This window comes from Quercus robur, chromosome 8, assembly GCF_932294415.1.
Source record: "Quercus robur chromosome 8, dhQueRobu3.1, whole genome shotgun sequence".
Classification (NCBI taxonomy): Eukaryota; Viridiplantae; Streptophyta; class Magnoliopsida; order Fagales; family Fagaceae; genus Quercus; species Quercus robur.
This window is the reverse complement of record NC_065541.1, coordinates 23,582,432-23,646,173: the sequence shown is the minus strand read 5'-3', so window position 1 is coordinate 23,646,173 and position 63,742 is coordinate 23,582,432. Positions and strand designations below refer to the sequence as shown.

The 63,742-nt window shown below is 36.3% G+C and overlaps 6 protein-coding genes across 6 annotated transcripts; 3 read left to right on the top strand and 3 right to left on the bottom strand.

The window, feature by feature from the left end:
• The first annotated feature begins 7,880 nt into the window (after positions 1 to 7,880).
• On the top strand, positions 7,881 to 8,618 carry LOC126696067 (defensin-like protein 34). Its single transcript, XM_050392850.1, has 2 exons — positions 7,881 to 8,079; positions 8,557 to 8,618. The coding sequence occupies exons 1-2, from the start codon at positions 7,881 to 7,883 to the stop codon at positions 8,616 to 8,618; spliced, it is 261 nt and encodes an 86-aa protein (XP_050248807.1).
• Positions 8,619 to 11,300: 2,682 nt separating this feature from the next.
• On the top strand, positions 11,301 to 12,937 carry LOC126695036 (early nodulin-like protein 2). The gene is made up of 2 exons (XM_050391644.1): positions 11,301 to 11,618; positions 11,857 to 12,937. The coding sequence occupies exons 1-2, from the start codon at positions 11,441 to 11,443 to the stop codon at positions 12,648 to 12,650; spliced, it is 972 nt and encodes a 323-aa protein (XP_050247601.1). The 5' UTR covers positions 11,301 to 11,440; the 3' UTR covers positions 12,651 to 12,937.
• Positions 12,938 to 26,816: 13,879 nt separating this feature from the next.
• LOC126696066 (protein-lysine N-methyltransferase rrg1-like) lies at positions 26,817 to 27,179 on the top strand. The gene has a single exon (XM_050392849.1). The coding sequence runs from the start codon at positions 26,817 to 26,819 to the stop codon at positions 27,177 to 27,179; it is 363 nt and encodes a 120-aa protein (XP_050248806.1).
• Positions 27,180 to 28,072: 893 nt separating this feature from the next.
• LOC126695035 (uncharacterized) lies at positions 28,073 to 44,968 on the bottom strand. Its single transcript, XM_050391643.1, has 12 exons — positions 44,702 to 44,968; positions 44,077 to 44,141; positions 43,408 to 43,506; positions 43,007 to 43,139; positions 42,765 to 42,824; positions 40,286 to 40,345; positions 39,451 to 39,573; positions 35,858 to 35,929; positions 34,185 to 34,322; positions 32,744 to 32,899; positions 30,293 to 30,397; positions 28,073 to 28,376 (listed from the first exon to the last, which is right to left on the bottom strand). Exons 1-12 carry the CDS (start codon positions 44,924 to 44,926, stop codon positions 28,344 to 28,346), a joined length of 1,269 nt encoding a protein of 422 aa, XP_050247600.1. The 5' UTR covers positions 44,927 to 44,968; the 3' UTR covers positions 28,073 to 28,343.
• A 10,740-nt stretch (positions 44,969 to 55,708) lies between these two features.
• Positions 55,709 to 56,293, bottom strand: LOC126696064 (uncharacterized). The gene has a single exon (XM_050392848.1). The coding sequence runs from the start codon at positions 56,291 to 56,293 to the stop codon at positions 55,709 to 55,711; it is 585 nt and encodes a 194-aa protein (XP_050248805.1).
• Positions 56,294 to 56,395: 102 nt separating this feature from the next.
• Positions 56,396 to 56,989, bottom strand: LOC126696063 (uncharacterized). Its single transcript, XM_050392847.1, has 2 exons — positions 56,750 to 56,989; positions 56,396 to 56,668 (listed from the first exon to the last, which is right to left on the bottom strand). The coding sequence occupies exons 1-2, from the start codon at positions 56,987 to 56,989 to the stop codon at positions 56,396 to 56,398; spliced, it is 513 nt and encodes a 170-aa protein (XP_050248804.1).
• Between the last annotated feature and the right edge of the window lie 6,753 nt (positions 56,990 to 63,742).

Sequence of the window (63,742 nt, the reverse complement as noted above, 5' to 3'; positions counted from 1 at the left end):
TCACAAAACTTATTGTACACATACGTTATTCTCTTTACACATATTATTAATTATTGTGTCTTTATAATTAACTAACTCCATGACAAACCATTCTTTAATTTAATTTAATGACAGAAATATAAAATTACTTTGTATAATGTTCACTCACCAAAAGCCTTATAATTCAATCAACAACGAAGATGTTTGGCATTCAAATCCACCGTTTCCTATTATTGTAGATTGAATTATAAAAAATAAAAATAAAAAATATAATATTCAAACAAAATTTAATTCTATCAAAATTCAAAATTTATTTGTAGTAGGCTTAATTGAGTTAGATTATTCCTTTATTGTAATTAAAAAAAATTCTTTGGAAATTCACTTATGCCTCTCTCACTTACTTTTTGAGAGACACCTCAATACACAAATGTTTCTTTTGACAAGTTTTAGTGTCCGTTTGGGAACAGTTTATTTAGTTGAAACTAAAAATTTCTTTGTTGAATGTATTGTAGATAAATGTAAAAATTAGCTGAATAGTGCAATATGACCTATGAATAGTACCAAAAAGTGCAGTGAGACTCATAAATAGTAGCAAAAATAAGCTGAAAGTGGAAATAAGCTAAAAAATTCAGCTCATCTCAAACGCACACTTAGGGTCCATTTGGGATCCATTTATTTTACTAAAACTGAAAATTTTTTGCTGAAAGTACTGTAAATAAAGATAAAAGTTAGCTAAAATAATACAATATGACTCATTAATAGTACCAAAATGTGCAATAGGACCCGTGAATAATAGTAAAAATAAGTTAAATAGTAAAATAAGTTGACAAAAATAATTTTTACCAAACGGACACTTAGTATCTTTGAGCTACTAAAATGGGTTGCTAGATCTTTCTTCTCAAGGGTTCAATGTATCTTTGATATTGTTAAATAGACCCTTGAGCTATGGCTTAATAATGCTTGCAATGGACCGAAAACTACTTTGGGCTCATCTACCATTTATTTGCACGGCCTACTATTAAACTTTGAGAACTCTTTTTAAGTATTTTCCTCGTTGCAAATTGCCTCTAGGAAGAGCGTTGTCTTTGTCCCTGATTTTTATGAAGTTAAAGGTTGGCCCTCGACGAAAACGATTGGTGCTAAGGCTGTTGTTCAGCCTACACCAGTGGAGGCCTTGGAGATTATCCCTGAATTGGGGAAATATGAGAATTCTATGGAACCCCCTAAGCTAGCAATATATATATATATATATATATATATGAGAGATAGGTTTAAATTATATCTTTTTTAAACCGTAGATTTCTAAAAGATCAAACAGTTAAAAGAAAACATTATTATTCATCACTGTATCATTAAATACTTACCAAATTAATAGTAGCATTCTTATTATCTCTTTCCTTATTAATTACTGATTGTATTTTTTTTTTTTTCCTCTCTCTTTAGTCTTTATTAAGTCCTTTCACTATAATTTTTTTTTTCCTCTTCTGCAATTCATCAAATGTTTCTACCCTCTTCATCTTTCTAATCTTTCCTTACTTCAGTCAGTTTTTTACTCCCCTAAATAAAACCTCTATCACTTTCCTCATCCTTTTTAACAAAATGTTTAAGATCATGAATTCTTGAAAATAACTTCTAATTATTTTTAGTTTTGGTTCCATGTATCTTGTGTTCCAATTTTATTTACTTGATTTTTTAAAATCTTTTTTAAATGTTTGTTGATTTGCAAACAACCTCGTCGCCTAAGATACAATCTGATTATCTTATCATTAGGGATAGACCTCTATAGATTTAGGACTTGTATTTGGTGTGGTTGCCGAATATGTCCTTATCTTCATCTCTTGTATTTGAATTGAAACTAGTATGATGATTAGGATCAGTAGAGTCCATAACAGGGCTCAAGTAATTGAAGCACAAACAATTATATTTTTGATAACTATTTTGCAGCTTCTGTTGTGAATAACAAAAAAATCCTTTCAATTTTTTTTGAAGGAAAAAAAAAAAAAATCCTTTCAATTGCTACCAAAAACAAGAGTCAGATAACTTTCAACTATTCCTTAAAAAAAAAATTACCAAAACTAATCTGAGCCTATTATACACTAAACAAAATATCAAATTTTTTTTGAATTGCATTCTACAATATCAACGTTTTAACAAATACACATAAACAAATTGTATTTACATATTGAAAATCTCAAACAAAACTACTCAATTACATTGAGTGTGATATATGAATATAAACAATTTTTCTTTTTTGGTTAGACCGCATTGAAGCAGCTAGTGAAGGTAGAAGGTCTACCTTTCAACTGCTTGTTGACGAAATGGGAGGTTTGATTGTTTAGTGTATGATAGGCTCAAATTTGAAGTATTTTTAATTTCCTTTATTTATTTATTTTAAGGAGCAAATTGAAAGTTATTTGCCTCTTGTTTTGGGTAGTTTTGTGAAATCAATGAAAATGGGATTATTTTTGCAATTTTTTTTGTTAGATTGTGTTGAAGAAAATATTATCTAGTGGAAAGCAATAAATAAGGAGAGAGAGAGAGAGAGAGAGAGAGAGAGAGAGAGAGAGAGAGAGAGAGAGAGAGTGTGCTAGTATTAATTAGGTGATAAGGTGGAAAACAATAGCATTTAATGATTTTTTTTTTAACCATCAGATTTCGTAGAAATTTACGGTATAAAAAATGTGAAAATTTATAAGAGTTACACCTGGTGTAACTGTAAGCAATGTTACACCACCCAATAACTTGTTAATGAATTTATATTTTGAAAATTCTACCGTTGGATTACATATTCTATTTGTTCTAAACATGCATGCCAATTTTCATACTTATTGGATATTATTTATCATTCGATCCATAAACTCATCTTTTATGCATTATTTTAAACTACAAAAACTTAGATTTATACAATTGATAGATGACATGATTATTGATCTTTGATCACCTTCAAATTTTGCAAGTATGGAGAATATATAAAGATAATGTAATCCAATAGTCGATTTGTCAAAATTCACATCCAATTAAAAATTATTGAGTGGTGTAACATTACTTAGAGTTACACTAGGTGTAACTTGAACTCAACTCTCTCTCTCTATATAGGGTTGGGTTCAAGTTACACTTAGTGTAATTTTAAGTAATGTTACACCACTCAATATTTTTTAATTAGATACGAATTTTGACAAATCCATCATTATATATATATATATATATATATATATATGTGTGTGTGTGTGTGTGTGTGTGTGTTGGGTTCAAGTTACACCCGGTGTAACTCTAAACAATGTTACACCAGGTGTTTATATATTCTCCATACTTGCAAAATTTCAAGGTAATCAAAGATCAATAGTCATGTCATCAATCAATTGTATAAATTCAAGTTTTTGTAATTTACAATAATGCATAAAAGATGAGTTATGGATTAAATGTTAAATAACATCCAATTGACATGAATGTTAAGAATAAATAGAATATGTAATCAGTGGCGAAGCCAGGATTTAAGTTGATGGAGGGCAAATTTTGTATATGATATATGCACTTTCACAAAAGAAAAAATAACTCAAATATTATAATAGTTAAGTACAAAGGAGTTTTATTAGGGTTCATGATGGATTGTGGCTTTCTAAGCGGTGCACTTTGCTTTCCACGTTGGTATGCAAGACGGCATTTTTGAAGGGATTGATCAAGGCCTTTTTGCTAAAATACGGTAGGGAAACATTAAAACTTATGTGTAAGGCATGCTAGTGGAGAAGTTGTGGTTACTTATTTGTTCACTTAGAAGATAGAGTTATGCTCTATTTCAAGGCTAAAGAAACAAAGTGGTGTTTTAGTTGGCTAAATTATCATTAAGTGTGATTGATTAGAGTTTTTAGTTAGATGAAATTCCTCACATGATAAGGAAGATCTTTGATCTAGAATGCTATTTCTATCAAAAGAAAATAATAGTTTGGGGTTTTTAATAAGTATTAACTATGAAACTAAGGGTTTCTTTTGGGCAAGCCGGGGGGGGGGGGGGGGGGGGGGGGGGGGGGGACAACTGCCCCCCCTCGACCCCCCCTGGCTCCGCACCCGCATGTAATCCAACAATAGGATTTTCAAAATATGAATTTTATAATAGGTTATTAGATGGTGTAACATTGCTTAGAATTACACCAGGTGTAACTTAAACCCAACCCTATATATATATATATATATATATAATTTCTTTTTTTGTTTTGACCCCGTAAAATAAAATTTTGAACATCTTAAATCCCTAATTCTAAATCTTTTTTTTTTTTAGTCTAAGTCCAACTAAAATAAACTTGAATATGATCCCTTTAATAATCTATTTTTGAAAATAAAGTTACAATTAATTAAAACTTTTGATCAAATTTGCAAGTACCGAGGCTGAATTTGAATTTGTTTTTAATTTGTTACTTGTAAATGGGAATCTGAGCATGGCCAGTTAGTCAATCAGTAGTTAGTAAATATTAACACTAAAAAACAATTAAACAATTATACAATGGGTGATTCTAAATAATAATAAAAATTAGACAAAGGGGTGGGACTAAGGAGTAATTGAGTGAAGAAAAAAAAAATGTTAGGCACAACAAAAAAATTCTTAATAGAATTGCAAAGACTAATAGTTGTCAAAGTTTAGTTGAATTGTTAAATAAAAGAATTGTACAGAGTAAAGACATAAACTAATTGATAAAAATATTCTAAGCAATAATAATTAAGGTTCACTTAACAACAATTTTTTTTTTTAATCTGAGATAGAAATCTCACTCTACCTTAATCTAAGTGTATATGTGTGTAAAACTCTCTCTTAGATACTCTTACCCCCCACTTCACAAGAACTTATACTCACAAAGTGACATTACACCAATAATAAGTAGTAGTATTGTATTTAGAAATAATAGATTATTTCCAAGATTTAATCATTGGACCAAACATTAATTTCCTCCCTTCAAAGTCCAAATGAAACTTCACTTTATGGCAATGACACATCTAATGAGGAAAAGAACAAGGTCATTTCCCTCCATAAAAAAAATAAAATAAATAAAATAAAATAAAAAAACTCCAATTCAAGTAGGAACGTCACAAGTTTATTTAAAGCATTGTGAGTTTGGTGCGCTTTCTTCAAAGATAAAGGAAAATTATTATTTTATGACAAGCAATACGTTCGTTAATTTAATTTAATGACAAAAGATATTATTACACAGTATAATATTTTAACACCAAAAAGACTAATATACCAAAAGCTTTATAACTCCACTAACACTTTTTTTTTTTTTTTTTTAATTTTGAATGGAGACATTCAAATCTACCATTTCCCATTATTGTTTATTGAATTAAAAAATATATATATATATAAAGTATAATATTCTGACAGAATTTAATTCTTTTAAAATTTATTTGCAGCAAGCTTAATTGAGTTAGATTATTCCTGAGTTATGGCATAATACATACAATAGGCCGAAAAACACTTTCGGCTCATCTTGCATTTGCACAACATCCTATTAATCTATGAGACCACTTGAGTATTTTGCTAATTGCAAAATCACACATAAATGTCGCACAAATAATTTATAAATTGAGACCTATAAAATTATAATTAGTGTATTTTTGCACACTGCCCACATTCTTCTATTATAATTAGTGCATTTAGGATTTTATTTTTTCATACTTCAGCTCCCTCTCAATCAATATTCTGGCTCTGTCTCTGATTTGAAAATAATATTTTTGGGCAATGAAAAAATAGAACTTAAAGGGTAAAATACAAAAATTACCGACGTTGTAGACTTCATTGTAAAACTACTCTTGATCTAGGGGGAAAGTTTTTAATAAATCAAACAGCCATTTTGAAGGGCACCAACACGAATCCACTCATTCACACAAGTTCATCCTAACAATGAATGAATAGGTTGAGCACGTGGTCTCTCACACTTTAGTTTATATGTATGGTGAATTCAGATGATAATATTTCGAGAGCAATGCACAAAAGTCATGTGATTAAAGCAATGTTAAATCAAATGATTCTAACTAATATATATATATATATATATATATATACACACACATATATGTGTGTATTAAAACACATGGGGGTATGATTTTAAAAAATAGCCAAAGTTTGAAGAATATACATATGCATTTTTTTTTTTAATTATTATAAACTGTTAGGTTCTAAATGTTTAGAACAATTGGCAAATCGTGAACACAAACTTGTTTAGATATAGATCTTAGAGTCTATAGGTATTATTAGACAATGCTCAAGGTGATTCAAGTCAAGATTCAAGAACATACAAGCTACAGGAAGAAGATTTCATAATCTACCTGATTCGATTGATTGAAAGACAGGCTCAACCGATCGAAAGTCGTATCTGCTGAATTTTAATTAAGCCCAAACAGCAATTCAAGCCCATTAAATATTAGGGTTTCTAATCTACTTCTCCCAATATATAAAGGAAACCCTAAGCATGTTTTTATAAGACTTTTTAGAGAGAGAAGAGTGTGCCTCTTTTGTATTTAGGGTTTTGTTCCTAAAAAACTCTCTCATATCTTCTACCGATGTTATTACTTGAAGAATCTCAAGATCCGGTGTTGTAGAAGTTGCTACATTTTCTAATCATCAAAGGTGCTGATGATCTAAACCTTCAAGGGTGGTCTTGGAGTCACAAACAAAAGAATTTGTGTTGCTAAAACTTTGAGTAAGATCTCATAGTCACAAACGTGTGTGTTTGTGTTTTGCAAAGGCCAAAGAAAGAAGTAGTTCGTGGACTCGGAGCTATCATGGGGTCGTAGTAGTAAGTTTCCTATTCGAGATAACAATAGAATGTTAGTGATCTAAGTTCTATTGTACAAACTTCAATTCTTTCATAGTGGATTTGCTTTTTACCTTGAGGATAGCTAGGTTAAATCCTCCCCAGGTTTTTTACCGATTTGGTTTTCCTAGGTTATCATATCATTGTGTTCTTTATTTTCCGCACTTTACAATTATATGATATATGTGTGTTAACCTAGATCTGATTAATTTGACTAAGTAATCATTTGACTAATTAACTAGGTTAATCTGATTGTGTTTTAAAGGGTCTAAAAACGTACATAAACATTCAATTATTATACAAAGAGAATATTTTCTATAAGAGTATTAATATATATTGTAAACATTTTAACAAAGCAATATATCATATTTTAATAGGATTAGTTTTTAAATTACAAGATAACTACATAGTTATCTTGTAATTTTATGATATTTATTCTATTTTTATGTAAAGTAATTGGATTCCATTCATAATGAATACACACATATAAGGTCAGCCACGGCTCCCTCAAAGAAATTTTTCTGACTCAATCACTAGTTTTTGCCTTTCTTGAAATCTAGAAACCAGATTTAAGTAAACGACTTTGAGGTCACATTTATCATTTATGATTTTTTTTTTTTGGGGGGGGGGGGGGGGGGGGGGGTGGGGGGTTAGAAACCATTGTTTTAGGGATTTTGTTAATGAATTGATGACTTCACATAGTATAAACCTTTTATTATAAAATAATGTCAAGATAAAATGAAATCGACGCGGTAAATTTTCTTAAGAATTCTAGAGGATTTTGATTTATTTAGATGTGACAAATTGGATTACAAGTTCAGAAACTAACAAATTGGACCATATAATTATCCGTAACTTCCAAGGTCATGATTATCAGTTTGTTTTGTTATGTCGGTTTTGAGGCTTCACACCATTGGCTTGCCCGCACTTGTCTGTGCTCCACAAACACCACGCTTCAGTTTTCAAAACCTATCTAATAAGGAAAGCAATCCTTATAAAAACTATGAACTCCACTCAATAGCCCTTCGTGTTTAATTTTCTTGCAAATAACCGAGCACCCACCACCCCACTAACGCAGGAAACAAAGACAAAGCAAGAAAAATGGCATCAAGCAAGGTTTCCATAGTGCTTTTCATTACCATGATCGTTTTTCTGGCATCCTCTAACGTTGGAGAAGCCTTGAGATGGCGAACAGACCACACATGCTACCATAAGTGCGACATAGCTTGCATAAATCAAAGAGGCCATGACGAGGGTCGTTGCCAGGGTTATTGCAACCACTATTGCTCTGTTTTGGATTGTATTTTTTGCTGGTGATATTTAGATATGACACTGTGAAATTTGAACTGAAATGGAGATACATTCTATAATTCATGTTTGTACGCCAACGTTGACTAGTAAAAAGGATCTTCTAAGGCGCAGAATTACTTCGGAAAACCTATTTTACCAGATTTGTGTGCTTACTTTATATTGTTGTCTAGTAAAATATTGATTAGTATAATGCTGCTCACATAGAATTGATTTGAAACTTGCCTTTTCGGGTGTAATAATATGTTGTGTGTTGCTTAGTTTTCTTCATCTTTAGGGGTCTTTTCAGCATTGTTATAACAAGAAGAGGTTTATAAAGATTTTCTGCGTTTTGGCACATCAATTGCACAAGAAGAGACCAAATTATACTTGTAGTTTCGTATACAAATTTTGTAACACTATATTATAAGAAAACAAAATTTATGTTTGTATGTTGGCAAGCATTGACAATCATCAATGGTAAAACCAGGGAAATATAGATGGCCTATAGAAACTTTTGAAGTGGAGGGGATAAAGCTTCAGAGCTACTAATGATGGCACACACTTCCGGCTCTAGAGTAAACTCCTTCCTTCTTTACTAGTAGTTAACGTGAGAGTTTTAAGAAAGAGTTGTTCTAAGGGGGCTCGGGCCCATGGGCCCAAAAAAAAATAGTAGCTAAAATTTTCAACAAAAAAAAAAAGGACTTGGCCCCCTATCCCAGCCAGCCAGCCCAATCAAGACTCAAGAGCCCATGTAAATCTAAAAATAAAAAACTAATCACGCAAGACTCTCGCGTGATTAGTTTTTATGACAATGGCCCAAATCAGAGAGACATTGGAGTTGTTGGAAACTACAAGCTTCCTTTTATTATAACACATCATGCAAAATAATGCTTCCTATTCTTCTTTTCTTTTTCTTATTTACTTTTTAATTAATTTTTTTTATACAAGCAATAATGTGAAAATAGAATGGAGTTACTTAATCTTAGCTCAGTTTTAGAACCTCGAGAGGCATTAAAATCTTTCAAAAGTAATGATCTTTGTTTGTTGGTAAAGAATTCTATCCACAAAATTTCACAAATTATGACAAACAAGTGTAGGAGAAGGAGTTTTATCATTTTAAGCATCATGTAGTCCAGGATCCAGAGTTCAAAAAATTGAACAGTTTATTTGAGTTGTGTCAATGGTTAGTGAAAACTGAAAACTTATAACACTACAAACATGTTTATAGAATGGTGAGATGTGCTTACTCTTCCAGTTTCTACTACTACTACAAAGCAAGCATTTTCAGCTATGAAAGTTGTCAAAACTAACTTTCAAAACAAATTTTTTGACGGACTCTTTGATGTTATACATTAAAAATGATATAGTTTCAACATTTAGTTTGGATTCAATCATAGATGATTTTGAAGATTTAAAAGAGCATCGAATTCCCTTTTCATAGATGATTGTATTTAGAAACAATATTGTTTCGTGTCTTTTGTTTTTGTTGGTAGATGATTGTATTTTAATATATTAAGAAACAATGATTTTTGGATATTTGTCTTGATTGATAGTTTATTAATACTATATGGATGCGTATTTGAAAAAAAAATTTTCGCTTATCTCCGGCTCCCTCAGCTTGAAATCCTGGGTTTGTCCCTGCTACAAACTTAACCACAAATCTCATGCATGCACAGTAAACTGTGACCAGCTACCTATCACTTTCACATAGAACCCACCACTTTTTTTCCACAACTTAACAATTTGCCACGTGAAAGAGTTGCAACAAAAACTTTGACTAAGTTTGTGATACTAGATTTTTTTTTTTTTTTTGTTTAAGAAATTTGTTTAATTACAGTATGTTTGTATTACTATTAAAAGAATCCTTAAGAAGAGTGAATTAAAAATGTTGTTCATTTTATATTTGGATAATTAATAAGTAGACAAGTGGATAAGAGAGAGATGAACCCCTCGTCTAAATTTAAGCCACTTTGATGGAAGGGAGATCAAAGAAAGTGATCATGTAAAACATTCAAAATATTATTTCAGTTTCAACAAAATAAGCAGGTCCCAAACAGACACTCGGTGTGTAATAAAAATTTTGTAACTATTATTACTCAAAAATATTTTTGCAAAATAAATAAATAAATAAATTACCTACCCAATGTAAATCGCAATAGATCATTACGTTCAAAATTATAGTTAAAAAATAAATGCTACAAACTAAATTCATCTGATAAATTTTATAGTATCAAATGTCGTACAAAGAAGGAATGCCATAACAATGGGCTCAGAGACCCATCACCCATAGGCCTAGTATGGACCACAACTCGTGATTGAACAGGGTCCAAACCCCACAACCCCACCAGTAGTTGTAAAGTCATTGTATGCGTTAATGAAGTCCTAATTGAGCATCACCATTGATTGAGCATCACCATTGGGGGTTGCTTAAACTCCAATTTAGTGCCCAACATTGGTAGAGCTAAAGGCAAATTTTTTTTTTAACTTCTTGCTACAGTGAACTACCAAGACTAGCAGTTCACTATAGCAAGAAGGCATAGAAAAATATATTATTTTATCACTTAGTTGAGTTTCGTAGCAAAGAGGAACAAAGAGGAAGTGAGAAAAAAATCAATAAAAAATTGAATAGTGCTTGACTAATGGTAAAAATAATGGAATTGATGAATGATTATAAGGTGGGTATGGGTATTAAAATACTTTTTTTTTTTTTTTAACTTTTTATGTTATACTGGTTTTTGTTTTGAGTTATTAATTAGTAAGTTGGACAAGTTCTTCTATATATCAATTATGATAGCGTGACCACAAATGAAAAGAAGTGAATAATAAAACAGACATGTCAATTTTTTATACAATCAAACTCCAAGGCCCATTACTTTTCTTTCAAAATAAAAAAGAACCATTCTGCAATAAAAAAATAAAAAATAAAAGAACCATTCCTTTTTCTTTTTTGTTTTGTGATAGGAATGAGTTTTAATTACGCTCTAAAGTCGAGCCCACAAAACTCTTGCCACCACATTAAATTCTAAAAACAATATACGTACCGTTGAGTCTCCATGATTATGCCACGTCTAGAATCCCCGACAAAAACAAAATAAACGGTGGCTAATTTATCGTACCATATCAAAAATTCACACGATTTTTATTTTTCACTATTTGCTTCCCTTGTGAACGTTAAATCCCCTCAACAACTTCGGTTTCCACACGCTCTAAAATAATTTCTATCTTCCAAAGACTTGATAAAGAATAGATCTTACTTAATTTCCTAGAAACTTCGAGCATCATCATCATATATATATATATATATAAACAGAGTCATAAATCTTCAAATTAATTAGGAAACCGTATTCTTTGTTTTCATTCCCTCATTAGTCATGGCGTTTCAGAGGCACATGAATATCTTCTTTTTCTTTCTTCTCTTTTCTTGTTTTCTCTTTTCCTCGCAGGCTTCCAAATTCTACGTTGGTGGAAGAGATGGTTGGGTCTTGCACCCCTCCGAGAATTACACCCAATGGACTCAGAAAAACAGGTTCCAAGTCAATGACACTCTCGGTAATTATTTAAGTCCTTTAATTTCCTTAATAATCACTCACAAATTACAATACATTTTGTCAATAATTTTGTAACTCAACTAGTGTCTCCTAATTATAATTTGTATATTTTGATATTTTCCTTAATTTATTCAAATTCTGCGGTCGAAATTATTGATGATAATACTTTTTTTTGGTTTTTGATGGTAGACTTGTATTTATATGTGGGTGTTTGTTTGTTTTTGTTTTGGTTTTTGTAGTTTTCAAGTATAAGAAAGGGTCGGATTCTGTGTTGCTTGTGAACAAAGACGATTACTACAATTGCAACACAACGAACCCAATAAAGAAATTAGAAGAAGGTGATTCTGAGTACAAGCTTGATAAGTCTGGGCCATCCTTTTTCATAAGTGGGAAGGAACAAAACTGTGAGAAGGGACAGAAACTAATTGTGACTGTTTTGTCTGTGAAACACAGCAACACCAGTCCTCCTAAAACCCCAACAGCACCAACACAAGCACCAACTCCAAGCAGCAGTCACACCCCAAAAGTTCCACCCTCTCTAGCTCCATCAAGTTCTTCACCTGGACCATCCATAGCCGCAACTCCAATCTCACTAGGCCCTGTAACTAATACCCCAGTAACATCACCATCATTTTCACCATTGATTTCACCACCATCATTTTCACCATTGATTTCACCATCATCATCACCATCATTTGCACCATCATTTTCACCATCTTCATTATCACCAGCATCAGAAGCACCTTCATTTGCGCCAGAAGTACCTTCTCCAGAGTCCAACGCTCCAACTGAGGCTCCAGCTTATTCACCAGCGTACTCATCTCCGCCAGAACCAGGAACAACACCGCCATCTTCACCGCCATCTTCATCGGCAAAGTCGCCGCAATCTTCACCGTCACCGGGGTCAAGCACTCCAGGCGCAACGCCGCCTGCACAATCATCTGCATGGGCAGTAACTCCCACATATGTGTTTGTGAACTTAGTGGGTTCCGTTACTATTTTGCTGAGTGTCTCTTTGGGTCCTGTCTTTTAGAATAAGAAAATTTCATTAGTGGGATTTGTTATTATTATAATAGGGTTTATTTTAGTTTTTCTTTTTCTTTTCTTTTTTTCGACTTTGTTTTGTTAATTTTTTTTTTTTTTTAGAGTTTTTCAAGTTTAGTTTATTATAATTTATAGACCAATTTAGCTTTTTTTTAGATTCAATAAGATAAATAATCGTGTATCTTACTCTTTTTGTGAAAAAGAGTATTATGATGATTTTTTTTGAGGATTTTTCTTGGGTATCAATAATATGAATGAGCCTGCTCATTTTCCTTTTTTTTTTTTTTCTTTCTCTACATTTTATCATTTTAATATTTTTTCTCTCTATAACCCAATTATCTTTAAGTCATCATTATCATTTTTATTTTATTTCTCAATGTAACATCTTTGGGATTCCCGATATAAAACAACGAAAGTGCTTGTTATTTAATGCGTTGGTCCGATTTTTCTATTCTATCATAAATATTAATAATGAGGTTTTGACCCATGGCTCTAAGATTCAAAAAGTCCTTCTAAATATTTTTATGGATTGAGATCAAGTGAAATAACTCTAGTTTTTACACCATACAATAAATTTTTAATGGTTGTAATAAAAAATTAGAAAGTGACATTTAATATCAACTATTGAATAAAAGTAGTTTAAAAAGTATATAAAAAAAATAAAAAAATAAAAAGTTAAAAGTTAGAAGAGGAAAAAAAAAAAACTAAACTTTTGACTCAACCAAAAGTCTCTACTTCGTGACTATAATCACTTATTTTTGTTACCATATATATTTCAACGTATTATTTTATACTAAAGTATAAACTACACCACTTAAGTTTGGGCTAATTTTAAATTTATCCCATAATTAAATTTTAAAACTTTAATCAACTCTTCTAACAATAGGTATCATTTGAATTGTTCTCAAAAAAAAAAAAAAAAAAAAGGTATCATTTGGATTTACTCACTTCCATTAATGTGCTATGCCTAACTGTTCATTGAGTGCCAAATTAATCAAAACATAAAGGATACAAAATCAAACAATCCCAAACATAGAGGGCTTAAGATCAAAATAAATACAAACATAAAGGGTGTTCCTAGGGTGCCAATCTGGCACTAACCAAACATCTACTCATGACGCTTTGAAAAAAAATGAGCAAATCCAAACAATACCTAATATTAGGAGAGCGGATCAAAATTTTATATGAAAAATCAAAATTACTTTAAACTTTAGGGATATAATTTATAATTTATTCTAATTTTCTATATAGAACTTTTAAATATATTTTTATACAATAAACAAAATAAGTTGAATAAACTCATAAAAATAAGTTCATCCAAACATACACATTAAAAAAAAAAAAAAAATCTCAAATCTTCTAGGAGCACTCTATGACTTTATGGTTTATAAACAAATCCTGTTAAATACTAATGGAGTTGAATTAGATTAGTGTTTCTTTGTGTGAACCGTGAAAGTCTATGGAGTACTGTATACGTGGGACTTTCTTTTTTTGGTATAATAATAATGATAATAATAATAATAATAATAAAACAATCTTACCTTCGTTTTTTTTTGGAAGAATAAAAGAACCTTACCTAGTAGTATTTATTAAGGAAATAAAATTAAATTTTGCTTTGCGAATTTATTCATGAGTACTGTAAGGACACAAAATCTTTAGCGGCCCAACGACGGTGTTGGGCTCACACACGGAAAGTCCCTCACAATAATATTTGTAGAGAGTGGGATTAAAAGGCCAGCGTTGGATCACAGGGGGACATTTCGGGCCAGACTTTAGGTGAACCAACATGAGATGATGCTTTGGGCTGGATGTTTAGGCCCGTCAATCTTGCGTCTAGGAGGATTTGGCTCCTCGGATCATGTCCGAGGAGCGATGGTGTTGTCCTCGGTTACCCGTCGGCGGGTTTTTAGGTGGTGTCCGGCGTGTATTCTCCAGACATTCTCTTTCATCAAGTCTTTTTTCAGAAGCTAGATGGGAGCCCCTCTCTTTGGTCACATAACATTCTCTTTTATACTAGCCTACGTTCGCTGTCCTTCGTCCACGTGTAGGGTCGATCTCTCCTGGACAAATATCTGTCCCATCAGTCTAGTCCAAAAATTGCTGGAGATGATCCATAAAGCCTAAGATCCCGGCTCTGTTAGGGGCAGTGTCATGTCAGGAAAGGGTATTAAAGACAACTTCCCCAGGATATTTTCTGATCTTTCTAGCGTACTCGTGTTTCATTCTTATCCCTGAGATTTTGGGCCTGCCGAGGACGAAACCGTCCTCGGCTATGTCCTCGGGCTATTTTTATGTTTCCTAGTTTCGAGCTTGGGCCCTGGCCTCCTTCGGTTTAAGACCGGTGGGCTTCCTATAAGCGTGTGGGCCGGACCCATAAATTATTGGACTCCACATTAGCCCCTCAAAATCCTGCTGTCCAACATCATGGTAGGACAGGTGGATTTTGATGATGTCAAGCCCTTATTGCCGTTCACTTTCTTCGGATCTTGATCAACTCTGGCGACTCTTCCTCTCCACAAGGAACGCACCGGTCTACGAGGCGTTTTTCCTGGATTTACGCACGTTGCCGTTATGCTGCGTGGTTATCTGCAGCGTGTCTTTAATGCCTTCCCATTTACGAGGCTTCCCAGATGCGACGGTTACTGATGGTGTGGGAGGACGAAGCGGCGCGTTATACTCTGGATTCCCCTGGGGATCTGAGCGCGTTGCATACCCCCTTCTTCGTTCCCTATATAAAGAGAGAAGAATGAGGGTGACACTCTCATATCTGAATCCCTCACGTTCTCCTCAAAATCCACTTCCTCCATCCGGTTACTCCCTATTCCATAATACTTCTCTCATAGTAATCCATCATGAACAGATCCTTCTTTTCCCAGAAATACCATGTCCTGATAAAACTTGAGATGGCTCGGTCGGGGCAAGGATGGCGGAGGCTTAAGATTTGCCTCCCCATTCTTTTAGCCAAAATCCGAAGCAGGGACTCGTCACACCCCATTTCTGGTGTAACTGAGTCGAAAACCTCCCTTGTCATCTCCATCCGCTCTCTCATGAGCATACCTAATATGGCTCCCCTTCTCCCTCTTTTGCTCCTTTTACTTTCTTTTCATTGCTTCCCTCTTCTTCTCCTCCTTCCCGCTCATGTCCTCCATCTTCTTTTTCCCTTGCATTCTTCAGTGACAAGAGCTTGCTGAAGTGCTTCCATGTCTTCTAATTCTTCTTCCTTCTCCTTCATTATTTTTGTATAAGGATCTTCTCCTGATATGAACAGTTCTGAGGCATAGATTTCAGAGAGACTTTGAAGGCGAGTTCAGAAGACACTTGATGGTTTACTTATTTGTGTTACGGATGTTGTTACTGTTTTAGCAGCTCAATTTTTTTGTATAGGCTTGTTTAAGCCCTTCTTTGTATGTTGTAACAATTTTTCATATTAATAAAAGTGATTGTTACTCTATTTCGTATGTTTTGTCTATGTATTTTAACAAATGTGAAAGCGCTGCTCGGCATAATAGTATAGCATTTGAATCAATAATAACTAAGGCCAAGGTAATCGTTCCTAAAAAGATGCCACGATAACTTTAACAAAATTATTATTCAACATGGCAATCCGACCAGTGAGGAATGAGACTTATCTTAAAATTGGCCGTGATGTGTATTAAATGCTCCGATAAGATGTGAGAAGTAGCTATCCGAGGACGTGTTACCCACCGGATGAATGGCCTTTTTAGGTTGACGATCATTAGGTTGTTCTGCTATTTTCATGATACGCGAGACTTAACCCTTTCCAGTATTTAAGCCGAGAAATTTCTTCATTCGGGCAGTTGACTTCCCAATCAGCCTGAGTCCGAGGACTTTGCAAAATCTGGGTTTTGTTCAAGACTTATGCGTTTTATCCTATGTACTTGACTTTTTCCCTCTAGGCTTGAGTCCGAGACTTGGGTCTTTATCGGTGCTAGGTTTTCCCTTTTAGCTTGGGTTCGAGGACCATGCAAGCCTCAGGTTCTGTCCGAGACCGATGTCTGCACCAGTACTTGGTTTTCCCTTTTAGCTTGAGTCCGAGGACCATGCAAGCCTTAGGTTCTGTCCGAGACCGATGTCTGCACCAGTACTTGGTTTTCCCTTTTAGCTTGAGTCCGAGGACCATGCAAGCCTTAGGTTCTGTCCAAGACCAATGTCTGCACCAGTACTTGGTTTTCCCTTTTAGCTTGAGTCCGAGGACCACGCAAACCTTAGGTTTTGTCCAAGACTTTGAGTTCAGATTTTCCCTTTCATTGAGCATTTCCCGAGGTGCCAAACAGGGTGTCCATGGGCCTTCACGCAAAGCGGGCCTGGGTCGCGAATTCAATGAGCCCGCGGATTAAGAGATATTTCTGCAACCTCTGGCCATGCAGTACTTTTCTGACGCCCCAAAGATCGAGGCGCGCCTTTACGAGGCTCCTTCAGTCTTTTGGCTGCAGTTGGCGTTGGAAGCTGAGCCAAGACCACTTTGTCTGTAGCGCTCCTTGGGACGCCGCGGGAGTTGACTGTCACTATCTTGTCTTTTCAAATAAATAGGAGGGAGAGAGGGTTGCTTTATATATACACCCAGTCTTTTAGTTTTCTCCCACATCACGCTTCCCATACCCGGAGCTCTCCTTTCTTGACATAACATGTCGAAAGCGAGGGTTGGGAAAAAAGAACTTCTTCCGCCGCAGAGGCGCCGTGTCTTCATGAGGCTTATAACAGTAAGGTATGGGCACAGGAAGCACAAGTTCAGGAGAGTACTCCATCTCTACCGAGGGGGAAAGGAATCTTCCCCTCTTTTAGTCAAAATCCGAAGCAGGTTCTGTCCATGCCAGAGTTTTGGTGCGGCAGAAGAAGGGTTTTCCTCCATCAGCGCCTCTGCTTTGCGGTAGGCGTATATTTAGAGAAAGCCCCACCACCTCCAACTCCCTGCACCTTTTCTTCAACGGTGTCAGGTTCAAGTTGGGTCTTTTTGGCTGCCTGAGTTATGGGCAGGTAAGGGTGCGGGGGAAGAATAAGGTCTCGGGGCTGTGGCCAACCTTTCCTCCGACATACCTCCTCGGCTTTCTCCAGCTTTCTTGTATTTTTCTTTTTTCTTTCTTGTATTTTTCTTTTTCTTGCTTATGTAGTAAGCTCTGACGTAGGCTGACTCCAGCTTTTCGTTTGTACACTGTACTATTTCTTCATCGTAATAAAAATGGAAATTGATTTACATGTTTTAAGCGTTGATCTAGTGGGCCACACAACTTTGTGAACGAATGTGCTCTATGTATGTGTTGCTTTGAGAATATTTGTGATAAAGCTACTTTGAAGCATGATCTAATCAACTCTCATCTGACAGCACTATCGGGCATTATATCGATAACTTGTAATAAATCAAACTTAAGAAACTAACCGGGATATCAGTTGGATATTTTGTGATAAGCGCGTGAATATCGTCCAAGGCTGATGATTTATAAATATTCCATCCGAGCAATCGACTGGGAGTTAGGGAACTCCGATGGCGCCTTTGTGTACTTGGTTTCCCCACAGGCTTGGGTCCGAGGACCATGCAAGGTCTTGGTTCTGTCCATTACTTGTAAGATCTCTTTTTTGTACTTGGTTTCCCCACAGGCTTGGGTCCGAGGTCCATGCAAGGCCTTGGTTCTGTCCATTACTTGTAAGATCTCTTTTTTGTACTTGGTTTCCCCACAGGCTTGGGTCCGAGGACCATGCAAGGCCTTGGTTCTGTCCATTACTTGTAAGATCTCTTTTTTGTACTTGGTTTCCCCACAGGCTTGGGTCCGAGGACCATGCAAGGCCTTGGTTCTGTCCATTACTTGTAAGATCTCTTTTTTGTACTTGGTTTCCCCACAGGCTTGGGTCCGAGGACCATGCAAGGCCTTGGTTCTGTCCATTACTTGTAAGATCTCTTTTTTGTACTTGGTTTCCCCACAGGCTTGGGTCCGAGGACCATGCAAGGCCTTGGTTCTGTCCATTACTTGTAAGAGATCAGCCCCTAGACCATGGCGGGGGGGATTTGGCCTGAAGCCGGAAGCCCCTAGAGCTGTCCGCGCTGTTGACACTGCAGGGCGTAGCCCCTAGCAGAAATTCGGGTCGGAGCAACGACGTCATGTCGCCGAAGATGGAGGGAATTCCACAAACCTCAGCCGGCTAGAGAGTTGACTCAAACACCTCCTACGCCAACGCGCAAGCCTTCCCACAGACGGCGCCAATTGTAAGGACACAAAATCTTTAGCGGCCCAACGACGGTGTTGGGCTCGCACACGGAAAGTCCCTCACAATAATATTTGTAGAGAGTGGGATTAAAAGGCCAGCGTTGGATCACAGAGGGACATTTCGGGCCAGACTTTAGGTGAACCAACATGAGATGATGCTTTGGGCTGGATGTTTAGGCCCGTCAATCTTGCGTCTAGGAGGATTTGGCTCCTCGGATCATGTCCGAGGAGCGATGGTGTTGTCCTCGGTTACCCGTCGGCGGGTTTTTAGGTGGTGTCCGGCGTGTATTCTCCAGACATTCTCTTTCATCAAGTCTTTTTTCAGAAGCTAGATGGGAGCCCCTCTCTTTGGTCACATAACATTCTCTTTTATACTAGCCTACGTTCGCTGTCCTTCGTCCACGTGTAGGGTCGATCTCTCCTGGACAGATATCTATCCCATCAGTCTAGTCCAAAAATTGCTGGAGATGATCCATAAAGCCTAAGATCCCGGCTCTGTTAGGGGCAGTGTCATGTCAGGGAAGGGTATTAAAGACAACTTCCCCAGGATATTTTCTGATCTTTCTAGCGTACTCGTGTTTCATTCTTATCCCTGAGATTTTGGGCCTGCCGAGGACGAAACCGTCCTCGGCTATGTCCTCGGACTATTTTTATGTTTCCTAGTTTCGAGCTTGGGCCCTGGCCTCCTTCGGTTTAAGACCGGTGGGCTTCCTATAAGCGTGTGGGCCGGACCCATAAATTATTGGACCCCACAAGTACAATCACAAACAATTTTTTAATATTTTTATAAATTATTATTATGGAAAAATTTTATTAGTTTTCATTTGAGTCCATCATTTTTTCACTTACCAAATAATCGCTCACCATATCAACTATCTTTTAAAAAAAATTGTAATTCTAGCATTTCTTATTATTCATATATGACATTTAATGTGCAGCACTAACCAATGCCCCCTCCCCTCGTTTGGAAATAGGCACTAGAGTGGAAATTTGCAGAAAAGTCTATGGAAAATGGAGGACCTAATATCCATTGAAATAAATTGACCGACTTGAGTCTGCAACAAAGTAAATGCTTAAGAAGTCAAGAATCAAGAAGTGTCGACTTTGTTGCGTTGCGATGATAAGTGTCCGTTTGTGATTGCCGTATAGCAGGGTCATAGACTTAATTTTGGTGATGGTGCTTTAACGAAAAGGAATAATAATAATAATAATAATAATAATAATAATTATTATTATTATTATTATTATTATTATTATGTGATAAACTATAATAATAAATAATGTAAAGTTATGTATTTTTTTTTAATGAGAAATAGATTCAAACCTATAGCATCTGTTTATAAAGAAGCTTTACCAGTAAAATTATGTTGGCTTAATAACTTAATTGATAAAGAGATTTTAGATATTAAAAAAGATGATAAAAGACTAAATAAATATTATACTGTCTACAATATAAATCTTACATTGCTAGTAAAATATAAATTAAGAATTTTTCAAAAGAAAAAATGTCATACATACATTTGTATTAGGGGTATCATATGTCTTTTTCAAAAAAATTGAATTTTTTTTTTTTTTTCTGAGAGAAAATTTGGTTACAAACTTAAATTGTAGCCAATGGCTACTTACATTCAATAAAAAGATATTGAGTGGAGTTGTGGCCAAATTTTGTCCTAAAATTATTGGATTTTTTATTGTGTTATTTTTATTTTTTACAAAATTTAGCTTCAAACTTAGTATGTTGGATTTTTTTATTAGACATAAATTATGAATTTTTGACAAATTCACCATTGGATTTTATTTTTTTTAAATATCCTCTATACTTGTAAAATTTTTAAAACATCAAAACTCAATAGCTATATTATCAATTAAAATGTTTAAAATTTAAGTTTTATAGTATTAAATTGTGTAAAAAAAATAAGTTTATAAATAAAATAGTAAATAATATATGATTAATTGACACAAAATTTAACATGCATGTTAAAAACATAAAAAATATATAATCTCTAATAATACGTTTCTGTACTAATTTTTTTTAGTGAGAATTATGGTCAATCCATTAACTACAATTAAGTTTGTAGACAAACTTTGTATTTTATTTTAGTGTTCTTTTGAAAATTGCTTATTTAGGTTTTTTTTTTTTTTTTTGAAAGTGTAAGTGAATTATAAAAAGTTGTGCATGAAAATTAAAATCTAAGTTATAAACGGTAAATTCTTCACGTGAGACTCACGTAGCTGATAAAACAAAATGACAGGGGATATTAATATCAACTTAGTGCCCGTTTGTTTCAGCTTTTAGGGGCTGAAACGCGCGTTTGTTTAAAAGCTGGACAAAAATTACCGTTTGGTGAAGCAGAAACGCAACTTTTATATAAAAGTTGTGTTTTGGATGAAGGCATAAACGCGCAAGACAATTATGGACCTCTGGAGGTCCATAAACAAAAAGTCGAATGCGCGTTTGAATGGTATCAGTTGGGCTCTGTCGAAAAATACCAAATTACCCTTGATAAATGGCTTCAGTTCTCACGCGGTCCTCATTCATCTCATCTCATCTCTCTGCTCTGCCCTCTCAATAACAAATTTCCAAATCCAAACACAAAAAAATCTATAACAAATTCTCAAATCAGCTAAGGAAAAAAAAAAAAAAAAAATCAATCCCTTCCATGGGTGTTACAGACGATGTTCTAAAAAAAAAAAAAAAAAAAGGAGGAAGAATGACTAAAGGAGAGCTTTGTGAGTCTGTGGAATGCAGGGGCGGCTTGATGCATTTGGGGGCCTAAGGCGAAAATTGATCATCTTATTTAGATGCAAAATTACTACTAATTAACATGAACTACATAGAATTTTTTTTTTTTTTTTTTTTTTGAATTTTTAAGACAAAAAAAAAATTTGACAAAATTTTTCATACTTGTTGATGTGGTAGATTGATAGTGGTAAGTAAAACAGTGGTGTTAGTGGTAGATTTAGATGAAAACTAGTAAAAGTTTGCTAATTAAACTCTTATTATTATTCTTTTTTTTTAGAAGTGCAACATTCACAATGTTTTTTACAACAAATCCTAGATTTTAAACTGTTTTTTGTTTTTTATTTGAAAATATCACTATAATTATTTTTTTGCCATCAACAATAGGCTGTAATAACTTGCTACTTAGCATTAGTTGTACAAGTGTTGTGAAAAATATTGTGGACGACGTTGCATTTTTCTCTATTTTTTTATTTTTTTTCATCTAATAAAAAAATTTATTTTATTTATTGATTATAAATAATCCTATTGGTTAAAATTTAGGGGCTTTTTTTTTACTTGGGGCCTTAGGCGGTTGCATTTTTTGCTCCACCATAGAGCCGGCCCTGGTGAAATGTTATGGGAAAAACAAAGAGCAGAAAAGAGTAAAGGAAAAAAAGAGGAAAGAAGGGAAAAAAAAGAAAAAAGTATGGGTATATTTTTAGTAAAGGGAGAAAGGAAGTGCTAAGAAAAAAAAAAAAAAAAATGAAGAAGGAGAGCTGGAACGTTCAGAGTTTGGAGGAAGTGGTAGGTTGCAAAAGAGGAAAGAAGTGAAAAAAGAAAAGTGTAACGGTACGTGTGTGGAGGAAAAAAAAAAAAGGGAAAAAAAAGGAAAAAAAAAAATGCGGTATGTGTGTGGAGGACAAAAAAAGAGGGGAAAAAAAGAAAAGAAAAGGAAAATGGTATCACAATATTTTCACAGTACTTTTTAAGTGGTATGTTATTATTAGCTAATATTGGTGAGAAAAATAATTTTTTTAGAAAGAGAAAAAAATAATTTTAATAGTACGTTCAAATTAAAATCAGTATCAATTTTTATCACAATATTTTCACAATACTTTCACAATAAATCTTAAATGATAGGTTATTATTAGCTAAAATTGGTGAGAAAAAAATAATTTTTTTAGAAAGAGAAAAATTGATTTAAGTATGATGAAGTAGTTGATTTAAGTATGAACCAAACTCACATAAAAAAATAAATAAATAAATAAATAAAGTATGAAATAAACTCCCTTATATATACATTGTCCTTTTTGGTAATTTATCCCTCAAACTGCCACTTTTATAAGTGCTAGTCAAACACTCAACTTTTTCAAAAAGCACTTTTTAACAGCTTTTACCAAACACTCAGCTTTTTGAAAATACACTTTTTCATTATACACTTTTTGAAAACTCTACTTTTTCATTATGCGCTTTTACAACAAAACTGAACCAAACTCACCCTTAGTTATTCTGGAAATAAACTTGTCTGAACAAGTAAATTAATTGAGGCCAGTCCCTTTCACTCTCAGCTCTCATAATCTCCATTGAAAAACTGCAATAAACGGTGTTCCATTTCACATCGGCCCCTCAAGCTGCTAGAAAGTTAAGCTGCAATAAGTGGTGTGCTTTTAGGTACCGCAAATTTTGTTGCGTTGACACATTAAGAAACAACCTCTTCACTAGATTCGAAGAATCTGTACCTCTTTTCTTCTTTTTGCTCTTAACCCTTTTTTAGAGGAATATGAAATTATGTCTTGAATGTGCATATGGACAAATCTTTTTTTTTTCTTTTTAAATAATTCTAATGTAATGCTTAACTAACAAGTAATGAGGACCCTTATCCACTAACAAGAGTGTACATGCTTATGTTTCAAGCTTAATTAAACTTTTTAGTGGGCTGTTTTCTTCCATCTAAAGCAAAAGAATTTATCCTTTAAGCTGTAGGAACAAGCACATTAAAAATCCCACAATTGCTAGTGAATTGCAAACACAAATATCTTTGATATGGCCCCTTACACATGAGTGACTCTGCATTTATATTTTTTACATTCTAGCATTAAGACAAAATATTAGTAATACATATTAAGATAATCTTCGTAAATATCCTACTAGCAATACCATTTAGACAACCAAGTAACTATCTAAAAATGTGTGAGCTGGACATATATTTTAACAACAGCACAACCACTTAGCCATCCATCTAATATCTTTAATTTAAAATTTGGACAAAATTGATAAATTAGTTTCTACTTTCTAGCCAATTGTTACAATTCTCACTAAAAAAAAAAATTTAACATGGTATATATTTTAAAATTTTAACTATTAAACTGCATATTATTTATTTTCTTAACACGCATGTATCAACTTTTGTATTAATCAGATATTATTTACTATTCGATTTATAAACTTATTTTTATGAACAATTTTAAACTACAGAACTTAAATTTAAATATTTAAATAATGATATAACTATTAATCTTTAAATTTTTAAAGATTTAACAAGTATGGAAGATATAAAAAAAAAAATAATTTAATGATAAATTTGTCAAAATTCATCTCTAATAAAACAACATACTTTCCCATCACCAAAAAAAAAAAAAAAAAAAAAACCTACTTTCTCAAAAAAAAACAGAAAAAAAACAACCGTCTACAATAAATTTGTCGGTCAATTAAAATTTCAAATAATTTTAAATGTAGTAGTTTATTAATTATTGTGCCAAAATTTTACTTTTTTAAAAAAGTATATACTTTTTGTATGAACAGAGATTTAAAAGTGAGTCCCATGCCTAACTTTATAGCTGTTCAATTCCTTTATTATGTGTCAAAGTCGGGCTCACGTGTCTGACAAGTCGGCAGTTTTCGCCAATATCAGTCAATCTGATCTTAGGAAAAGACCTCTCTCGTTGTCTGATAATTACCAAATCTGCTTATCTTTCTTTACTCTGCCGACGAACACTTTGACTGCTTGCAAAGCTAAAATAGCTTCTTTTTCTGGCAAAAAAAAATTTGATTACTTTTTTATACACTCACTGAGTCGGCCAGTTTTCACTTATTAATAGATTTAGAGTACTTGTTAAGAATTCAATTAAAGAAAATTTTTATAAAAAAAAAACAATTAATATTTTGATAACTTTTTTCATTTTTCATAAAAGTAATATCAAAACTTTTTTAAAATAGATTCTTAACCAGTGCTCTTAGGGTATTCGTTAACATAACCCTAATAGTTATCATTAGAGTCTGTTATTAACATTATATTTTTTTCTATACCACTAATAATATATCATATCAACTAGCGTCAAAAAATTTGTCTCTAGAATTTCTCATTCTTGCCTAAAAATTCTTTTTAAAATTTTATTATAATTAAAATAAATTAATTTGTAGCATTTTATCACATATTTAATATTAAAAAATTATCAAAAACTATATCTTTTAATAAATATTCCATTAATAATTCACTAAACAGAATATCCAAAAAGGGTAAAGGACGCAATATTTTTTCATAACTCTTTTGTATTCTCGTATTTTATAGATATATAACTTTTATTATATAGTTTAGAAAAAATATATTGTGGTAGCTTATTGGAGAAAGTGGGAAGCTTGTGAATGAGAAGTTAATTTTCTTTTCCACGTATCTTACACGTCCGAATAAGAATTAAGAAAGAGTTGGACTAATTCAAATTCAAATTCAAATTCAAATTCAAAAGGTGGAACATGAAGTCCCACTCCCACAGGGCCACACCCACACCCACACCCACACGCATTTCTCTCGTGGGCCGTAGCAGTGGCAGTGGCACACTGGCACCTGTATTACTTGTCCCTGAAAATGCACAGCAATTTCCACCTTTCTGGAGGCCTAGGTTAAATGCACAGCCACTTGACTCCAATCAACCAATGAGAAGGTTGGACCAATTAATAATTTGTGTACTATTTTCGTTTTCTTTCATTTTCATGGATGTGAGTGATGGTAGAGAGGAAATGAGAGAGTTTTTAATTTGATCCCTTTGCCTTTAATACACGTCGGCAAGAGGATAGACTTTATTAGCTTCAAAGTTCCCAACTTTATGATCTATCACCTCACTCAGTTGCATGGCGTTTGGATTTTCTTTTTTTCTTTTCTTTTTTTTCAATTTGTTGGAAATAATATATATATATATATAAAAGAAACTTACAATGATTTTAAGAATTTAAACCTTATTAAAAACCATATGATAAATTAATATCAACCCTGATTTGTTAAGGAGATGAGGAATTCATATTTCGGTTTAAAGCCTATTACCAAAATATCTCAAATTAATTATATAAAAAGTATCCAAATTCTAAAATTATTGGATTGGATTGGATTGTTGTTGTCTTTATTGCTTGTTGGGTGTAAACGTGGAATATTTTTTCTTCACTCTTCACCTGATCAACAAAAAACATGTTTTTGTTTTGTCAACCCCTTGACCTTGAGGGGCCATATGCTTTAGTTTGTTTGATTGAAGAAAACTAAACGACAAAAGTGCTTGAGGGCTTTAAAAGCCCAAACTTATTGGTCTGTTGACTCCAAAACTAGGCTTGACCCGTAAAAAAAGAGACTCTGACCAGGGTATTTCTTTCCACTTCACTTGTAAGGCCATTCAACAATACATATAAAGACTCTGACCAGTGTCAACTTCATTATTATTATTTTATTGGATGAATGTGTTAACTTCATATTTACACCCTTCAACTAGATTTTCTCGTATTATATATTTAAATTACATTTATTGGACCAATTCTTACTAAACAAAACAAGATAAAAATAAATAAATAAAAACTATTATATATCTCCAAGAAGTTAGATTCAGACACTTACTTTATTTTGAATTTGTACATTCTAAAATATTGGACCAAGTTTTTTACATTAAAAGACGTTACCTTTTCACTTTTTAGTAACTATTCAAACAGTTTAAACATTGAAAATTGTGGACCAAAAAAAAAAAAAACACATTTGATAAGCAATTTTATTTAAGAGTATTTGAGTTATACTTCTCATTTTCGAGTGTTTAAATACTAAAATTAGAGAACTCTTCTTACCCATTTTCAGTTTTTAAATAATATTACTCAAAAAACATTAAGGGGAATGACGTCATTCCCCTTCCCCTGAATCAAAACAAAACAACCACAACAGCATTATGTCCATTCGATCGACTCAACGATGGTGATCAGGCAGCTCCCATCGCAAGGCCTCTCGTACCAGCTCTGGCCCACAGCAACTACTCTCGTCACCCTCCTAGATCACCACTGTTGTGACCCTAGCAATAGTCCCTTGTCTTCCACACTCCTCGATCAATGTCGCAGTCTCAATATCCTCAAGCTTGGATCCAAAACTGGCCTAGTTGGAATCGCCGCAACCACTACTCTCGGTGCTAATGTCATGGTCACCGACCTCCCACACGTCATCATGAACCTCCAATTCAACGCTAAAGTGAACGCCGCCGTTTTGGCCGCAAACGGTGGGACCATCCACGTGTCGTTGCTGAGGTGGGGAGAGGCCAATGATGTGAATTTGATTGGGTGAGACTTCGATCTTGTACTAGCCTCAAATGTAGTGTATCACAATCCCCTTAATTTTATTTTATTTTAAAGATTTTTCTTATTTTCTTTTTTATTATTTAAAAAAAAAAAAAAAAGCATCATTTCAGGGTTCTAATGGCAACCATTAACTGAGTTGTAACAAAACCCTAAATTGATAAAAATTGCAAATTAGATGTTTGAATTGACAAAACTGAAAGTTAAAGGACTAAAATGAAAAACGGTAAAAGTTAAAAGATCAGTTTTGCATTTGTGCCTAAAATATATTGTTTGAAACATGATACCAAACACATTTTTTGCACTATGAGTACTTTAGACACGCATTTTCACAACACTTTTTAAATAACATTTTTAACATAATTTTGAACAACACTTGAAAGCTACTTCCAGACAGGCCTAGGATGTGGAATTTAATCCTTGTGCTTGCTTTTCAATTCCTCCATTAGTACTCATTCATGGCCTTGACTTATCTAACAGTTAGTTGTCTTTTCTTTTTCCTCTTAATAATTAAGAAGGAGAAGGAGAAGGAGAAGGAGAAGAGTAAATAAAGCTGTTATAACTTATAAGTGTAACTCTGGTCTTGGCCTTTTGGACTTCTTGGCAGAGCAGGAATTCTATGTCTGGAGAGGCAAGTCGTTGTTAAAGTGAAAAAAAATAAATAAATAAACAAACTAACAAACAAATGGAAAGCAAAATTTGTTAGTGTCAGAAAATTTGTAAGGCTGCTTTTCTTTTTTCTTTTTTTTTCTTTTTTATGGGTTGCTTGATTTTCATCTATTTACTGGTGAAGCTTCTCATTCACACTCATGTTATTGGTTTATCGTCTCCCAACACTTCACTCATCTACAGCAGAGTTAAAAAAAGGAGGGAGTGGGGGTGTTAAGAAAAGAATCCACTGATTCATATATGCAGTTATAAGGAAGAAAAAATTTTCTGCAAAAAGATGCACAGTAATGTATATAAGGAGGTAGAGAGACTCATTAGATCAAACAGAATTTCTAGAGGCCTCAAAAGGGTAGAGATGGACTTATAAGGGGAAACATAACTATCTACCATGAGGAAGACTATGGAATACTAAAAAATACACCATCACAAATGAACATCAATGAACTGCTGTGGGCACTCAGATACAACAGTGGTTTAATATTTGTCAAAAGAAAAACCATCTCCGGCGCTGGCTCCTCTGCAACAACATACCAACATGAGTCCTTAAAATTAATAAATTGCAGAAATATAATATGGCCAATTTTGCAAGGGCGTATAGTTGTTTCCATGGTTGGAAATAAAAATAATAAAGGGGAAAAAAATTTTACAAGCCAATCTATCAAAAACTCTATCCCTAAAATGAATGCCCATTCAAGATTATAACCAAGGAACTTTTAATGACAAATAGATGTTATTATAAAGGATATCATAATGCAGAAGAATAATTGTATTCACAAGTTGGGCAAAGGTAGTTGTTAGATCTATTTTGATAAATTACCGCTTATCCCAAAAACTTAAGCTGATAGGAAATAGTAAATTTATCATTTAGGGCCTGTTTGGTTCTCACATCACTCATATCTCATTTCTTATATCTCAATTTTCATAACTCAATACTCATTCTCACATCATTTAAGGCCTGTTTGGTTCTCACATCACTCATATCTCACTTCTCATATCTCAATTTTCATAACTCAATACTCATTCTCATATCTCATATTTTATTCTCTCTTTTTCTCTTAACTTACTCCCCAACGTGTTTGGCTTTAGTTTTCTGCTAAAAATACTCATCTTTAACTCAAAATAGTGGGTCCCATAAGTCTGACCAGTCAGAACGGTAACGATACTCACAGGTCACAATTCTCCTCCTCCTTCCCTCAGCTACCACTGCTCCTCCTCCTCCTTCCCTCACAAACACGCCAACACTACCAAGATCCTCTTCCAAAAAGACATGGGCAACAAGTGTAAAACCCAACTCCGCCTCCTACGACCACGGCCTTGGCTAAAAATGCCACTCCGCCTCCTACCACCACCGACAACCACTGCAACCCACCAATCCCAACGCCACCATAAACAACCCTTAAAACCCCAACTCACAGCACCCAACCACCACACAAAACACAACCCTTGTCCCACCGATCTCAACATCGGAACCCACAAACCCAACACGTGGAATTTACTCCCCTTCACATAAAGGCCCAAGCTCTCCCTTAATAAGTGGGACCCAACACATGGGATATTTAATTTTAAAATGGGAGGTAGTGTAGACATGGTATCACCTACTCTACTACCATGATAAATTACTACACATCCCAAAAGCTTAAGCTAGAAAGATTAAACATTATTCTAACACATTCAAAGTACAAATTTTCAACCATAAAATTCCCACAACAAAAACAGCTTATCAAAAAAAAAATTCCCACAACAGAGTTACCTGTTTCGAAGTTCAAATACAAAGAGAAGCTTGAATCCAAACTCAGTATACATTAATCAAAAGGACAGATCATCCACATAACATGAATAGCACTTAACGCGTAATCTTTCCTATCCCCCCCCCCCCCCCCCCACCAATGATTTCAATCCTACAAATTAAGACAATCTTTGCCCTATGGATTAATGTTTAAATGGAAATCAGATCATTTGGGAATCAGATCAGGAAGGAATTTTGAAACACCATATACACTTGATCACAAAAATGTGGTACGATGAAGGCAGGAAGATCAAACAAAATTAAAGGTGATGAACCAGTTTTGAAAGAGTCAGTTTTTGTCTTAAAAGGTAATTGTACAGAGGTGCTCCAATGCACAAGCTGTATCATGCTTTAGCATGTACAAAATATAGCCATTACCTACATATATTTTTGAAGCACCAAATGGAGCATCCAAGAAATGACAGATGGAATTTTAAGTGGCCAATTTGGAACGCATAAATAGACTTCTTGTTCTGAGTAAGGATTTCAAGTTAGGATTTTTTTTTTTTTTTTTTTTTTTTTCCTGTTTGTTGTTGGGGGGGGGGGGGGGGGGTGGTGGTGGTCTTTCAATTTCCAAATTCCAAATAAATTCTAGATAACCCAAAAATAAGTAAATGATAAGTGAAAAGGAAAGGCTAAAGACAAACCTTATGCTCCTGATTTTGTGATTGTAAGACAATAGGTTTAGACAGGATGCCATTGTCAATGTTTTGAATGTATGGTTGCACCTTCTCCTCCAACATCTCATTTAACTGAAAATTAAAATATAATATAATATATAGGATCAATGTACAGAAATGGATGGTTTATGACTATTATAACTTTGACATAAGATGTTACAACAGCAACAAAGTTGTTGTCCCAAAACTATGGGGTTGAATATGGATCCTCAATAGACTAATCAAGGGGCCATTCACTATATTCTTCCTTGCCATTCTATCACCTATCCAAAATTATACTCTTTGTCACCTCCTTAATTAAGATGTCATTTTTTACTACTAGTAGTATTATTTTACGTATACCTCTACATATTTTTGTTCCCTCAACTTAAATCAAATCACTCTTTCTCAATTCTTAAAAAATAAAATAAAAATAAAAAAACCATTCTTTTCTCATTGGTGCATTTATGGCTCTCCTTCGCCCTTCACAGATGACCAAACCATTTGAAGCAACTCTCTCTCTCATCTTTTCATCAATGGAGGCCACCCCTCTTTCATATCCTATCTTTCCTTCTATTTCCACTTATCCATCTTACCACTCTCATTTCAATTATGCACATTTTATGAACATGTTCCTTAATAGCCCAACATTTAGTACCATATATCATGGTTAGTCTTTTTATAGCCTTGTAAAACTTTCCCTTTAACTTAATAAGTATTCTACGATCTCACAATAATCCCAATGTGCTTCTCTACTTCAACCACCCTGCTCTTCTTTTATGTTCTACATCCTCTTTAATCTCACCATCCTTATGAATTATTTATCTAAGATACAAAAAATACTCACTTTTTGGTAAAATTAATTCTCAATGGATTGCAAGAAAGTACTTGGGAAAAGCAGGTTAATGCGTCACCATGTAGACAAGGAACCTCTCCATTTGAAATTGATTCATTTCATGGTTTAGATTGAGTATTACAGATCAAAATGTCTATTCCATAGCATGTCATTTAAAATTTTAAATGTTGTGACACTTTATACATTCTCAGATCCAAGAAACAAAATCTTAAACTGCGAAACGGTCTCTCTCCATTTCAAGTGAAATTGAGAGGATTTTGTTCCCTGCCATTAAGATATGTGCACGTATGCATTTTTGTCAACTTCTTGGTTTCTTTTCTTTTCCCTACAAAACTCATGCAGTGAACAACTCAGGGCTTGTTTGAATGCTTTTTTTTCATCACTCAATTTCCGTCACTCATCACTCATCACTCATCACTTTAAAATACCATACCCGTTTGGCACCATCACTCGCTCGCTATCACTCAATATTTTTCACACTGTTTGTGGGCCCCATACCTGTCACTCAGTGCAGCTTTTTTTTTTTTTTTCCCAATACCCAAACTCACCGAACCCAATGAAAAAAAAAAAAAAACGAACTGACTGAACCCAGGAGAAGAAAGAAAAGTGGAGAAGGGGAAAAAAAAAAGGTCAAAAGGTGCGGTTGACCTGACTAGTGGATCCCTCCATGTGTGTTTAATTACAAAAATGCTGAAAATAGAGTTATGGAAACTAAAAACAGCTAAAATGTGTTTTCAGTTTCCATAACTCATCACTCAAAAATCAGAGAATTGAGTGATGGAAACAAAAACTGGAAACAGAGTTATTGAAATCCAAACAAACTTTTGAGTCATGGGTCCCACTATTTTTGAGTTATGAGTTATGAGTTATGGAAACAGAGTTATGAGTTATGGAAACTAGAAATCCAAACACCCCCTGAACTACTGTCATTAAAACTCAAGGATTTCCAGATTCTAGAACTTTTCCTTCAGAGGTCTCAGTACCAACCTCATAACACTAGGGACAAGAGGCCATGCTATCAGTAAAATACTTAGGAAGGCACTAATGTGACATCCATATTGTTCAACGTGACACTAAAAATACAAAAAATAATGAAAATACAATAATATTTTCCCTCCACATCGCAACTATTCCATTAATTGGGGAATGAATATAAGGAAATAAATTTGATTCCTCTATATGCTTAGTTGACAAAGTAAGTCAAAGCTGTCACTGGTGTTAGCATGGGATTGCTGTACCATACATTCAAGGCACATTAGTGATAGAGGTGGACAAATGGGCACTACTAGGATGGGGTGCATAGTGGCTCCTATGCACATGCTTGTACATGTCTCACACGCAGTTCCTTGCCACTATAATAGGAAAATGAAAAGGCCCAATATATAGAACTGCAGCTCTCATTATTTTCTTTATGAGTTTTGGTAATTTACAGGTTGCAAAAGAACCACTTTCCCATGTAGTTTAACATCTTTTAAGACCTAGGTTTCAAACTTGATTTCCAGAAACCACAATGTTGTCAACATATCAAATATTTTTCAAACATTAAAATTACCTTCATAGCCCACATAAAAGTCAGAACTAACCTTTTCCTGACGCCATTTAGTTTCCCATTGAACATCCTTGATTTTATCAGCAATTTCTCTTTGTGCATTAAGAAGAACAGTCATCTCATACAATTTCTCTGGATCTTTGAGATCTTCCTCACTCCAAGAAGATGCATTAAGTGGAAGTTCTAGCTCCTGCCAATGCTCTGCAGTTAGTTCAAAACATTCAAAGTATATTCCTCATCTCTGATGCAACACAGAAAATATTCTAACTCATATGCCCTTCTATTTGTATGCAATCTATATCTAAAGAGAAAAGAAAAAAATATTCAATCAACAGCAAGAGAGAGTAGATATTATAAAATTCAGGACCCATTTGTAAAAGCCAAACCAGAGTTAGCAAGTCAAACCACAATTAAATGCATCACATGCAGAAAGAGAGCATATAAATTGTGGTCACCAGCACATGGTCACATCCAAAGAACATGTAACATTGAAATAAGCAAGAGAGAGAGAGAGAGACCAAGAGAAAAAGATATATATTTAACTAAGATCCAATCTATAAAAGCATTAGCATGTCAATTCACACTTCAATGCATTAATGCATTATATGCAAAAGCAGTAGATAAATTTTATGAAACATTAAATATGAATTTCTAATTTAATCGGCTGAAAATACATAACAATGTGAAATACTTGTAACCAAATATCAGTCAGACCCCATTTACTAGATACTCCGTTCTATTATCTATTGTTAGACAAAGCTGGGTGCCATATAATAAATTAAAAAAAGAAAAAAGAAAAACAGTACTTCAAATACAGCTGCAAAATTGGTCTTCATATTATGTAAAACTGCAATAGGTCCTTGCAAAGTGAAAAACTGGAAATTCCTCCCCCACCCTTAAAAGGAATAAATAAAACCTTAAAAGACAAAATCACTACCATTTAGACAACTGAAAATTTTGAAGAGCTTCACACTATCATACTTAGACTACTGAACATTTTGCAAGACATAAATATAAGATGAAAATATATGCATAATAGTCGTAGTCTATGCAATGATAGCTGTCATGAGACACTGTAACAAACATTTGTGCAACAGAAAATGTCGGCTTTGTATGGAAACCCCTTTACAAAAATCAAAACCACAGTTGCCTGTTCCTGCTGCTGGTTAAATTTCTTTCTTGTTTTATGCTTTTTGAAAAATCTGATAAGGATGATCATGTTCTGGCCATCTAAAAAGCCCCAGTTATTCAGCCAAGTGCCATCAGCCCCAACAGTTAGCCCATGAATTGATTTTAGTCAAGTTGGATTCCTAACCAACATGCCAAAATATTTTTCATTTTTCAGATTTATTTTTTTTATTTTTTTATTTTTTTGATAAATGGCTAAAATAAAAAATTCAGAATATGATTGAAAAGTATACAAACATTGAAAAGTAAGAACTAGGAGCTCTAGAATGAAGGCAAAGAATACGCACACCCCAGCTTGGTGGCCGTGGTGGAGGATCAAGCTTCATCACTTCTGCCTCCAATGCCTTCTTGGCCTTGTGGTAGGGGATATTTTTCACTATAACAGGATCATCCCTAGCACGGACAGGATCTATAGAAATCAAGGCCTGTGAATCATAAACAATATTATAAGAAGAAATATTTTGCAAAAGTTGAATCATGGGAAACAATATGAGTGTTTATAGAAGCCCCTGTGAAGCTAGATGTATTAGAACCAGTTATTAATATATATTTCAAATAAAATGGAAAAGAGTATAGTGGAAAGATGAAGATTCAATATTGCCTCTTTTAAAGCCTGAAACTGATCGATTTGAGATCGACTTTTATTTACACAACCACAAAGCTCTCTGTAACTATTACGCAAATGCACATACAGAAGAATAAACTAATATCAGAGATTCAATTTGTAAATAATTTTTAACACCTGTTTGCATGATCATTTGTACTTTTGATTTATTAAAAAGTGAGATGGGGGTGAGTAAAAGGAAAATAGCGGAATAAGGATAAATTTAAGTGAAAAAAATCGACCTAATTGGCATAAGACTTACGTGGAAGACAAAATAAAGGGACGTAAAACAGATAGTGGATTTGTTTCTGTCTTTTGTTGAATCTTTTTCATAGCTCAATAGATAATTTGATAAGCCAATGATTTTTTTTCCATGTTTCAGAATATAGTTAACCAACATGTTAACTAATTGATTACAATAAATTGGATCGGATTTTGCAGTTTTTTCTTCTGCAATACCCTGACATGACATGAGCGTGAAAGGAGTTCAAGAATCAGTTTTCTTTTTATAAGGGCTAAAATCATTTTTTTTTTTTTGATAAGTAATAAGATATATTGAAAAAAAGGAACACCCAAGTGCACTGGAAGTGAACAAGGGAAAGGAAATCAAATACAAAAATTGCAAGAGTCTAGGAAAACAATAAAAGAAGGGAAAGATTTATTTTGCAAAGCAAACAACCAATCCCTTAAAGTTCTAAAAAAGTGAAGCTTGAGATCCGGAATAGATCTCTCAGAATCTTCAAAACATCTACTATTCCGTTCCCTCCAAAGGCACCACAATAAGGGCTAAAATCATTTATTTTGGCTAAAAACACATTTTTCAGCATTGTATGAAACTTGGAAAGAAGACATCAATCAGAAAGGAAATGAGATGATATTTGTATTTATGTGGAGAGAGAAAGAAAGAGAACTACGATTCTGTATCTTTTGAGATCTGATTTCCACTTACAAACTATTGAATTTCTTCTCATTCAAGTCAGATATTGACATTTGACAATTGTACCGTGAATGTCTTACAACTGTGACTGTGAGTCTGTGATCAACCATCTCTATTTTCAAGATAAAACTTGAGCATATTCTAACCACAAATGTCACAGTTGTTTCTCCCCAATAAGGTAACTAGAGAAATCCCTTCTTTTTTTTTTTTAATTTGCTGAATAAAAAAGGTGGAGTCCTTGGAACAAGTCACTTTCCACCATGATGAGTTAGACCTCTGCGCTAGATGGCCCCACCAACCAAGGTACTAATGCATCCCACCGTAACTAGAGAAATCTTAATTGCATACAAAAATCACATTGGTTTTCTTACTGTTTTAATAAATTAATAGAACCGTCATCTGAGAATAAATTATCTTACCTCCTGCAAGTGCTCCCAGCCTGGTCTTTGCTTTGCCACCACATCTCGAAGTTGATCATATTGCATGGAGTCCTGAACCCAACAAAAAATAAATAAAGAATTACAGGAAGACACCAAGAAAATCGTGCTTAACAAATTAATCAATGTGATAAAGATGCCAACATAAAATGTGACCTAAAACAATGAAATTGAAAGGTCATAATATTTTACTCTAGAAGGAATAGTACAAAATCTACCAATGTCAGGTAGCACAAATGTATTAATTTATATTGTCATTACCAGTTTCTATGAAAATACAAATAAAGCACCTTTAATAATTGAAGAACTGAGGAGTTTGGTAAAACACCATTTAAAATAACAGAAGATCAGATAATATACTGGAGATATTATAGACTATTCAATTCTTAGAGAAAAACAGGTGCGAGAGACAGAAAAGAGCATAAAAATTTGTGTAAGAAAAAAACTTACATATATCATGAATTTTAAAAATGAACATAATTATCCATAGATATTTCTTCCATAAGATTTAGTTTCCCAACTTTAATGATTGCATCTCAAACCTATATATCATTGCAAAAGGCTTCTACATTATTTAGCTTTAATCTTAGGACATGAAAGAGGGTACCAAACCAATTCGGAACAATCCTGACAAGACAATGCAGCAATAATGGATTTATGTTTTTTTTTTTTTTTTTTTGATAAGTATTATAATGGATTTGTTTATAAATCAACTCTACCAAACAAATATATTTTTATGTAGAAGGATGCTTTAGAATCTAAAAGCTTTAGGTTAAGTAGGTTTAAAACAGAGCACATGGAGTGAAAGTTTAGTACAGGGAGAAACACCAATGGAGTATAAAACTTGATGGTAAGAGATACGAAAGCGTTAGTGTTTTCAATATCTTAGGGTAATACTCCCTCTGTCCCAAATTGTTTGGCCTGTATTCCATTTTGGGATGTCCCAAAATTATGTCCTATTTGAAAAGTCAAACACCATTAATTTATTAACATTCCCTTTATGCCCTTAATTGATTTGTAGGAGCATTTTTTTTAATTAAAAACCTAAATTTTGAAATCCACTATACATGCCATCTTTATTCAAATTATTTATTTAAAAAAAAAAAACCTTCAGAGATAAGGCAATTGATGATAAATTTGTTTAAGGGTAATTTAGGAAATTTCTAACTTTTTTTTAAAGAGATAAGGCAACTAATGATGTTTCCCTAAATAATTGGGTTTTTCAACTAGGCCAAACAATTTTGGGACAGAGGGAGTATTTCATAAGTATGGAGAGATCGAAAAGAATGTAGATTGTAAGATAAAGTAGAGTAGACTCAGTAGAAGAGGTTGGTGTACTACAAGCGTAAGAGGGACTCATGGGTGTGGGATGTGGAAGAGTATTAGCACAGGAGCAAAGAGCTTCTTTGGACAGATAGTGTATGATGTGGGAGAGCACCGGAGGGCCATTATATTCGGTTCTGGCACGACCCTTGGAGTGGACATACACCTCTAAAGGATCTTTTTCCAGATCTGTATGCTTGTTCTCAGTCTAAAGAAGCTTGGATTTCTGACTTGATTGTTTCTGCATCAGAAGGGAGAGAGGAGTTGGAATTTACAATTCCATAGAGCATTTCATGATTGGGAGCTAGATGGTGTTAGTTCTTTTTTTTAGCTTCTTTATCTTTACTCCTATATGCCAAGAGGTGAGGGAGATGATAAGCTATCTTGGAAGTTGACTCTGACTGGTGTGTTTGATGTGCGCTCCTATTATAATTGGCTATCTGGTACTCTTACTAACACCTATCAACTATTTGGAATATGATTCCAGCTTGTCTAATGTGGTTAGTTTGGCAGGAACGTAATAACCGCATCTTTGAAGATAATGAGAGATCCTTTAATCTTTTAAAACCTCTTCTTTTTGATAGTTTATTTCAATGGGCTAGTATTTGGGGTTTTACGCAATGTATTTCAATTTCTTCTTTCCTACAATCTGTTAGCTTTAGCTCTTGAGCTTTTTGTATTTATTTCATGTCCAAAGTGTTCATCATTGTGAACACGATGTTCATTTCATTCAATAAAAGTCTTATTATTTATCAAAAAAAAAGAAAAAAAAAAAGATAAAGCAAAGAATATAAAGTGGAGAAGTGGAGAAATGTATCAAGAGTACTATGTGATCATAAATTATCTATAAGTTCAAAGAGAAAGTTTTATAAGACTAGCTATACTATATGGTATTGAATGTATCAAGAAGCAACATGTTCATAAAATGATTTAATGAGTGTAGCTGAAATGAAAAGGTTAATATGTATAAGTGAAAATACAAAGAAAGATAGGATAAAAAATATATATATAAATAAAAATTCCTTTAAAGACAAGGGCGGTGCCTATTGATGTAAAGAAGAAGAAGAGTTGTTTGAGATGGTTTGATAATATGCAAAGGAGAGCAATTGATACACTAATGAAGAAAAGTGATTGGATTCAATTCAAGCAAATGAAAAGAAGTAGAAGAAGACATAAAATAACAATAATGATAGTAAAAATGACATGTTAAATAAAGAGATAATACAGAGTATGATTCTTGCAACAAGAGCAACCCTCGTGTTTTGTTGCAACCATTGAGAGCAGACTCCAATGATAAGCATGAGGAAGGTGAGGATGACACCAAGTCATCATACCCCTTATGCCCTAGGCGACACAAGTGCGACGATGGTCAGGACAAAGGGTCATGGACCTGACAAAGAAGTATACTTAATTAAAAAATGGCTGAGAAGAAGAATACATGTAGCCAGGCCAACCCCGATTAGTCTATTGAGGATCCATAGCCGATCCCAAAATTTCAGTACTACAATCTATTATTATTGTTGTTGATGTCACATCTTTTATATATATGGGTAGATAGTTGGGGGAGGGGGGGTTGAACCATAGATATGGGCACAACAATAGATGTCATTACCATTGGACTATCACTTGAACCGCTGTTGTTGTTGCATCTATGTATTAACCTTCGATAAATGATAACTTTGTGATGATTTGTTAGACCACTGCTATTAGGATCTTAATTGTATTACTCCCGTAGTACATTTCTAGTGTACTTGGGTTGTTTGTGAGTTTATTAATACTATTTCTTTATTTATTTATAAAAAATAAAAATAAAAAAAAATGATAACTTTGTGATAGCTTTTGTAACCAAACGGAAAAGGGATTTTTTTTTTTTTTTTTGGATAAGTCAAAAAGGAAAGGGAACCATACTATAACTTTTCTGCATAACTACCATCCTAGACCACGCGCTGTAGAATATAATTTGGTAACAACTTCATCTAGTCAATTCTTGGGATAAAATTTTGTATGTTAACAAAACTCAGGTGTATTTCAGATCAAATTTGAGAAGTGGAGATTTGTATAAGCACATATATGATATATCCAGTAGGACTAGATTTAGCTTTGCCCTCTTGTTAACCAATCAATTATCAAAGCAAGAAAAAGCACAGTTCAATGGGCAAGCAGCAATATGTATGTGAAACGACACTAGGTGCCTAACTGAAATTCTATGACTCAGTAACTGTGGGAAAAATAAAGCAAGATGCATGCAAAACCTTGTATTGCCACCAAATTTTCTGCTTGACATCATCATCATAGTCGAATCCACCCACAATCTGAGGCAAGGTGATCAACCAAAATGCAGCGATGCTGGGATCCCTCATGCTGTGAACTATATGCTGAAACAGTATACAAAACCATGAATTAGATATGAACAAGATGTCTATATTAATATCAGGCGCACTGGCTGTTATCATACACAAATCCATTTTTCCCCTTGATTTCAATGTTAAAATCAAAGACAGAACTGTAGTAAAGTATATTTAATGAATTCTTAAGCAGCATGGCAGAGTTACAACTTACAACGATCATTATGTCATAACTAGAAACAGAAATGATATTTGTAGAGGCATGACAAGACAAAATGCAACTCAAGGTTATAAAGAAGGAACATGCCAGAGAGCATCATTATTTATTTATTTGAGTTAAGTAAAATCTTCATTTTTTTTTATAAGTAAAGAGATTTTATTGATAAAAAATATTATTTCATGCTCACGCTGATGACACAACATAACCGAAAATAATTACAAAAGAATTATTAATAAAATCTTCATTAATTTCTCTATAAGGAAAACACACCCCTCATTTTCCATTCCATGAGAAGTGAGGCTGGTGAGGTAATATGCTACTTTAAAAGGATTGAGCCCATCCTTTTCCATGAGGGCTGCAGATTATTGATCATCATCCTAGGATTTTACATCATGCACTTTTACCTTTAGACAAATGGTACATGGAACTCTAAATTTTAGATGAAAACTGAAGAATTCTGAATACACTTTCACTAATATTAATAACATGATCATGAAATTATATGAAGAGTAAAATACTAACCTCATAGGGATAGTCCATCCTTTTCAAGACATTATAGGCCTTCCATGGAGGCTCCATGATCTGCAAGAAAGACACAAGGAAAAAAATAATTAAAGCATTTTAAAATTGGACAGATGAAATAAGAGCAAATAGATATAACACACTAGTGTGACTTGTTAATATTTTTTTTGATAAGTAAGAATGTTATATATACGAAAGGCTACTCTATGCATGAAAAACATAGAGCAAACCCAAAAAATACAAGAAGAAGAAAACAGAGAAAAAACAAAAAAGAAAACCAATCAACATATTAATTATAAAGAGAAAGAGAGCTAAGGAAAGAAGGGAGAGAATCACTAGTCGTGAGTCCCCATGCCCGAGACCAATCGAAAAGAGTTCCACTAAAAGAAGCAAGCATCTGATCACCGGAACTATCCAAATCCTCAAAAGTCCGCCGATTCCATTCCTTCCAAATACACCAAAGGATGCACAACAGAACTAAATTCCAAATCTGAGATGAGTACTTCCCCAACCAATTCCACCAGGCAAAAAGCAAATCTGGGATCGATCTAGGTATAACCCAAGACAAGCCAAAAGTTATAAAGACAAAGCTCCATAACCGATAAGCCATCTCACAATGAAGAAGTAAGTAGTCTACCATCTCTCCACAATGTCGGCAAATAATACACCAGTCCACAAAAACCAATCTCCTCAATCTCAGGTTATCACCCGTTAGGATCTTATTCCAAGCTACACACCAAACAAAAAAGGAAACTCGCCTAGGGGCCTTTGCTTTTCATATAGCTTTCCAAGGAAAGACAATTGAGGGAGAGTCTAAAGTTCATACAGTGTCTAAAGTTCTAGCTTATATGAACAGCCTCAAAACTCGGAAGGTGATGCTGTTCAGGAAATTACCATTGGACTTGTGCAGAATCACTCCCACAAGTCAGAACCAGACTCAATATGTAAGTCAAAGCACCTTCTCCAAGTTGGTGCAAAATCAGTCAAGCATTGAGAGAGTTAACAGCATCTTCACCAAGGATAGAAGCTTTTTAACAAAATCATGGAACATGCCATGAAACAAAAATCATAAGTTATAGTGTATTAGAAGGCACAGGGAACCACCCTTAGCACACTAAAAGAATGCACAAGACAAACTCCTAGATTATAAGTAATAATTTATCCTCTAACGATGCTGCCCAACATTTGGCCAAATGCTTTGTACTCAAAAAATTGCCAAATCAATCATTTTTCTCAACAACATAGTCTGTTATATACTATTCTTGTTTAATGTGTCTAGGTGATCGAACAATAAGGTCCACCAACATGGCCAACCTTCTTGATTCTTGATATTTCATGGCATTTTCCAATGATCTACATGATTAAAAAATTCCATGACATGCTCCTAGAACCCAGTTTTACTTCAGTTTACAATCACTCTATTCCAATACAGTCCGATGTCATCAACTAAAAGTATATAGTATCCGCATAAATTTTCAATGGAATAAATTATGATTTGTAACTGGATCAAGTGAGTTATCCAAAAATGATAAAAAGACAGGAGAGTTTAAGCATAAGTCTTAGTGTAACAACCCTCTCTTATAGTTCTTAGACACCAGTATTTTGCTTAAAATTATCCCAGTATAATCATTTAGAAGCAATTTCAAATGGTCATCAGAAAATTAATAGATGATAAAAGTAATCAGTTGACCCCAAAAAAATGGATGGTATGTACAAACTGCTTGTTCTAGGCCAATTAGGGGCATTGATCTTTCTGATGGTTTTGAGACAACATGACAAAGTACAAGATGTACAACCCAAAGGAATTCTCTTATGCAATTTCAACACATCTTTGCTAGTACCAACTCCTTATCAGAACCAGTTTGAGATTCAATCTTGACAATTATGGTCTGTCATCAATGTTCATGTTCATGGGCATCTCTTTTCCTATCAAATTCTTGTAGGGTGGAGTTCCCCTTGCATTCTTCTTTCTGATTATACAATTAATACTACTTTTTCCCCTTCCTTCTGACTAGTATAATCTTAGCAGCCAGACAAGACAATCTTGATTAGGAATCCTCAAAGTGAATGGAGAACATCCAGAACCAGATGGAGGCTCTACAAGTAGGGAAGTGGGTTTTCTTTTTATACTGCCTCACAATGACTGGAGGACCTACGGAATCCGATGGAAGCTCTAAGAATGAAAAAGTATTACTAGAATGCTTTTGAGTGGATTATGGCATGAAGCAGTCTTCACTGCTGTATCAGAAATCCTTTTGAAGGAGAAGTGCATGAGATACTAAAGCTCCCGAATGTACTCCCAACATTTAGTAATCTTTGCCGGGATAAAGAAACTATATATGCAAGAAGAAAACAAAAGTTGTGAATTTGCTAAGTTGTGGCATCAGAAAACATGCAGCAATTTCATACACGCACTAGTCTTAAATAACTTTTGACAATGCTCAAAGTAAAATCTAATCAGCATCAGACGAGAACTCACGTCATCTGCAGAGATTCTGACTTGTAATTTGTGCTTGCATTCAGGACAGCCCATTACACCCTGCAATACCAAATACCAATGTATATTTTACACAAAGATCAGAACCTAACATTGAGATGTTAAAAGATTATAGTAAATTTTATGCCTGAATGGATGTCAAGAAATAGCAAATTTTACATGCAGAAGCACATGCCTTGACTATCACTTACAAAGCCATATGTGCTTGAGAATATATTTCTTACCGTCCCATCACAAGTTGGGCAGTCTTTAGTTGGCAAGGGGACATGAAGATCCATGGTGGATGGAAGGTGCACCAACTCTGCCCGATTGTCCACAATGGCATCTGCAACACATTCAGCTGTTGCCTTCTCTCCACTGGAGAAGGATTCATGGGAGAGAGATATTACACAAGAAATGCAATTTTTGGATGCTGATTAAAGCTTGATTCCATGGAGACAGCCAATGACAATAACAATGACATTTGAAAGGCAAACAGCTATATTCTATATATTGGTAGCTATTCCAGCTCTGTAGCAGGTTCAATAAGCTTTTGAATTTTGTCATGGAGGGACAGAAACATTATCTCTTATATAGTTACAAGGTTTGCAATCTAAGAAATCAAAACTGATTAGAGAGAGGTTACCCTTTCAAGGTGTAATTTTTAACTTGGTAATGCACCCTGCCTGATCCTCTGCACTTAGTACACCGCAATGCCTGCCACCCATTGCAAGTACGACAGTTTCTGCACATCAAGACCATTTCCAGGTAAGAAAGCATCAATCATTAATACACCATACAAAGTTACCCAGATATATGTTGTTTGTAGCACAACAATATACATTTCAAAAGGCAAACCAATCTGGTGCATTCATTAGCCTTATATCAAAGCCTACAAAAATTTACACCAATGAAAAAATAACTTAATATCTGCACTGACAAATAAATGAAAAAAGGCAAACTCTTTAGGTTATCAACCCCAAGTATAACCCCACCACCCCCCCCCCCCCCCCCAACAAACAACCATGAGCACTCTTACAATCAACTTTTATGACCACAGTGGAGATACAACAACCCAATTCAGCTCTACAATATCACAAGATTGCTTTGCTAAAAATAACATAGAGAAGTGGTGAGTGTAAAGCAGTGGGAAAGGAGGTGCAGTTTTAAATGCATGTAAAAGAAATGAATAATATATAATTTACATACACACCCAAAAACTATTAAACGGCAAAAAATTTATAGATTTTTACTAGAGAACTGCTATTGATGGACAAAGGCTTTAGTCCAAATTCAAAGGGATATTGACAAGTACCTCTGACATATCACTTTCTTTCCAAGCTCCAATGCAATGTCATAAGTCCCTAGAGTAGCAACAGCCTGCAATCGACCCACAAAGCATATAAATATAAATCTAAATGATTTAACCACAAGAATATCATGCAAGTCACACTGACCAAAACACAAGCATAATTCAATGACCCGTAAAATCAAATAATATGAAGTCCAACCCACAAAACCCAACAAAAAATGAACAAACATTGAGTCACCCACTTATCCAAATGACAATTACACTTAAAACAAATGACAAATAGCACCCACAACAGACACTAAATTCCAAGAATTTGCATTCCAACATAAATTCACATTAGATTGAACTTTGTGAATTTTAAGAACTCACAAAGACTGAAGCAACCCAATTATCCAAATAACAATTACACTAAAAGCAACATCGAAGAAATTCCCATGATTTCCACACCAACACAGATTTGAGATTTCAAATTTGATTGAACCATGTAAATTTTAAAAAAACCAACAACAAATATTGAAGCAACCCATTTAACAAAATGGCAAACACCACCAAAAGCAACCGCCAAGTTCTCAAATTTTTGTACTTATCATTAAAAAATAAAAAACAGTGATTATCAGAAGAAACTCACGAAAATAGAAAAGTAAGAGAGCTTGGAGATGAGCTCGGGGACGCCGAAGCCACGAGGAGCAGAGCCAACAATGTCGAAAGCGAGAGTGAAAGGGGAGAGAACGAAGTGTATGGGGAAGTCGAAGATGTCAGAGACTTGTTGGCCATAGCGAGCTGTGAAGAGCTTGTATTTAACATCTGCGAACTTCTTCAAGTTCTTCAACATGCGCTGTGTTCCAGTTGACATGGCAAAAGAGAGAGTGAGAACTGAGAACTGAGAGGATAGAGTTTTTGGTGTTGGGTAATGTAGTACTGTAGTGTACAGACCAAGGGTTGGGTTATCCGGGCTAAGCTTATCAGTAGTGCTGCTTAGTGCTATCTATGTCTGTCACCAAACACAGTTTCCCAATTTTATCATATCTATTCTATACAATATACTAAAAATATTTTTTTTTTAATGTGATATATATATATATATATATAATTTCGAATTTAATTGGATTTAGACTCTTCTATTTTTGCACTCAATAATTCTCTTGCCATAAAAATTAAATAATTAGATGGACACATGGTGCAAAATTTTACTTTAATTGAAATCCAATTTAGAATCTAATTGGATTTGAACTCTTCAATTTTTACACTCAATAATTCATTTAGCACAAAAATTAAAAGTTAAATCGGACATGTGTCACAAAATTGAAAATCTAATTAAAATGAAATTTTGAATTGCCTTGGATTTTATAATACATATAAATAGGAAAAGAAATCCTCGGGCAGCTAGGAAATCCACCCAAAATAAGTTATAAGGTGATTAGGAGACCCTAAAAAACCTTAATTCACATTAAGCATAAAATTAAGGCTGTGTTTGGTTCATGTAAAATATTTTCCGGAAAATATTTATTTTCCGGAAATGCTATTTTCGGGAAAGGAAAATATTTTCAAGTGTTTGGTTGCATTTCAAAAAATGTTTTGAAAAATATTTTATGGTGTTTGGTTGTGTTCTTGAAAATACCATAGAAAACATATTTTCTACTTGTTGCTCACATTTTCTCAGCTGCCAAACAAATATATAATATTATTCCTCAATACAGAAACACAAAAGAAACAAAACCCAGAAAAAAAATTCATCAAATCTGGTCATACAGAAACACAAAAGAAACAAAACACAGAAAAAAAAAATTCATCAAATCCGATCAAATTGAGAGAAGAGGGAAGAGAGAGAGGCGACTGGGTTCGATCTAGAGGCGAGATCGCGCGGCAGAGGCGAAGGCAAGATCAAGCGGCGTTGGAGTCGATCTTTGCTTGATCAACGCAATGCAATCGGCGCTGGTATGGGTCGTTGGACTTTGGTGTCGATCGGCGCGGTGTGATCGGCGTTGGAGTCGATCTTTGCTAAATCGGTGCTGGTGTGGGTCAGCGTTGGTGTGGCGCTGTGCGATGAGACCGATGCAATCTGGTGCAATCAGCGCGATCGTCGGATTGGAGCTCGGTCTGAGGAGTGATCTAGGCTCTCTCTCTCTCTCTCTCTCTCTCTCTCTCTCTCTCTCTCTCTCTCTCTCTCTCTCTCTCTCTCTCTCTCTCTCTCTCTCTCTCTCTCTCTCTCTCTGCGCGTGAGTCCAGAAATGGTTTGAAGTGAAAATTTGGACTGAAACCAATTTCCGGGTCAAACCAACTAAAACACACGGTCAACTAAAAATAACTTCCGGAAAATTTATTTTCTATGCGCAACCAAACACCCGCATTTATGGAAAAGTATTTCTGGAAGTGATTTGAAGCCAAAACAAACACAGCCTAAGAAAACCACTAAAAAGGAAAATTGGGAAAATTATAAACTCAAATCATACAAACTCTAAGAGATGTCAAAAAACATTCATGATCTTATTCTAGTTTTAAAGTTATAATATAAAAAAAGAATGACCATAAATAATAATAAAAAACTTATTAAACAAAAGAATTTAATCGAAAAGCAATGCAGGTCATGGTCATAAGATGATGAAATTTGATCCTTGCGATAATTTACTTTAGGTCACCCACTTTCATGCAATTTTGTTGTTTATTCCATTGATTTTTGCCAGTACTTTTTGGTTTTCTGAATTTTTTGTGTGTTCATTTCTAACAATCACTTTCTTAAATAAAAAAATTTGTTTAATTTTCTATGATTATAACAATTTTTTTTTTTTTAGAATCATTATGATTATAAAATTGAATGTGAGATTATAACATTGCCAAATTTTTTTTTTTTTTAGAGAGTTTCAATCTATAACGTTCGCTCCTAATAATAACTCTTTATCATCAGATCAAGATTCCAATCCGTTTTTTGTGTAAGCAGAAATTAAATTTCAGATCTCTTATACAACCATCAGAGACTTTTCCAATTGAGTTATCTAAAACCCACAATATTGCTAAATTTAAGATATGCTTGTCAACATATATTTCTTAAATTTAAAACATAACTTAAATGTGGCAACATTATAAATCCCAACATTTCTTAAATTTGGCAACATTATTGTAAGGTCACAATTCAGGGCCCAGGCCTAACAGGTATGGGGTTCTGGCCCAAAGAACCCGAAACAATGAATTTATAGAGAGTGGGCTACAAAACTAGGCCTTAACGAAGTGTATACTAGCTAAAATTGGGTCATGCAACAATCGAGAGTAAGAAAACCCCCCTTCACGTCCATTAGATTTCAATCCGAGGAGACGTGGAGGATATATATCAGTCCCTACTTAAAGGCTATGGTTCTAGCATTGTTCTTCTATTCTTAGTTCCTTTCTTCTCCGTCCCCTACTTCATGGGGACTCTCCTCTCTTATATAACCCTCTTGAAGTCATCAGGACCTTACATTTGTTGATCATCTGGACCTTCACTTAAGTGTCTGTCCCATCGGACATCCTCCCCATCTTTCTGTGAGTTGTGGTAGCCAAGGCAACACTGTTCACAAGTCCTCTCCACATTAATGCATCCAGAAAAGTAGCTGCCATGCATTTAATGTGGCAGCTGCAGCCTCTCCCTTGGCATCCTATACTTTCTTCCTTCTTACGGGCTTATGGGACTCATCCCTACTACTAATGCTCGTAGGGGTGGATCCTTCTAGCAGACAGAGTGCATGTTTGCGCCATATTTGGTACTTCCGAGGAGACATTTCTCCTCGAACCGCCTTTTAAACACCTTCAGGCCCATAAGAATTGGGTCGGGGGCCCTTTTGGCACCCACGCCTTCTCCTCGGACGTGGTCGAATTTTCATATGAGACCCAAGGCCCATTGTATGATCTTAGGCCTTTGCCCCTACAATAGCACCTCAAAATTCCAGGTTTTCCCTCTTATCCAAGGAGAAAAGGCGGGATTTTGATACTTATGGGATTACTTATTATAATTTCTTGACTCACGCGTGTGGAGGCACAGCCTCATGTGCCTCATTACTGCTACCTGCGTTTCGTAACCCACGAGGTGCTATTAATTGCGCCAGGTGGCTTTATGTCCCCCGCATCCAATGGTGGGACACGTAATCAACGGTTGACATTTCCCCAATCCTTTGGACGGGAGTAAGCCCGTTTAGTTTCTCCTTGCTATATAAGGCTTCTGAGGGGAATTACCCCCTTTTTTTTTTAGAAAAAGCACTCAAACGTCCTAGAGCACTCCAGTATTTCCTTTTGCAAAACATTCAAAACTCCATAGCCACTCCCATGAGGATTTCCGGCGAGTTCTTCGCAAGCTCAAGAGGTTTAGGATCTTCGCTCCCGTAAGTGTTCATTTCCCGTATTCCTTAGCCTTTCCTCTTTGTTGCCTTTCTCGGCTTCCTTTCCTAAGTAAACCTTCTTCGTATCACCTAGGGTTAGTAAGATGGGTAAGTTTGAGAAATTGGTAGATTCTCTGGCCAGTATGGAGGGTTTCAGGGCCAAATACCATATCCCGCCGGGAGTAGGTCTAGAATATTGCTCCTCGGACCAGATCTTAATCAAGAGAGGGACGGGGCAGGTCGCCATTCCAATGATAGCTTTCATAGAAGGAGGAATGACGATCCCCATGGGGAGGATAACTAGGGATTATTTGCGTGATCATAGGTTGGCCCCCACTAGTGCGCCGCGAACATGTTCCGGATCCTGGGGTGCGTAGACCCTCTGAACGAACAAATGAACCTCGGCCTCTCATGGCACGATGTAGTTCACTTGTACGAATGCCATTGCCTCAATGAGTCGTATTACCTGAAATCTAGGTCCGACGAGGTGAGGCTGATATCCTACCTTCCCAAGTCCAACAAAGGCTTGAAGGACGACAATTTGATCATCTCCGGAGCATGGCACGACGGTCTTCACTGCCCTAGTAGGGCAGGAACACCAGGTAGGGCACTGTAGGGTCAAATCCCTCGGCGGGGATTTTAGTTTTGAGCTTTCCTCTAACTTGTTTCGGTTTTGGTTTTGATTATTTGCCTTCTCGAACTGACATAACCCTCCCTTTGGGTATTTTGCCGACAAAGAACAAACAACTCCGAGGATAAGTTTGGTCAACGTCCAAGCCCTTAACTTCCTCCTAAGGTCTGAGATCTTTGTGAGTGAGGACGGGCAACTGCGTGCCGCTCCTTTATCTTGGACTACGAGCCCCTTTCTCGCGCTTTCGTGGACGCGGGTCAAGCCATAAGGGCTGGAAGTCCCCGATTAGCCCGCATCGACGTTTCTAAACCAGGCTTTCTTGTTCGGAGAGACCTACCACCAGCCCAACTGCCTGTTCAGCGCATTCTCCAAGAGGTAGTCGCCCCAGGAGAAGGAGTTAACTCCTCGCATTCATCTCTTAAAGCTGAAATCGACCAATTCCGCTTCGCCGAGGAGGGAGAGGTGTCAACCAGGCTTGTAGAGCTCTCAGATTCCGGCTCGGACATTGATCGTTTCTCGGCGGCTCACACTCCTGGCCTGGTAATTGCTCAAATTGACACTAGCCAAGAGGTTGAAGAAGAGGATTTTAACTTGAAGCCGAGGTCCGGTCTGAGGGGCCTTTTATCCAATAGAAACAAGGGGCAGTCTTCCAAGGATGCCCCCAAGGAGCAGGTTCCAGCCAAGCTTCCCCCTCCTCTTCCTCCCTCCACTGACCCCGCACTACAACCCCTTCCCAATTTAAGGCGGAAGAGGCCAGTGGAAGAATTGGAAGAGGGTGAGGTCGGCCCTGAAAAGGCCAAACAACAGAAGAAAGGTAAAGAGCCGAAGGAAAAGAGGACAAGGTCCGTTGATAGCCGAGATGAGGTGGCTATGAGGAGGGAACAGCGTACCTGGTCCCCTCGCCTAGAGCTGGAAGGTGCCCCTATTTCGTGGGACTCAACTCTCTGGGAGTTCCAACGAGGGCAGGCGTCTTATCTCGCCGAGGCCCTGCAACAGTCCCTTCTTCTACCTCGTGACATGGAGGGGCTCCGGGCTACTCGGCAACCGGATCTCTTCATGTCGCTGAAGAGAGATCTGGCCATGGTAAAACGAAGACTCCTCCTTGTTCAGTTTCTTTACTCCACACTCGCCTATTCGTTATTTTCTTTTTAATGATTCTTCCGTTACTTCCGTGCAGGTCACTAAACAAATCTTCGTGGCTGAGAAGTGGGCCAAGAAATCTCGGGAAGATCTGAGCACTGAGGTTCAATTCGCCTTACCGCGGAGAAGGCTACGGGTGCCCTTAGGCTGGAAAAAGACCGCCTGAACAAGGAGATAAAAGAGGCACTTAAGGCTCGAGACAGTGTGCCTTAAGACTACAACCAAGCAGGCCGAGGACATGCGCCAACAGCTTCACCTGTCCGAAATAAACCTCGCGATCGAGAAGCAAATGGTCTCGGACCTCAAGGCAGAGCTGATACAGACAAAAGAGGTGGCTCGCCTAGCTAGTGAGGCGGCTGAGGCTGTGGTGGCAACCTCCTATGAGCGCGGAGTGGCGGATACTGAGGCCAGGCTGACCGAGGAGGTGGCTGTGGTCTGCAGGGACTACATCACCATGTCCTGGGGGGTAGCCTTGGACCGGGCAGTAGTTCCTGCGGACTCCGACTTTAGGAAGATTGAGAATATCTTATTTCTTGAAGATATTGGCGAGATTCCGGGTTCGGTTCCTCCTAAGGAGCCCCTCTCTACTCCGATCACTGCTCCAGATTCCCTTATACCTAAAGCAAAAGGGGGAAACAAGGAGGTGCAGCCACCCGCTAAGGACAAGTCGCTTGAGGACGCCCTCACTATAAGGTACGTTGTTGCGCAAGCCAAGGAAGCCGGATCCGAGCCCACGGCAAGAAGTGATCATCCCGAGGCAGAGGTCCCTACAAAGAGCTCAGCCCAAGATAAAGCCTAGGACATTAGTGTAGGACTTTTCTTGTAGTTGTTTTCTTTTATCTTTCATTTCCTTAGTTTTTGCCCATGTTTGTAAGAAAATACATTTCAGAGCCTAATGAATGATATGATTTCTTCTTTGAATCTTGTTTTACTGCTTCCTTTTTTGCCTTTGTTATGAATGAATTTCGGCTATGTTACTAAACTTCTGAGGACCAACCGTTACTCGAAATTTAAGCAATACGGCTAAGTATGAATGAAAGAATGATAGTTAATTTCCTCCAAACTTGTGGCCCGAGAAGCCACGTAGACTTGGGTTCTGTTTAACACTTAGATAAAACTACATCGAGGTTAATTTCCCCCAAGCCTGTGGTCCGAGGAGCCACGCAAGACTTGGGTTCTGTTTAACACTTAGATAGAACCGCGTAGTAGTTAATTTCCCCCTAGCCTGTGGTCCGAGAAGCCACGCAGGACTTGGGTTCTATTTAACACTTAGATAAAACTACATCGAGGTAAATTTCCCCCAAGCCTGTGGTCCGAGGAGCCACATAGGACTTGGGTTCTGTTTAACACTTAGATAGAACCGCGTAGTGGTTAATTTCCCCCTAGCCTGTGGTCCGAGGAGCCACGCAGGACTTGGGTTCTATTTAACACTTAGATAAAACTACATCGAGGTAAATTTCCCCCAAGCCTGTGGTCCGAGAAGCCACACAGGACTTGGGTTCTGTTTAACACTTAGATAGAACCGCGTAGTAATTAATTTCCCCCTAGCCTGTGGTCTGAGGAGCCACGTAGGACTTGGGTTCTGTTTAACACTTAGATAGAACCGCGTAGTGATTAATTTCCCCCTAGCCTGTGGTCCGAGGAGCCAGGCAGGACTTGGATTTTGTTTAACACTTAGATAGAACCGCATAGTGGTTAATTTCCCCCTAGCCTGTGGTCCGATGAGCTAGGTAGGACTTGGGTTCTGTTTAACACTTAGATAGAACCATGTAGTGGTTAATTTCCCCCTAGCCTTTGGTCCGAGGAGCGAGGCAGGACTTGGGTTCTGTTTAACACTTAGATAGAACCGCGTAGTGGTTAATTTCCCCATAGCCTGTGGTCCGAGGAGCCAGGCAAGACTTAGGTTCTGTTTAACACTTAGATAGAATCGCATAGTGGTTAATTTCCCCCCTAGCCTATGGTCCGAGGAGTCAAGCAGGACTTGGGTTCTGTTTAACACTTAGATAAAACCGCGTACTGGTTAATTTTCCCCTAGCTTGTGGTCCGAAGAGCCAGACAGGACTTGGGTTCTGTTTAACACTTAGATAAAACCGCGTAGTGGTTAATTTCCCCATAACCTGTGGTCCGAGGAGCCACACAGGACTTAAGTTCTGTTTAACACTTAAATAAAAATGCACAGTGGTTAGTGCCAAGAATACGAACTTTCATTAATAATAGTACCATATCAGGTTGTTTACATTCCAAGGACGTGGTACTATATGTTCATCCAAATCGTCTAAAAAGTAGGCCCTTATGCCGGCCACTGAGGTGATACGATATGGGCCTTCCCAATTTGGTCCGAACTTTCCCCACGCGGGATTTCTTGCAGTGCCCAGAACTTTCCTCAATACCAGATCCCCAGGTGCTAGGGGTCTTAGCTTCACCTTGGCATCATAACCTTGCTTAAGCTTATGCCGGTAGTAGGCGAGTTGGACCATTGCTCTCTCCCTTCTTTCCTCGATGAGGTCTAAGCTTTTTCCAGCAGCCCGTTGTTAGCATTAGGGCAGAATGTGCTGGTCTTCAGTGTTGGAAAATTTGTCTCTAGAGGAATGACGGCCTCAACTCCATAGGTCATTGAAAAGGGGGTCTCCCTTGTGAACCGGTGTGGCGTGGTACGGTACATCCACAGGACATGGGGCAATTCTTCTACCCACCTTCCTTTCGCGTAATCTCTTCTTCAACCCATTTACTATGGCCTTATTGACGGCTTCGGCCTGCCCATTCCCCTGTGGGTAAACCGGTGTGGAGTACCTATTCGCAATTCCCAACTCGCTGCAATACCTTCTGAAAGCTTTACTATCAAACTAGAGACTGTTGTCCGAGATTAGGATGTGAGGGACTCCGAACCTGGTGACGATGTTCTTCCAAATAAATTTCTTAGCATCAACGTCTCTAATGTTTGCCAACGGCTCAGTTTCGACCCATTTTGTGAAATAATCCGTGCCGACGAGAAGAAACCTTTTGTTCCCCACTGCTTTAGGAAATGGTCCTAGGATGTCCAGGCCCTACTACGCGAATGGCCAAGAGCTGGACAGCTGATTAAGGGTCCCGCTTGGTTGATGTATATTCGGGGCGAACCTCTGGCATTGATCGCACTTCTTCACGTATTCGTGCGCCTCTTTCTGCATGCTCGGTCACCAATAACCTTGCGTTATGGCCCTATGGGACAAGGACCTACCCCCTATATGGCTTCCACAAATTCCTTCGTGCAATTTCTCTAGGATAACCTCAGTGGCATCTGGGTGTACGCATAGCAAGTACGGTCCTGAAAATGAGCGCTTATACAGTTTCAAGTTCTCGGACAGCCAAAATCGAGAAGCCTTTCTTCTAATCTTGTCGGCCTCATTCTTCTCTTCAGGTAAGATGTCGTCCTTTAAAAACAGTACTAGAGGATCCATCCAGCTAGGCCCTGCCCTGACACTGTGAATATGCACCAACTTGGTTCTCACCATCGAGGGCCTGTATAGATCTTCTACGAGTATAACTCAAGGGAGGGATTGCGTCGAGGAGGTGGCTAGCGTGGCAAAGGAGTCAGCATGGGTGTTTCCGCTCCTGGATACATGCATTAGGCTGAAATAGTTGAAACGCGCCTGCAAGCACTTGACTTGGACTAGGTACTCTTACATTCTTTCATCCCTCGCCTCCAATTCCCCATTTACTTCTCCTACGACAAGTCTTGAGCCCGAGAACATGTTTATGGATTTCCCGCCCAGTTTCTAGATCATAGACATTCCTTCCAACAAGGCCTCATATTCTGCCTCGTTATTCGTGGCGGAGAAGCCCAATCTTAACGATTTTTCGATGGTAATCCCCTCGGAGGAAATCAAGACGAGCCCCACCCCAGAGCCCTTTTGATTTGCCCCGCCGTCCACATATGCTTTCCAATAGGCGAGACTTGGCTAAGAGACTGTGCCGACCAATTTCTCGTCCGTGATTGGTACCTCTTCCCCTTCTTCTAGTAAGGGTTCAGCAAACTCAGCTACTAGGTCCGCGAGGACTTGGCCCTTCACAGCGCTGCGAGACATGTATCTAATGTCGAAGGCCCCAAGAATGGTCCCCCACTTAGCTATTCTTCCTGTGTAATCGGCACTCATGAGTATTGATCTGAGCGAGAGTTGAGTTAATACAACAACGGTGTGTGCCTGGAAATAGTGGGGGAGCTTCCTCGTGGCTTGTACGATCGCCAGGATGGCCTTTTCCAGAGGGAGGTAACGGATTTCTGCCCCATGCAACGACTTGCTCACGTAGTAGACAGGCCGCTGTATGCCATTGTCCACCCGGATCAGCACCAGGCTGACCGCATGAGGGGCCACGGCAATATAGGCGAATAAAACCTCGTCGGCTTCAGGACTGGACATGATTGGCGGCTGAGACATATACTCTTTGAGTTGCTGGAAGGCCAGGGCGCATTCTTCTGTCCACTTGAACCCTTTCCACTTGTTCAATAAGAGAAAGAAAGGCCTACACCTATCCGCCGATCGAGAGATAAAACGGTTCAAGGCGGCGATCATGCCAGTGAGCTTTTGGACCTCCTTGGGGTTCCGAGGAGGCTGCAGGCTATGGATAGCTCTAATTTGGTCGGGGCTGACTTCAATATCTCTATAGGTCACCATATAACCTAAGAATTTCCTTGATCCCACTCCGAACGAACACTTGGACGCGTTCAGGCGCAGCCTGTACTTTCTCAGAATTTCAAAGACATCGCTGAGGTCCTTCACGTGATCGGACACTAACTTACTCTTCACCACCATGTCGTCTATATAGACTTCGATGCTCTTACCCATTTGTAGTTTAAACATCCTGGTCATCATCTTCTGGTAGGTCGACCCGGTGTTCTTCAAGCCAAAGGACATCACCTTATAATGGTAGTTTCCAACGGGGGTGACAAAAGCCATTTTTTCTTGGTCGTCGGCAGCTAGGGGTATTTGATGGTAGCCCTGAAAGGTGTCCATGAAGCTCATTCGAGGGTGTCCCATGGTCGAATCCACCAATCGGTCTATCCGAGGCATAGGGAAAGGATCTTTCGGACAGGCCTTGTTCAAGTCTTTAAAGTCCACGCAAACTTGCCACTTCCCACTCTTCTTCTTCACCACAACTGTGTTGGCAGACACTCGGGGTAAAAAACTTCTTTGATAGCCCCTGCTTTCTTTAATTTCATCACCTCCTCTCTTACCGCATCCACATGCTCTTTCGATGGTCGTCGAAGAGGTTGTTTCTTAGGTGTCACGGCCGAGCTAACATTGAGGTGGTGGCAAATGAAATTCGGATCGACCCACGGAGCCTCGTAGGCGTCCCACGCAAACACGTCCACATTCTTTCCGAGAAAGTCAATCAGCTTTTCCTTCTCTTGGGGCGGCAGTTCTAAGCCGACCTGAAAAAATCTTTCCGAATCAGAGCCCACAAGAACTTTTTCCAAATCCTCACAACTCGCCTTGTTGGCGGGTCCCCCATCTCCCAGGGCCAGAGCTGGGGTCGTTAATTGCTACAAGCCATCCTCGGCAATGGTAGAGGGTTCAGTACTCGATTGTCGCGAGATGGTAGACACCATGCATTGCCAGGCTACGACTTGGTCCCCTATCACTTCTTTGACCCGACCCTCCGACAGGTACTTCACCTTTTGGTGTAAGGTTGATGATACAGCTCCTAGGGCGTGAAGCCACGGTCTGGCTACAATGGCGGTGTAGGGCGAGTATGCGTCCACCACTATGAAGTCCACCTTCACTATGTCCGAGCCTATCTGTATAGGCAGCCTAATCAGGCCTTTCGGAGTAACAGTTTTCCCTTCGAAACTCACCAAAGGGGAGTCGTATGCTATCAGGTCTTCTGGTCTCAGCTTCAGCCCCTTATACAAGTCGGGGTACATTACTTCCATGGCACTGTCCTGATCGACTAGCACCATTTTCACGTCATATCCCCCAATCCTGAGTGTGACGACTAGAGCATCGTCGTGGGGCTGGATGGTTCCAACTTTATCCTCATCCGAGAATCCGATTATGGGCGAAGCCATCCCTTTAGCCTTCTTAGACTCCCGGTCGTCAGCTTCAACAGGGAGTCGGGCCATCGACATCACTCTAAAAGGATGTGAGTCGGTTCTTCCTAGAGAGACAAAAATGACATTTATCGTGCCAATGGGCGGTCTCAATGTACTTTGCCTTGCCTCGACGCTCGTCTACTCCTGCCGTCCACCAGGATGATGCAAGAGGTGTCTCAGCTTTCCCTCTCGGACCAGCTGGTTCAAGTGGTTTTTCAGATTCCTGCAGTCATCGGTGGTGTGGTCCGGCTCTTGGTGATATTCACAATATAGGTTCTGGTTACGTTTCGTGAGGTCGCCTGCCATCCTACTTGGCCATTGAAAGAACAGTTCGTTCTTCACTTTCTCTAAGATCTTATGTAGTGGTTCTTGGAACACAGCATGGACTGCCTGTGCCTCGGTGGATCCAAACTGCTCCGAGTAATCCCTTCTTAGCCGGTTATTGTTGTTAAAGCGGTCCGACCTGAAGTCCCTCCTCTCCTGAGGGACAACCTTCGCTTTGCCCTTTCCAGTCTGTTGGTCCTCTTCGACTCTCTTGTACTTGTCGATTCGGTCCATGAGTTGGCGCACGCTGGTGACCGGTTTCCCAGTCAGGGATTCTCTTAAACTGTGCTCTGTCGGCAGGCCTTTCTTGAATGTGCTGATGACGACGTCATCGTAATTTCCCTCTATCTCGTTATACATTTCCCAATACCTGTCCGAGTAGGCCTTCAGGGTCTCACCTTCTCGCATGGACAATGACAGGAGGGAGTCTAAGGGCCGAGGAACCCTGCTGCTTGTTATGAAGTGAGAACCGAAAGCCTATGTTAGCTACTTAAAAGAATTTATGGAGTTTGGCTTGAGGCTGTCAAACCATTTCATCGCCATGGGTCCCAAACTGGACGGAAACACTTTGCACATCAACACCTCGTCCCTTGAATGGACGGAAATCCTCTAGTTAAACTGGCTTACGTGCTCTACGGGGTCCGTCCGACCATTATATATGGCAAAGGTGGGTTGGTGGAACCGCTGAGGAAGCTCAGCCCCCTCTGTCCTGCGCGTGAAGGGTGACTGAGAGATGCAGTCCAAGGCCTTACTCATGGCGTCGTTTGCTAGGCCCTTGTAAGACGGGCTTTTGTGGCTACGTTTGTGAGGTTTCTCTTCCTCATAGGAGAAGGTTTCATTTGGCGGGGTTCTCGATCTCCGCCTATACTCATTGTCCTTCTCATCGCTGGTGTCTGGATTAGGGGAAGGACGCCTTCGCTGCACTCGGTGTAACCTCTTCTTCAAGTCGTCGATTTCTTGTTGTAGAGCCCTATGATCATCCCGCTTTTGGGATGCGTGACCTTTCCCTTTTGAGCGACTTCTGCTCGTGTGGGAGGTATTTACGCTACCCTCTCGTCGCTTGTCTTGATCTCTTTCCCGTTCGAGGTTCAAGAAGTTGTCCTGCCGTTGGGAATCTGCGTGTCCCGTTTGGCGCAGACCTGATCCTTCCATCTCTAACGGTCTCACTTGCTGAGGCACAAGTTCTCCCTACAGACGACGCCAATTGTAGGGTCACAATTCAGGGCCCAGGCCCAACAAGTATGGGGTTCTAGCCCAAGGAGCCCGAAACAATGAATTTCTAGAGAGTGGGCTACAGAACTAGGCCTTAACGAAGTGTATACTAGCTAAAATTGGGCCATGCAACAATCGAGAGTAAGAAAACCCCCCTTCACGTCCATTAGATATTCAGTCCGAGGAGACGTGGAGGATATATATCAGTCCCTACTCAAAGGCTATGGTTCTAGCACTTCTTCTATTCTAGTTCCTTTCTTCTCCGTCCCCTACTTCATGGGGACTCCCCTCTCTTATATAGCTCTCTTGAAGTCATCAGAGCCTTACATTTGTTGATTATCTCGACCTTCACTTGAGTGCCTGTCCCATCGGACATCCCCCCCATCTTTCTGTGAGTTGTGGTAGTTAAGGCAACACTGTTCATAAGTCCTCTCCACATTAATGCGGCCAGAAAAGTAGCTGTCATGCATTTAATGTGGCAGCTGCAGCCTCTCCCTTGGCATCCTACGCTTTCTTCCTTCTTACGGGCTTGTGGGACTCATCCCTGCTACTAATGCTCGTAGGGGTGGATCCTTCTAGCAGGCAGAGTGCATGTTTGAGCCATATTTGGTACGTCCGAGGAGACATTTCTCCTCGAACCGCCTTTTAAACACCTTCAGGCCCATAAGAATTCGGCCGGGGGCCCTTTTGGCACCCACGCCTTCTCCTCGGACATGGTCGAATTTTCATACGAGACCCAAGGCCCATTGTATGATCTTGGGCCTTTGCCCCTACAATTATAATTCCACATTTAATGTTAACACAACTTAAAGATATGTTTGACAATTTTTTTATTAAATTTGGCAACATTATAAATCCTCATTCAATGTTAATTAACACAACTTAAGATATGATATTTCTATTGCAAACCATATTCAAGGAAACTTAATGTTGCCAAATTTATGATTATAACATTGAATGTAGGATTATATTTGGTCCTATAAAATGATACATATGTAAAACATCAATGTACCCATCAAACATAGTGTTCAAAAATACAATATGAGTTTTTTCAGTAGAATTGTATTGTTGTTAATATTACTTATTTTATCTATGACTAGTTTTGATACCGTTGGAGGATTTAGCTTTTTAAGGCAGAAAGTATTTGTAGAAGTCTTGAATGATTTAGGGTAGGGCTTGGATCTTACCATTCATTGTAAATCTGATGATGATGATCTTGGTGTCCAATTAATCAAGTATCCAGATGGCCTCTTTAAATTCAACTTTCGACCAAATGCTAAGGGCACTACCCTATTCTACTGTACTTTTTATTGGTCAAATGAGTTCCGTTGGTTGGATATCTACGTATCTGATAGAGACCATCCTCAATGCAATAACTGCTTTTGGAAGATTAGGCCTGCTGGTCCATGTAAGTTAAATTACGTCACCAGCCAATATGATCTTTGCTGTCCGTGGAACTCAAATTAATTTAGAGTAGGTTTAGCAGACGTAAATAGACACAATAATATAATAGTTATTCCTATAATTTAGTTATTGTTTGATTATGTTTTTATTACAGGGAATAGTTATTCTTTATATCTAAAGAATAGCTATTCATTCTTAAAATATTTGACAAGCATATTATTTTGACAAGCATATTATTCTCTGTTCATTCTTAAAATGACATTAAGGGCACGTTTGGTAGATTGTAACAATAATTACAAGAAATACAAAATCATTCAATATAATGCTTATTACTATTCATTTGTTTGGTGACAACACAACAATAAATAAACACTAAAGACAATGGAATGAAAGCATAGCTATTCATTAATTGCTATGCTTTCATTCCATTGTCTTTAATGAATAGCTATGCTTTCATTCCATTGTCTTCAGTGTTTATTTATTGTTATGTTGTCACCAAACAAATGAATAGTAATAAGCATTATATTACATCATTTTGTATTTCTTGAATGAATAGCTATGCTTTCATTCCATTGTCTTCCGTGTTTATTTATTATTATGTTGTCACCAAACAAATGAATAGTAATAAGCATTATATTACATCATTTTGTATTTCTTGTAATTACTGTTACAGTCTACCAAACGTGCCTTTAATGTCATTTTAACACTCGAAATCTCCCATCATATGATGCTTAGTTATTAAATAATAATTTCCTTATTTGTTACAAAAAGAATTTTCCAAAATAATATGCTTGTCAAATATTTTATTGTGTTAAATAAGGACAAAGTTTAGCTACAAAGTTGGTTGTCACTAATGACTACATCTCCCACTAAAAAATTTAACATGGTTATATATTTTGAAAATCTAACTATCAGATTGCATGTTCTTTATGTCCTTAACGCGCACATCAAATTTCGTGTCAATTATATATAATTTATTATTGTCAAAATCCACATCTAATAAAAAAAATATTGAGTGAAGTTGTAACTATTCACTACAACTAAGTTTGTAGCCGACCTTTTTCCATTATATAAAGGGTCAACATTAAATTTGTACTCTTTGATGTACTTGAAAATCTTAAAGGAAAAAGTTGCTAATCTCTATTTTCTTTTGTTAAATTAAGAGTTTATACATTATTTATCAAATTTTAATAAAAAACTATTAGTTGACCATAGATGTTTTGGATCAATGGTAAAACACAATAATCTTGGAGTGAATAATATGGATTGAAATGTTTTTTCTGGTTACTTAAGTCTTATTACTCAATTAATTGGCATATCCTTGTATTTTTATGACATCTAGGATTGAAATCCCTCTCCCCCATTGTAATTATAAAATATAAAATGAAAAATAATAATAATAAAATAATAATAAAGTTTTAATGTTGATTCACTTAGTTTGTGCCCATTTTTTTGTATACAAAATGGCTTTGTATTATTTAATGGACAAAGTTTAGCTACAAATTTAATTGTAGCCGAAAGCTACAAACTCACTTAAAAAATTAATATGGTTACATATTTTGAAAATCTAACCGTTGGATTGCACGTTCTTTATGTTCTCAATACACATAAAATTTTGTGTCAATTGAATTTTATTTACTATTCGATCTATTAACTTATTTTTTATGCATCATTTTAGACTACAAAAACTTGAGATTTTAACATTTGAATGATAACGTAGCTATTGATTTTTAATATTCTGAAAATTTTGCAAACGTGAAGAATATAAGAAGAAAATGTAATTCAACGGTAAATTTGTCAAAATCACATCCAATAAAAAGATATTGTGTGAAGTTGTAACCTTAGGCTACAACCAAGTTTGTTGCCAAACTTTGTCATTATTTGATTAGTTCAGTGCTTTAATTTATTTTCTAAATGGAACTCAAAGAGTAATATATCACTGTTCAATCTAAAATAAAAATGGACAAAGTTTAGTATCAATCTTGGTTATAGCCTAAGGCTACAACTCTATTCAATATCTTTTTATTATATTTGATTTTTGACAAATCCACACTAAGGTTACATTTTCTTATTATATCCTCTATGCTTGCCAAATTGCAAAAATATCAAAGATCAATAGTTATGTTATCAATCAAATGTTTGAATTTTGAGTTTTTATAGTCTAAAATTATACATTAAAAGTAAATTTATGGATCAAATAATAAATAATATTCGATTGACAGAACATTTGACATGTGTGTTGAGGCCTAAAGAATATACAATTTAATGGTTAGATTTTCAAAATATGTAGTCATGTTAATTTTGTTAGTGGGAGTTTTAGGCTCAAGCTAAAACTAAGTTTGTAGCCAAAATTTGTCCAATACAAAGTTCAAATTTGTATTAAAATTTTTAAATCAATTCAAAAGAAAAAAACACTTTCACATAGATTTCTGATGCTTATTGTCTCATTTCAAAAAACGATATCGTTGGCTTACGTGTTTAGAATAGTTTATCATGTGAGACAACTACAACTTAGCTTCGCTTGGGAGTTCATAAGGGAAGGGAATGGAATGAAATTGAATAATAATAAGGAAATGGAAATGAATGGAATGGAATGTATTTAAGTAAGGGAAATGAATGGAAAAGAATGGAATGGAATGAAATTAAGTAACCTTGATTGGATGTTTTAAAATAAAGAAATGTAAAGGAATGAAAATGAATGGAATGTAAGTAATTTTGTTTGGGAGCAACATAAAGGGAGTGGAATCATTTTATGACAATATTACTATTAGACCCTTATTTTAAAATAAATAGTTGAATATACAGGGGTATTTTGGGAATTTTAGTAAAAAAATATTAAATCTAATTTCATTCCCTCCAATTCCTCCCAATTTCAGGGGGAATGAAAATTTGAGGTTTTAAGAGAATAGAGAGGAATGAGTGTTCCCTTCTACCAATTTCATTCCTTCCTACTTAAACTTCCAAACAAGGGAATGAACTTTCCATTCCCTCCATTAAAACTCTCAAATAAAGGAAAGGAAGGGAAGAATATTTTAAAATGATTTTTTTCATTCATTTCTATTCCATTCCATTCCCTCCTTCCAAGCGAAGCCTAAAACTCTCAAAAACATATCAAGTGGTAATATTCAACAAATCAATTTTTGAAGTTCAATTCCTACTCTCAATTAAAAGGCATAAACAATTATATAGTAAGTCTATAAATCCAAGTTATAGATACAAAGTGTACATCTCCAAATCCAAACCATAAATTAGAATTTCATAGGATAATTATAAGCCTAAAAATTCCAACAATAGGTAATCGGAAGTTAAAGAGCTATCACATTATAAATGGTCTTAAAGAACTTTAGATGAAAGCAGTTTAGTGTTGAAGACATTAAATTAATAAATAATTAGCTAAAAATCGAATAAGTAGAAAGTTAAAAAAGTAATAATTAAATTAAAAAAAATCAACTTAAAAATATTAAAACCTTATATAATAAAAAATTTATATATAGTTCATAAGGCTCTAGTTATGCAAATATTATGCTCACAATATAACACAAATATACAATGACTCTGATCAAAATAAAAAGATCTACATCGTGATCGAATGGGTTGTATGCAAGGTGTGATCCTTTTTGAAATAAAAGTGGTGCAAATTTACAAAGCACAAATTGTGCTCATGTTTTCCATAAAAAATAAATAAATAAATAAACACTTAAAAGGGAGTTTTATAACAAAAAATACTTAATCATGCTTAGGTTTTTCAATTAAATTAAAGCATGTGACAACATTTTCTATGCAATATTGATATGGTACAAAAGCTACAATAACAGAACACATCTACTTCAAGAAAATAATCTCGAATTCATGAGAGTTTCTCGAATCTACAAAGAGAGATAATTTGGAATCTACTAGAAAATATAGAGCCAAACGTTTGAATCTTATTAAATTGAGTTCTAAATTTGAATAAACTTTTACAAACTGGAGGTCAATTTAATGGCTTTGGAAAACTTGTTTGACAAGAAAATATATTCTAAAAAAAATTCTAGTTGCTACCTAGCCATAATAGGACTCTAATTTGACTTAAAACGCATTAAATGCACATAAAATCATGGACATACTAATCCTAAGACTAAATTTCTAAAAATTACATAAAAATTTAAAAATAAATAAATAAATAACAAAAGTATAATTGTAGATTTTGTCCAACATTAGATCCCATCACTTGGAAAAAACTCATCCTTGAGTTGATATTCGAGATCTAAAATCTTCCATGCCAATCAAACAAATACTTTGAATGCTTCATTTTCTATCTTCTTGCCAAACTTGAAAGTCATCAACTAAGCAACTTGAGATTCTTTTTTCTTGGTTTTCATGCAATTGGCAAAATTTACCAAATAAGAGTCAATGATTGAATCAAAACTTTCGTTTAGTACCTCCCACCAAAATAATAGGAGTTTGAGACTTGCTTTGATTTGATTTCACCGAGATCATTGACAATTTTGACTTCAATTTCTTCCTTCCTAGTCTCTACAATCTTGACTTTAATATCTTTCTCTATAA

What these genes read in the sequence shown, in the direction of transcription:
- LOC126696067 (XM_050392850.1), top strand. Translation starts at nt 7,881, where the DNA reads ATGGCATCAAGCAAGGTTTCCATAGTGCTTTTCATTACCATGATCGTT. An exon ending in CTATTGCTCTGTTTTGGATT is followed by an intron (nt 8,080 to 8,556) that starts GTATTTTTTGCT and finishes TGGTAAAACCAG; the next exon opens with GGAAATATAGATGGCCTATA.
- LOC126695036 (XM_050391644.1), top strand. Translation starts at nt 11,441, where the DNA reads ATGGCGTTTCAGAGGCACATGAATATCTTCTTTTTCTTTCTTCTCTTT. An exon ending in CCAAGTCAATGACACTCTCG is followed by an intron (nt 11,619 to 11,856) that starts GTAATTATTTAA and finishes TGGTTTTTGTAG; the next exon opens with TTTTCAAGTATAAGAAAGGG.
- LOC126696066 (XM_050392849.1), top strand. Translation starts at nt 26,817, where the DNA reads ATGGTGATCAGGCAGCTCCCATCGCAAGGCCTCTCGTACCAGCTCTGG.
- LOC126695035 (XM_050391643.1), bottom strand. Translation starts at nt 44,926, where the DNA reads ATGTCAACTGGAACACAGCGCATGTTGAAGAACTTGAAGAAGTTCGCA. An exon ending in TCAGAATCTCTGCAGATGAC is followed by an intron (nt 40,346 to 42,764) that starts GTGAGTTCTCGT and finishes TCTTTCTTGCAG; the next exon opens with ATCATGGAGCCTCCATGGAA. An exon ending in CACAAAATCAGGAGCATAAG is followed by an intron (nt 28,377 to 30,292) that starts GTTTGTCTTTAG and finishes ATGTTGTTGCAG; the next exon opens with AGGAGCCAGCGCCGGAGATG.
- LOC126696064 (XM_050392848.1), bottom strand. Translation starts at nt 56,293, where the DNA reads ATGTCGATGGCCCGACTCCCTGTTGAAGCTGACGACCGGGAGTCTAAG.
- LOC126696063 (XM_050392847.1), bottom strand. Translation starts at nt 56,989, where the DNA reads ATGCGAGAAGGTGAGACCCTGAAGGCCTACTCGGACAGGTATTGGGAA. An exon ending in CTGGAAAGGGCAAAGCGAAG is followed by an intron (nt 56,669 to 56,749) that starts GTTGTCCCTCAG and finishes TACTCGGAGCAG; the next exon opens with TTTGGATCCACCGAGGCACA.